Source organism: Anopheles nili, chromosome 2 (assembly GCF_943737925.1).
Source record: "Anopheles nili chromosome 2, idAnoNiliSN_F5_01, whole genome shotgun sequence".
Classification (NCBI taxonomy): Eukaryota; Metazoa; Arthropoda; class Insecta; order Diptera; family Culicidae; genus Anopheles; species Anopheles nili.
This window is the reverse complement of record NC_071291.1, coordinates 39,364,959-39,437,047: the sequence shown is the minus strand read 5'-3', so window position 1 is coordinate 39,437,047 and position 72,089 is coordinate 39,364,959. Positions and strand designations below refer to the sequence as shown.

The window sequence follows — 72,089 nt, the reverse complement described above, 5'->3', positions numbered from 1 at the left end:
TAAACGTACTTCCTGCTGCAAAGTGCTGAACAGTTTTGAAAACGACCTGCAGTCGATGTCATTTTAATATTACGTATCGAAACACGTACAACGGAGCATAAAAAAAAAGCTGCAATGAACGGGCCGTGATGCTCGTGCAATGCATAACACGATGGTATACTTTCGGAAGTATGCCGTATTTGTTTCCTGCGAGAAAACATCAATTTTCTTCCCAACCAACAAAACACCAAACAGCGTATTGTTCTCGAAACGAAAAGAGAATTCGTTTTGCGGGGTTACACTTTATTGAGCGCAAGTGAACGATGATTAATGCGTGTCGGATATTGCAAAAGGATGTTGGACGAAGGACATTAAACACTCCACTCGGATTAGCATTTGAATTGGTTAGGAAATTGCTACGGTCGGAACTACGATTCAAAATTATCGTCAACGGTTACTGGACAGAACAATGCAGCCCACGACCACGACAAGGTCGAAGAGCGGTATGATTTATCACCCATCAAGTGCAGCTTGCAACGAAAAGCAGGAACAAGCAACCTCCAACGCGGAGAACGAGTGCATAAAAATTGCAATCCAACATTCCCGAGCTACCGATTCAAACCAAATTACTAATGCATATACGTATTGTTGTCTTTCTCCCACTGTTTATCATCGAAGCGGTCATCAATGACGGCGGGAATCGTAAAAATTACAGCATAAAAAGAAGCCTGCCACGTGGATGGGTCGTCCCTGAATGGTGCTCCGAGCTCAGCTCATCCGGACAAATGGGACGTTTGTATAATCGTTGCAGCGCCTATCACTGTCTCGCTGGACGGGCGCAATGACGGAGTGTCGTAAGTTGCTGGATTGAAAAATGAGTGAATCTGCCAACCGTGGATGGAAGATGGAAAACTCATCCACCTCCCTCAGGGCTGTTCCTCAGGGCTCATATAGCCACCACACTCGCTGGGCGAAATTTTTTGTTGATGCTTTGCAGAACGGTGTAATTATGTGTGGTAAGCAACTGCTTTGCATTTCGTTACGACTGAACGCATCGCAATCGTCGGAAATGCTCGGTGGAAATCTATCCACCAAGTGCTCGAGCTGTGAGAAAACTTTCGGAAAAATACCGTAGATTACTTATATATGTTACTCTGAGAAGCTAATTTTGTTGTGCCTCGAATCACACAATACCCTTCAGAAGAAGATGTTTCACATTTTAGAGAAACCGTGCAAAGATTATCGTAAATTATCAACACCGTTTACACAACTCCTAACGTAACGGCCGGCCACCGGGAAATGCCACCATTGTGCATTCAACTGTTTACTGCATCAAATAAATATTTATGACAAGATTCGCCAGCCTTCTCGAAGTTGTAGGCGCCATCGCAATCGAATGGAAAACAATCCCTTTGCATCGGACTGCTGCCAACAGCACTTGAGCGTAGAGTTGTCATCGTGCCGTGTCATCTTTGGTGTACAGGATGTGTGAACAAAGCTTTCCCTAACTGAGCTTTTATTATATCGAAAGCTCGTTTTCAAAAGTAAACATGGTGGTACAGCGCTTCGACTTAAATTGCATCCTATGATATCGTATCATCGCTCCATCGGTGTGAAAACTCAACGCAAAAGATTAAATTTCCATCGAGAGAATATTTTCAACCGCCTCTGTAGCCAGCACGTGTCACGCCTGCGCAAAACCAACGCTGCAAACAGTTGCACCAAGCAACGCTAATGGCAGTAGCCACATACTGGTCATGTTTTAAATTAATTAAACGAACTAATCTCTTCAACCCCTCCCGATCGGCTGAACCGATTCCATTAACCCGCGACTGGCGAATGTGGAAATGTGCGATCGCTTTTTTTTTGCCCCTGTTGTTGTTGTACAATCTATCTGATTCGCAATCCGCCAGCATTTACACCTCCCGCAAGGCGCTCCATCCAGCAGAGGCGATAATTGTTTTCCGATGTTCGCAAAATTTGCGCCCTACTCCGGCACCAAGGCGAACCCGTTTGGTCCAGGGTTTACGCTTCAGCTGGTGGAGATTTGCAGCGGATAGCTCGCGGAACGAATGCCATATTTCATGTTTGCAATTTCCCGCAACACGTGTAGCAATTCGCTACCGAGACGCTAACGCAAGCCAGGTCGGGGTCAAAAGTTTTCTGCCGTTTGATGTTGATGCTGTTCGCCGGTGGAAGCCGGTAGCTGGCTAAAGGGTGGCACGCTACCCTGCTCAGGAGTGTACATGGACGCGAATGTGTGAATTTATTCGGTTTTCATTTAAATTGATACCGTACGCGTGATTACAATAAGATGCCAGACATATGATACTTCACCATTGCGATCCTCGCGAGCAATGCGAGCTGCTCACACGCGAGAGAAGAGAACAAAACATTTCAATTAACAAATGAAGGACACGCTCGAATCAAACCACACAAACCACGCTACACCTCAGATAGCATCTCACAACCAACGAAAAAGATGGTGAATCAAATCTGCGTTCCATTTCGCAGCGTTTCGCGGAAGCCCCAACCAAATTAGCCAGCGATATATGATCCCGGCTGCGTCATTAAACCACCGACTTCACGCGGCTCGAGCGGTTATTAAAATAAAATGGCAGAATCTCATTTCACCAAGCAGCGAAAAACCACAAATTGCTCATTACCGCCACGAGGAAACCCGAGGCCAAGTGAATCGTCAAAAACCACGCACGGCGCTCGGTAACAATGTCCACGGTTTTGTTTCCACCTCGATGCAGCAAACGGATGATGGATCGTTTATTTCCAAAAGCATTAAAAGAAACAAAACTCAGGCCCAGCTTCACACCTCACGCCGGTGGGATAATATTTCTTCCAGCACACTTTGACGTTCGAATTCGATCGCGGTTTACGGCGAAAACGCCAGGCGCACTCGACGTAATCGTTATGGCGCGCAAGGTAATAAAAAAGGGTGCACGTGAGCGGCTGGAAGTGAATGAGCCCGTTGAGCGGGCGCAAGATGAAGGTGTCAAAATGTGGTTTGCTCATTGGCACCGGCTCGGTTGGGGTTAATTATTCGGCGGGTGTCCTTCTCGCTGGTGGTAACAATAAAATGGACCAAGTCTTGCAGGAAAAGTGCTTTAAGCTACCATAAACTACCCACCAGCGAGCAGAAGCCGCTCGGCTATGAAGTGTTTATGCGATATGATGCTTTACGAGTTGCGGACGATGGCCGCAAGGTTTGGTCGAACGCTCGATCGTTCGATCGCCTCATCCTGCCGATCACTCGCACAAACCCGTCAACCCTTCTGTACGGTCGATCGCATCGAGCTGACGAGTGAAATGCGTTCGCTTCGTCAAAAGAAACTGGCGGACCGCGTTGCATGCACGCATTCGCTCTCGGGCGGGAAATCTGTCTTCGATCGATCGCGCACAGGAAGTCGTGATCGCGCATAAAGGAGTCGCGATCGCGCTGATGGCGTGAGAGGATAATGTTTCACTCAGAAGCGCACGGCCGTGCGTTAACGCACATGGAGATTCAATTAAGCGAGCGCGCTCGAAGGCAGCGTCAACGATGCTAATGGTTTAGGGGTGGAATATTACAACATACAGCGAGCTGCAGATATGCCTGCTGATGGAAAGGAAGCAATAAACGGTGACTAGGAACCGCCGAACGTCATAACTTTCACCGGAGTCTCATTAGTTAATAGAGCAGTCAATTTGTTGTATCGATTTGATGCAATTTGTGAGCGGCTCAAATCTTGATGCGAGTCTTGATGTTCTTCACGTTGTCTTGTAGAGGTATGAGATGGCTTTTAGTAGGGAATATGGTTGGAAAATCCTGCATGTGCATGAAGAGTGAACGCGTTCCTGTGTGCTTTAATTCAATTAATTTGTTTTGAGCTAATCTTATATGTTCTGTATTAGTTAATTTTGAAGGCGATTTAAAAATTGGAAATCATTAATTGTTCATTTTTTTGTAGAGATGCCTTTCCATCAACTGTCGTTTTCAATAAAAAAAATCTGCTACAACTGAGTTCGCACAGATATTCGTGCGTTGCATTCCCCTACGTATGATAAATTACATGCACTCTAAGGTTCACCAGACCATCCGACCCTCCGGTGGTACTAATTTACCGATCGATCGATATGTTAACTTTACGCTCCAGGTGTCGCCTGCTCATCGGTCGAATGCTTGCGCCTCATTAGTACGCGACTTTCTCCTTCTGCCGGCGGGCGCCCTTTAACCTTTTCCACCGAACCGATCGGAACTCATCCATCCTGGAAGCAGCGCAGCGCAAGAAAACCCGTAAAACCCTCCGCTTTACAGCGCCGGCGAGATTGCGAGCCTGGCACGCTGGATGATACCGTTCCGTGCGAAGTGACCTTACGCGATCGCCATTCGCCTGGGCGCCCGAAAGGAAATGGCTGCAATTTAAAATTAATACCTTCCATCACTCCTCGGCGCGGGTCGTTCGAAGCTCTGCGAGGGTGCGCGCGAAGGCAGCGATAAACCGGCGCACCATTGAGGAAGACACCGGGACACTGCCCGGGTTGTTCGTTCAAAAATCGTTCAAAATCGACCCCCAATCTGTTGCACATTTCGGCCCAACGGCGGTAGCCTGGCGTCTGTGGTGTGATCGTGCCCGTGGACGGCGAAGATAAACACTCGAGTGCCCGCCGAGACGGGGAGAGATAAAACAAAATTGTAATAATAAGAAGAAAATTGAATTATCATGTATTGATAATTGAAATTTATTGTTCCCGGGGCCGTTTAAAATGTTCCACTCGATTACGGCGAACGTCGCCGTCTCCGTCGCGAGCATCTGGTTTTGACATTTTGACTTTGGGCGCACCAGCGTCTGACCTCGAGGGTGCGGAACCCCGGTGGACCAGCCAGATGCCGCGTACGAATGGCAGAAAATGCAGTGGGGCAGAAAATTAAAGCCCAACCGGTAGCGTAAACAACTGCTCAAGTACTAGGTAATTTTGGACTATTTATTTAACGCACTCTCCCATGGGTGCGGATTTTGCGGTGGTCCCGTTTCGGGCAGAAGCTGCTCGAGAAGTGCACTTGACGTGGGCTTATTTAAAATCGATAATGATTCGTTTCTCGCAATTACGAGTGCGATTTTTTTTGGGCGGTCTTTTGCTTGCCATTAGCTAGGTATACAGGCGGAAGATCAGGGGACTTTCCTGTTGTTTCTAAACAATGTTGTGTTATTTACAAATTACCGTAATTAGTCACTCAGTAAGCAAACAATAACTTGACGAATATTTTACAGTTCGTCGTTTAAGGGGTTTATATTGAAAGGCAGTTTTTGTAAAACAAAAATATTGAAATACTAGCTAAGCATTTCATGAACACCATTATCTTAATATTTCTTTTATCCTTGATTATTCAACATAAATAATAAATTACGACAACGCCCTATGGGATGGTATTTAAACCATTTACACGATCCGTTTATATAATGCAACCGTAAAAAGTCATTGCATTATTCACCTCCTGCCGATACACTCGATGTAGATCAGTTCGCTGTACGCTACGCTTTGTTGCATTGTTTCAGCTTCTGGCCGCTTGTAGTCGAACCGGCTCCAACAAATAAGCCAACTCAATCCAAATCGAAACGAAGATATTACAATGCAAATAACACCACAATTATTTCGTGAAATACGAGAACACTTATGCCGCCGGCCCGCCCTGAAGGACCTCCAGCTTGGAACGCGAATCCCGCGAACGGGCGCCCAGTGGCACCCCAACGCATTCGACCCTTGTGGCGCCCTCTGGCCATATGTGGAGGAAAAATTCCAGCACCCAAAAATAAATTGCGGTGATTTACAAAAATAAACTCACTCACAGATATCGTCGAAAATATGGCTCCTGGCGGCAGGGAGGCTATCCGGTCGAGCCGGGCCGCATAACTCGAGCAGTGGAAGAAACCGGGCCGCTTTTTCGCAAATGAAGCGCCCTCCAATGGTGAAGTGTAATTCCTTTTAATCGCTTGTTGGATTAACGATTTTTAATGCGCTTCCACGTACCGAACCACCCAACGGTATCAGTCGGCCTTGTTTTCCGAATGTTCACAAATTTTGCGTTAAATTTCGTCACCGGCGGCCATTTTGGCTTCACCAAGCGCACATAACCATTCATTACCGGTTTTTTCCGATCGTACCGTGCGATGGGCCGTAGAATCGCTCCGCGTGTACACGTGACCGACGACCGGCGACGGATATTAAATTAGCCTTTAGTGCACGGTTTATGTCCTGCGGCAGCCCGTGAGATCGGACCGTGAAGCGCTTTTCCGCCGATCGAGCCGAAAACAAATGAAGCTCGAAACGCCTCAATGCAACGCGGATGAATTGCACGAAACACTCGCAACGCGACTGCCGGTGGCGGTCTAATAAATTTGTATTAAATGTGCAGCAAATAAAACACGCGCCCTGTTTCGGAACGCAAGGAGAAAATACCACTAGATCGCGTGCGTGACGATGGGAACCGGTGGATCAGAGGTGAGCATGAAGCTATGAGCTTTCGGTGGTCGTAAACAACGACTACGGTAATTAATTAATGTTGGCAACGCAATAAATTTAAAACAATCAGTCAATTAGTGTATCGTTCCTAATGAACGACTTTTATTCAGCCAATTGTTGGTATGTTTTTTTGAATTAATGCAAAACTTTCGATTTAATTTAGAATTTTATTGGTGTTGATAATATTAAGCTGCTTGTTGTATTTGATAGCTTATCCACAAACTAACCGAATAAAATTAATTAAAACCAGTTGCGTCACCCCCAAATGCGCGCTGCATGCTGTTGATTAACCTATTGACATTGCATTGTACGGGATTTTTGGCAAAGGCACGCCATTCAGCCGGTTCAGCGTTAATTTCGACACGATCACGAAACGATGGACGCACATATGCGCACCAGCGTTAAGCAACCAAAAAAAAAAGATCACCAGCAGCGCTAGCATAAATCGTTCGCAATCGACTAAAGCATCGATGCGGAAAAAAGAAGACGAGGATTATTCCTCCAAGTGCCCTTTCCAGCCACCTTCTTGTGGCCAAAACAATGCCGGATACCGGTCCGGAACGTAACCCTGGCGGTCTCATGAAAATGGGTATTATCTTAATTTCGTTTATTTGTTTACCGATACGTTACCGACTCGTCGATCGTTATCGATACCTTGCATACGGTCTCTAAAGGCATTGCGTTGGGTAAACCGTAGCATGGTTCTTCCGATTCGAATGAAAGAGCAAGACAAAAATCAGGCCCATATCAACTTGCACGATCTTTGGAAGTCGGTCCCGATAACATCCCAATCGAAACGCACAATTTTGCCCCAGTCCCGCATTCGTCCTTACAGTTTAATAAAGCTTGCGTTGCATATTTGACCTTGGGGCCAGCGTGGCTGCTGTTGCTATGCGAAATACAGTTCCAATATTCAAAGCATACTGTGATCAAAATATAGAGCAACATACGAAAGAGCATTCGTCTCTGCTAACAATAAGTTATGTATTCACTTTTCTTTTTGAATCTTTATTATCTCTTCTCTTCAACAAGACCAATCCTTAATAAACAATTAGCAAATTTTAAAATGTAAAAATAAAAGTAAAACAGCAAAATATTAAAGCCGTCAAGCAAATACCAGTTCGAATCGAAGTTACTTTCGACAATCACCTCGGTGGCACGAAAGCAAGATGCAATGCTAAGGAATGCCTCAATAAAAAAGATACCACATGGGCACTAATTTACAAGATTGATAAAATTTATAAGTTAATAAACAACGAAGCAAACGCATTCCGCGGTGATCTTCGCACTAAACATTCCAACCATCGTCCCTTGTCAGTCGCTTAATCATGTACACGAGGTAATAAGCTTACTTTAATTGCGTTCGGCAAAAGCCAAATTTGCGGCACGGGTTTCCCTCTCTACGGCTTTTTTCGGTTTGATAACAAAATTTAAGACATTTACGTTCCCCCATAAAACAGTAGGTGTTCGAAGATGAGATACGCTGGTACGACCGCGCACGGGCTCATTCCACACTCTCGAACGGGACGATGACGAAGCACACGCAGTTCGCCGTGCTGCATCATGAGCGGCATGATTAACGGCACCATCGATTTTAATCAATTTGAAATGCATTACCATAAACACATCCGTGGGACAGGCATTAAAAATCAATCGCCAAAACATTGTCGCCGTCTTGCCGTTGCGCTCGTGGAAAAGTAAATTCCCTGGGGGTAAAATTCAATGCTAAAACTGCCTTCGTCTTGGCTCGTGAAGAGTATCTGCTCATTTTTATCGAACCTTGCGCATATTATTTCACAAAGATGAAATTATTTGAGCATCATGGACCCAGTATTACATGCAATCTTTTCGACAACCACTTCACTGTTTTAAATATGTCATTTCAATAATCAAGCTTTTAATCTGGAAGCATGAAAATGAAATAATATGCAAATTAATTGAAACACACACAATAACAGTACATGTCCCTGACACATTCATATTATAGAACCAAAGGATTGCGTCTCATGTAGTAGTCATACGCAATATCATCTTCAAAAATGTAATAAGAAATACACAATGTTTTTCTTATTACACCTACTAGAAATCAAAAGTTTACCATAAGATTGAATTACACCAACGAACTTTTGATCAACTGCATTCCTCCAAACCCCCCCATCAAGCTCGATTACTGCTGGTAATTGAAATTTACGGCCCGACCAGACCCAAAATATTGTCCTCCATGTAACTCGGCTGACTAGTTGCATTACCTTCGCCGTCAGACGGACTACGTTTGGCATTTTGAAGTCGCCTTTTTTATATACATTGAATCATTGTTTCATGCATCCCGCAATGAAACGCCACTGCCTCCGAGTGAAGAAAAAGAACAGAGAAAGTGTGAGTGCAAGCGTAAGCGTATTATTTTTGAAGATCATTTGTCAGAATCGATCAGGACTCTCGTGTCCTCGTGCTACACCGCGACAGCAAACAGCTGTAATAACGGAGCATCACTGTGCGTCACCGATCGGTGCGGTGGTGATGAAGCAACATAACGAAGAAGGAAAAAAGCCGTCCCACAGAAAGTTATTTTGGATGCAGTGAAACGTCCCTCTGCGCAACTTGCGCACGTCCGCCGTAATGACAAAATTTCCGTAATTAAATTTAAGGAAATTGTGGGCCGGGTTGTGTGCCAATTTTTTGTTTCAGCACCACGACTCGATTGGTGAAGCACAGCAAAAAATTGCAATCTGCGTGCGTTTATCAATCAACAGCACGCACTCGGCTGACTTGTATGACGAGCACGGACCCCCCAAAAGTGGATGGTTAAACAATGAAACCATGAAGCGCCACGGCACAGGGCGCAGGGCAAATCACTTCTCGGCACGCCCTTTCGATGTCATCGTTCGGCTGGCAATTGCTCACTCAGGCGCGTCTAGGTTCAGCGTGTTGGTTTTAGAAATTTAAAGCTGATCGAGAGAAACAATTTTGTTGATTAAATTGAACAACAATCCAGAACAGCATACAAAGCAAGCGTGAAAAGCATTTTGAAAAGGTAAAAAACGAGTTGAATATGGATCCAAATCAATTACACGTCGCACGAATCATCAACTTATCGGGAAAGCCCACAGAAAACGTTCACTTTCACCTAGAGTACATAAATCGCGAACAATCAACTACCCAAGACGGCAGCATACGAATCGGTTGCATTGATAAGAACGCATTCGCTCCGTACACATTCACGTGCCAATCTGCGGTTCTGATCCCGCCCGGAGTCTGGCCCATTTTTCACCGGTGCCCCGAAATTAATCAGCGCATGTGATCTCAATAAAGATACCGCGAAGCCGAGTGGCATGGTTGAGCATTATCTTATCGCACCGGATCGCCGGACCCCGATCAAGGATCGGCGCCTTTGAATCGCTGCCGTTCGTTCACCGAAAAACCGAACGACCCCGACAAAAGCCACCGGACCAGGACGGTCCTTACCGCCCAAGATGGCGACCACGGCGAGAAGGTTTGAGCGCATAAGTTCAAAAGCTTCACCACCGCCGAGGCGCCAACAGCCGCACACTCGTGCCACGGTGCATTTGCAGTTGAAATTAATAAAAAAATTAACAACAAACAAACATTTTAACAAGTTCTTTTTTCATCCCGTTACCGTGTTTGTCGATCTGAGGGTTGTCGCTTTTTTGTCGGGAAAGGAATTTTCACGGATGGATTTGTTTTTTTTTTTTGTGCCTGAATTTGTGCGATCTCCGATTACGCGCAGGCTTTGCTGGCTTCAGAGTGTGTGTGTGAGAGAGAGAGAGAAGCGATGGAAATGATTGGCCGCGGTGGAAAGATCGACAGCTTGGCTCCCGCATCAACAACCGTACGCAAGCGGCGTCACGAATTTGTCCGTGACAAAACTGTGACTTGGTTTCTTTGGGCAGTTTGGTTTTTTTTTTTGCCAACCGAGTTCTTTGGCAGCTCCTTGGACCCATGGACACCCTGTTGATGGACAGGTCCTCAGTGCTCTTTCGCGTCGTTCGATCGGTTATCTACCGAGGGCACCGGAGCAGTTCGAGAGGATTTATCTCACCCTGCATCAACGATCGCGCCCGATCTGTTCCAGTTTTCTTACACAGGCATGTACTTCGCCGGTTTGCGTGTCCGATCGCGTCGTTGGCTGCTATTGTAAACATTGCCAACGGTTACGGCTACTTAACAAACAATTAAACTCCAAAAAAGCGCCCATTGCTGAATGGGAATCGAAGAGACCAAAAAAAAAAACCATCATCGAAAGCTACGAAAGGCGGCCAATAAATCGATCGGCCGGAATAGAGGCAACGCATGAAAATGGGAGAAGGATTTATGGGTGCTTTTATTTTCGGCCAATCGTCGCTGTTCGTTGATTGATTGATATCGGATCAGTGCGGGTTTGAACCACCGGAATGCTGCCACCGAAGGATAGCCATTTGCGGAAAAGTAATGGGTTTACTTTGTGGTGGTGTGATACGCGGGCTGATTAGGCATGACGAGAAAATTTTCCAGCAAATACAAACATTGATTTGAGTATGCCGCGTAATCGTCAACAAAACGCTATCCCAGCACAAATGTACAAAATTAATAATTGTAAAGTTTTAGACTTTTTTCTCCATTTAATACGCAAGTAATGAAACCTTGATCATACAAAAAAATCTGTTAATTAGGAAAAATGCTTACAAAATGACCTTCTAAATTAACGAAGGAAACATAGCTATGATGTCTCCAACATAAGCAGACCTTCTCAAACACCGGATTGATAAAAAAAAACCTTCAACTAGTCCGCACAACACTGCCACCCTGCGAAGCCAACAGCTGACATGCAAACGCGCTGGCCAGCCGAGTGTTTTTCCAGCAAACTTGCCACATTTTGCGCTACTCAATGGCGGCTCGAACGACGCCTGCAAATGCGAATGGCCGCTGCATTCCCCGCTGTCGATCCTGTCAGCGCGTACAAGGAAACCGCCGGGCATCGCAATAAATCCTTTGCGTTTCAACCGTTTCGGCCGCTCGCATGTTTCCCTCCAGGGTTCGCGAGTGTGTGCGGTTGAGTTTGATTTATTCCAAGCTTCCTAGCGCTGGCGGCACCTGAAGGGAAGCTAGAACACGAGGTGCTGGGCGGAAATTACAACGCCACGAGCAGGTTGCGGTCATTAATGTGTAACGCATTGCATTCCAGCGAGCCCATGCGGAACACGGCGACGTGTCACCGACAATGGTCCGCCGATAGCCAGGTGAACCTCACCGTGGCATATGCTAAACGAGTCCGTTAGCTGGAGCATAAGCATAAGCCTCGGGAGCTGTTCAAGCAGTAGCGTTTGAGAAGCCGCACGTCCGTTCCGATTACATGGTACTTACAGGAGATCATGAGCGCTATACCTTAAACATTGTGCTCTAGAATATATTACATTTTTAACCGATGAAGTTCATCAATGGAGTTCGATAAGTTAGAGAGCATAACGATCCTGCACGATTTGTTGTTGAAGTTTGAAGCCCGGCTTCATTACATCCCTGTTTAACTTCCACATTCCACAGAAGCAAGAATGCAGCTTCTCCATTCAGCAGCTTCTAGGGATCACCACCAAGCCATCGTCTGGAATCCAGAACAAGGGAGCCATCGCAGAAGCGCCAACATTCACCACAAACCTGTTGAATGCATCTCGACTCGCTCCAACCGATATCGACCCGATCTAGCAGGGCGCCTGGCGCGAGATTTCCACATCCACACCATCTTTCGCTGGCCATTGCAGGTGGCTTTAGGCTTCACTAGCTCTGCTCTATCACGTCCATGCAGTGGGCACTTACAACCGCGTCGACAAACTCCCCGAGCTTAGGCTATGTTGCGTGCGAACAAGCACTTCTGTTTCGATAGTGCAACAGGATGCAGCCCTTGCAGTTCGCAGGTCTACGTTAACAAGACCCCAGAACCCGTCGACGGGACGCCGGCGATCGGGAGCATGTTTTATTTTATGTTAATTCTGTTTGATAGTTCTTTGATTATTACGCTTTCGCGCGCGATCTGCACACGGGCGAGTGCAATATAGACGCGCTCGCAGACCACCGGTGTCAGGACCAGATTTCCCTTACGCGAGCTAACCCAACACGACGACAGGTTCGCGGTTGTTAATCCCTGCGGTATGAATCTTCATTTGTGGCTTTGTGGCTCGCGCGACACGGGACCGTTGTAATCAATATTTGGACAACTATTTCACCGTAAGTGAGGGCAATAAATTAGAGATGATTAAAATTGTCCGCCTATTCAGGTCCCTTCGGGGGATGGGCTTTCAATGGGCTTCTGATAAGAGGCTCCCCAACCGAGGTACCATGACCCCGTTGCTATGCCACGTGAAATGCGATACGTGCAGTCTCGCGTGAAGGTACTCACCCCCCGGGCAAGGGATGGCAATTTTTTGAAGTTCATTAAAAATAATTGAAATTCGAAAGATTAATCGATTTGATTGCACGCCCGGCACATTCCTCACGTCGGGGTAGGGTGTTTCACTCGATTGGAATGGCAGAGAGAGAGAGAGAGAGAACACATGAAGGATTTCTCCCTCACAACGGCCAGGTCGGTCCTTTCGGCGTTACGTCTCAATTTTCGTGTCGGCGTTCATTAGCGAAAGCCGGTCAGCCGCTTCACGGTGGATTATGGGCATTCGGTCGATTAATCTTAAGCCGACCCGGTCGCGACCCGTCCAATCCGTCCTTCCGGCAAGGCTCACGCGCGTGAACGGCGGTTCTGTGTAGGTGCCGCTCCGATGCACCTTGGACGTTGCACATGCAAGCCTACGCCAGCGCAAGGGACCTTTTTATGCAAATTGCGATCATGGATCTTGCATCGTCAGCATCGATGCTGTCGGCGGAATGTTGGTTCTCGGTTGGCGTGGGATGGTCTCCTATTTCCGATGGTAGGTATCGAAAGACGAGAATCCAACGGCAATGCGCGGATTAATTGAGCTGGAAGAGGTAATTGTCACTAAATGGCGGCGCCGGCCTTCGCAAAGCATTCACGACTCTATCGGTTTTTTTTTGTAATTAAATGCATCTGCCCAATGTGCGTTACGGTGCCATAATTATCGACCTCACTCGATTGGCTTTGTTCGTATCGCACCTTGCTGGGGGACTAACTCGGCCGTAAATGCGCACAGACTGGAGGAACTCAAGCAATTAGGCAACATTATGTCGCTACTCCTCAGCAGATGACTGCAATTAGCGAGCTGTTAGCGTATTTTAAAGGACAAATGGAACGGGTTTCATTTTAATCCGGTCCTGTCCTAGAGGTGGTTCTCGTTTTCGCCCCACTAACGAATCGATGAATATGATTGACACTAATAAAACGACGGCACGAATCAAACTGCTTGTACTACAAGACAAGCTGAACGGTTTCCACTAGCTCCACATTCCACCGGTGCCACGAGCCGTTTTTCCTTAAATTTATCGCTCCTAAATTGTCCCAGCAAACCCCGGCAGGCAATGTTTGCGTTATATTCAAAAAATCAACAATCGGATCTGCATCCCTCAACGCTTCCTAACGGTCACTGCCGCTAATGAATCCGGACACCTTAAATAAACGCCGAGATTACACGCTCCACGGCTCCGATAACAAATTGTTGCCTTTAATATATTTTTTTTTCTCACATTCACAACGATGAAGGCGAAACAGGGCTCGATCAACAAATGACCACCGTTCGATCGGTCGCCCCAAAACGCATAATTAATGATCCACCATCCCAGCCAGGGCAGGCCACGATAACCCTGCAATCAGGCGAACCGTTGGGCTCGAACCCAGGCTCGATATCCATATATCACCCGCCAATTTCGATGGCATTCTGGGGGCAAAACGCACAGCCGGAAGATGCGATAGCGATAAAAACTGTGCCAGCCAGTATTTGCATAACGTTACGCTGGCATCGACCTGGCGACGGCTGGTGACGTTTTGTGCCGATGGACGGATCGCTTCAGAAAATGGAAGCCAAAGAAAAGCGCCAAACGTTTCCACGCTGCCGTGGTTTGTGCGCGTGAGAAAGTTCAACCCGGTGACTGCTCTATTCAGGCGTGAGCCGTTTCGAAGGTCCCTCCGGTGACCTCGTAATGATCTGGGGCGCGAATGGCGCTTCTTCCGCGGGCGCTTTTCGTGTGAACCGTTCGCAACAAAACCCGATCCCGATGCGTGCCGGTCATCCTTTGGAGGGCGCTTTTTAGGGAGACATTTGTCATCGTTTTTTTCTCCCTTACACCTTGCGGGATGCTCTGGCAGGATGGTCTCGAAACCCCTGCCGGCTGAAGTGCGCAGACCCACCAGAGATGGGGTGGCAATAAATAGCGAAAGCGAAACCGCAAAACTGTAATTATCGGCACCGGGGCACCAACGAACCGGCCGGCGAAGGTCCAGCGTCTCGCGAGGCACATGAGAAAATATTCACCAAACCACGGGACGGGAGGTGATCCCTTTCGGCAACGATCGCGATCTACGAACCGCGAAGGTCTTCCTAGGCCAAACGCGCTTAGTCCTGTGCCGCAACGAGCCCACGACTTTCTTCACACGACTCCATGGACCATAGGCACACGCCATTATGATACCCGTCAGGGGGAGGAATTTCATCCCCACGCTGGATAGCATTGTACAAGGCAAACAATCGATCCCAAGCTATCTAGCGCGTCTGAAGGAAGATCACGGAAACGACCACTTGGCCAGTGCTGAAGACAAACCAACAAAGAAAGGTGTCCACAGCAACGACATAGTCCGTTTCGCCCCTAACGGAACTCCCGATTCCGCGGGCTCGATTCGGCAGCATTGCAGGATAATAAATATTAATAACCTCCACCCGCAGACCGTGTATGCAGATGTGATTGAGTGCACCGGCATGGTCACTGTGAAGGCTCACAGAAGGCTCCAGGATTACGCTGCGGATTTTTCTGGGCGGTCGCGTGCAGCTTGGTAGCTGGATTCCTTAGATGCGATCTGCTGGTCGATAGGTCCTGGGTTTCCACAAAGCGCCTACCAAACGACGGTCGCCGACTTGAAGGAGGCAAAAAAAAGCAGGCCAAATAGAAGCACCACTCGGGGGCAGTTGAGCGAAAGGTTCGTGGATCTGCGTAAGGTGCTACCAAGCGGGAGGTACTTTTACTGATCGATCAGTGCTGATTTGATTTCAATTGCTTCGAACGCGAATCGATGATTGGAGAATGGGGAAGCGCCGGTGTTCAAGGCTCCTGGAGGCCGGCTAACGTGTTCAGAAAGTGCTCAATCCGTATCTGATGCGATCGAGAGTGAGGCTGTACGTGGACGAGGGCTTCGTTACGCCACTGTTTCTTAACTTGCATTATGTGGTTGTATGTTTTTTGCAAGGCATTTAAGAGACTGGCTTAGCTATTTGTTTTCGTAATTTGTGTATATCATGATTAAATTGCAAATAAAAAATACGTTAATTTTTTTTTTAATTCAATATTTTTTGAGATTTTAACCAGCAAGTAATTTGATTTTGTGATGCAAAAAATATTATACTTAATAACAAATTTCAAAAAAAATTATAAACATGACATCTTACACATTAGCTGTATATTTAATCCTATATATGTCCCCTAAATACATAGGCAACTATAATTTCACTGCATGATGCAAATTAAGACCGATAAATGGCACTATACGAGCTCATTAAAACTCCCCAACAGTTTGCCATATACAAACGCACCCACAATGCGTATTCACCGATCAGTTAAGTGTGCCCTTAACGAACGAATTATAAGCAGCAACGACACTCGCGACCAAGCCGCGATCAAGCTCGTGAAAGATTGTTGCAACACGCCGCAAATCGCGCCCGGCAAGATCCTCCGTTACCATTTGTTACCACTCGTTTCGATGCGATTAATCACGCGTCTCATCGATCGGTGCAACGGTGCCGGGCCATTGCGAGACAACTAAATTCCATAATCGCATGTAGCGTTCAGGTCCATTTGCCTACAATTCGGGCGCGCGGGCGTACGAGGGTACAAAAATGGACCAGCTAAGCATAGCCTTGTACATATGTTTCGCACCATATTGCAGCGCAAACGGCTCGAAACGGCCCCCTGATTTATGGCACCCTCATGTGCGCCTCCACTTGGCGCAAAAAAAGCGCACCGTCGCCAGTTCACAACTCATACGGATCGAGCCGGAGCGAGAAGGAACCGGGATTGCGATCGCGAGCGAGAGCTGAAACGTTGGAATTCCAACGAAAATGGAACCCCAACGCCAAGGGGAGACTGCAATGAGGGCCGGCAATCGCATCCCATCGCGATTTTCAGCCCCACGATCGCAATCGCAGGCAAACATCGAAGCCTAAACCGCGATGCTGTATTTATGGCGACGCCTTCGTTGGTTTGAGCGGTTCCATAAGCCACGCTGGGCCACGGCTGGCAGCCAACCGACAAGCCATCGATCAATCGGGCTCAGGCAGCGCTCTTGTCTGGGGTTTGGGAGTGGGTCAGGGAACGGGAGCAAAGAACGGGGACCCTTTCGCCACCCGTAACTGTGTCCTCTGGGGGCTGCACGCGATAAAAAGCTTATTTATTTTCCAATAAGTACGATTTGGATTACATTTATTTTTAAATCATTATATCTCTCCTGTGCTTCGGCGCGTGCCGCTTTGCTCGCTGGTTAGGGTTTTTATTTGCAAATGCGATCAGTTAAAGGGCAGCACGTATGAAGCACGTTAAAACAGTATCGTATCGGAAACGATTTATACAATTATCGACCCTCCTGTTGAGGGGCATGTTGTTAGTAAAAGTTGTTGAGTTTATTCAAATATTTTTATTTAGCTACAATTTACTCTACCAAATATGTGCGAATAAAATTTAATTAAATAAAACAAAACTATAAAAATTCATCAACAAAAACTAAAGTTATGAATTTCAGTATTGTAAAACATTTATCGTATGATAAAAAATAAACACTTATATATTTTCTCTTATTATACACGAACGCACGGCTATAACCATATCGTCTATTATTTATTCAGAAAGTGTCCCCCATCACCACAATGTTTGATTTGCTAATAAAACCACGGTGCTATTCCAAATGCACGTAACTAGAAGACAAAATATATCCGGCCGACGAATAATATGCACATATTTAGGACTCTAATACCGGCCATATATTTTGATACGAATCTCCATCAATAAATAAGCAAACCTCCCACTTCCCGCCATCCCAATCCTTCCTACGGCCAATCACAGCACCATTCCACCGACGAATGGGTGCACTATGCATTCTCGCAGCCTCTAACGGGCACCGAGATGCGAGATCATTGTACCCAGATCCAGCTCCCGGAGGCGAACGATTGCCGCAATTGCACTCAAAACGCCCTCTCGCGTGAAACCCGCTGCGCTACGCACCAACTCTACGCCACCACCAACCGTTTGTCAGGGTCGCATTGTTACAAGAAAAGCCTCATGGTGCTGGCTTACCCGTCCAATTGACGCAAACACCTGCCGAGCTCGTCCAAGTCCTCGAATGCGCCACCAAACCGCATTGATCAAGTGTCAAAAGGGAAACAATCCGGCGTGCTTCTCCCGTGTGCTCTCCCGATGCCAGCAGTACGGCAAGACATCACCGTGGAATGCCTGGCCGGTCCAAATAGGTCCTGCCGAGGCGTGTAAAATGTGCCCGCACTGCCTTCACGGTCGGATGGCAGTGATATATGGAGGCGCATTACGCGACGCAGGTATGCGCAAATTGAAATTACCAATTAAGACAAGATATGCAACGGCACCATGGGTCCCCGGGCCGTGGTGAATGGTCGTGCGGATGCGGACAGACAACGGGCAGCAGCGAACTCGAAAGCCAAAGGATATTGCAACGGCGTATCATCACTCTTGCGTCGATCGCGTCCGTCCGCGTGGTCGACCGTTTTGGTCTCCGTGTGGATCGCGGCCCCTAAAATGGGGATCGAATTGTGGTTTTGGGGACTGCCGGGACCGGAATATGTCGACCGATTTATGCTCGCACCGGTGCAATGGCGGACGTGGTGTTGTGCAATTGCGATCGTGCCTTTTTGCGGCGAGAGATAGAGATCGATTGTCCGCGAGCCAATGCCGAGGACGCTCGTATTGGAGCTATTTTTTCCCGGTTTCCTGCCTTTTGCGAGTACAGTCGGGGGTTGTTCTCTGTTGGTGACTTTTCTTTGCACTTGCAATGGGATTGTATGCATGCATTGAGCAAGTGCAAGATATCCGGCGATGTGTATTTCGAATGTAGCCTAAGCGAACTTTTTGCGAATATCTTAATTAAACCGAAAGATCATTGATCGATGACCTCTTCGGATAGCATTAAATGATAGCACGTTTCGTTTGTCGTTTATTTAAAGCAGCAAAAAATGCTGATGAACACTCAAAAAGCCGATGAGTGAGCCGATTGAGGCCGCAAACTCACCCCACTGCACGATTGGCGCATAAATCAAGCGCCAATTCCACCGCAGCCAGATCGATATCGGTCCGAAAGCGCTCGATTAGAGACGGCTATAAGGCGCCTATTTGAAGCCTAGCAAAAGCGGGATAAAAAAAAACCCACCACTGCCGCCCACCGGTAATGGCCAATTTTTATCACCTTCAAACGGTAATTCTGGTATTTTGCTACCACGAGCCAGCTTCGGCCCAATATATTTTCCCGATCCCGGCACACAGCGTGAGACCTGCATCTCCAAATCACCTTTCGGTCGACTTCCCCGTGAGCCTATAAAAGCCTCATAAAACCGCGATTCCGTGCCGCGTCGAACCGCCTGAAACAAATCAAACCAATATTTCGATCGCGGAGCAAGGATTATGTTTCTGAGGCTCAGCTGGTGAACGAATCACCCCACGACCCACCGTAGCAATTCTCGGCACACGACCCCAACGACGACGACGACTCCCTATAGACTCCCGCGCGCTTTGATTTAGCTGTTTTACGAGCCAAATATTTTACGACAAATAGTTCGCTCGCTTCTCGCTCAACAGGTGGCTCGATCCTGCGCTGGCAAGCGTTTGCGGGTTCGGTCACGCTGTTAAATTAATTTATATGTTATGGAACAATATTCGCCCATCATTGTCTCGGTTGCGCCACGGAACTGGCGCGAGCCCCACGATTTAAGCCTGTCGATCGATGTACGAATGCGTGGAGCAAAATACGCCCGGTAGCCCCGCTGAGAGAGCGTCGGATTCGGTTTAAGACCCAGACCCGGTTGGAGGCGTCGAGGCGATGATGGGTTTCCCCAGGAGGACGCACTGAAATATTCCAAAACGGGTTCCCCAATTCGGTGGGTGCCGGGTGGGGGAACACCAACGGACGGGGTAGGTGTTGGTAGAATTATTAAATTTTGATTTGTCGATTCCGGATGGTCCGGACCGCTTTTTTTACGACCACGTGCCGGATTGTCGTAAATGTCCGCGGTTGGATGCCGCCAGTCCACCGATGGGGAGATGCTGGAGGGGAGTGTGAGCCCGAGAGAGAGAGGGAGAGAGAGAGAGAGAGAGAGAGAGAGAGAGAGGGCAAAGGGGGCGAAATTTACATTCCCGTTCGATTTTCTATTGAATTATTTTGACTGCCGCACAATGGGCGAAAGCAAACAGAAATTAAAAATTATTGGATTAACCAACGGCCCACGATCGCCTGGCGGGCGTATTGTTGTGGGTGCATTTAAAGCGCCACAGGATTGTTGATATCACTGGGGGTGGTTTTTTCGGTGGCGGTAGATTTTACCCTCCATAGGTTTAAAGAAAATGATACTAAATTGAGTCTTGAAAGCTCGACCATAATTATGTGATAAATGCCTGTTTCATATGCAAATGTCACACTTAATGATCAAGTGTCTTAGGATTCACTGATGTAAAAAAACAACCAAACTATCCTAGTTTAGCGTACGCTTTAGAGTGCTGGAACATAAATCAATGCTCACCTCCCAAGCTACCACTAATGCAACCACTCACCAGTACGCTCAAGATGATTGATTCCGAGGTGCCACAAAACGGCGTTTATGTAGTCAATGGTACTTAACGGACAATGAAATCAATTTGCAACATTAGCAACCAGACCCGGGAGGAAGCCATCCCTAACGCCACCCCCCACAGGGTCAGGAAAATAAAAATGGCACCCGGCTCTACGCTCCCATCAATTAACACCAAACGTTCACACCGTCTAGTGGTGCTATTTAATATCTCGCAATGCCGCACTTTCAGCACCACCCGGCAGCAATGATCGATTATCAATCGAACCCCCTGGTGCAATTGCAACGGCATCGGCTGCTAAAGTGCAACGTCTCTCACACCACCATCAGCACCAGCAAACGCGCGGGAACCATAAACTGCAGCAATAACTTAATAAAGCCATCAAATCGATTGCAATTATCGGCTGACAGTTTCTCATCAAACTTTTACGGCTCACCGTTACCCCTTGGCCTATGGCCGGGGGTTGCTGTGCCTGTTGTTGATGCTGCAGACGTTGGTGTGAATGTGTGCTTTTCAAAAAACGCCACAATTTCCCAACGGCAGCCCTGGTTAGTAGCGCGATCGGTGGAGGGAAAAAGTATACCCAAGAACGCACCGACGGGGAGTTTGGAAAATTAATAGCTCCATCATAAATAACTCAGTAGGCAGTCGGGCTATGCCCCGTGGTTGAGAGCTCCGAATGGGATGGCACGATGCAATGCTGCACTAAACCGCATCAGGGCGCGCGAAAGAATCCCATCGCCGATCACGCTCGCGTAGTGGCAGGAAAGTGCAATTAGTTTTATATTTGCTGCAGCTTTACACCGACCGCTAAGTGCAGCGCGATCGCGAACCATTGCGTATCGATCGTGGCCGGTGCGCCGTTGGTTCATTCATAAATAATTGAAAAGAAACGCTGACAGTTTGTTGCACTGAACACGGCTGCCGTCTCGTTGGGGCGCAGGGTTTAATTATTGCATCATCCATACCAGCCAGCGGTAGCGCATTTGTTCCGTGTGATGCGATCTCGAGCATAATTTTATTTCATTTCCCAAATAACACCCTGCACACAGTGCATTAAATTGGACCGCTATTAGAAGCTTTCTTGAGGTGTCTAACTCAAACATCGTTCGATTCGTTCAATCGCCGATTCGTAAATTTCTTAATCAACTATCGACACCGTTCGGGTGACTCAATATTTCCATCAACTTGTCATCGGTGCGTCCCACAAATGAAGCGTGCGTAATCGTGCAGCACCTTCAACACCCGGCACCCGAACATGGTCAGGTGTGTGAGATTGCACCCATCGTCAACCGTTACACGCGGACGCGCAACCGTGAGAAAGCATAAAATTGCGCCAAATAACTGGATCACCCGCTGCGTACACGCATGGGCCTGTTGTGAGTGAGAAGGAAACGGTACGATCCGGTGAGCACATTCCACGGTCTGGCTGGGCTAAACTAATGCCACCTGCACTATTCCGACCGCGTCACGGTGCTCGATTTGGTCGTCCTGCCAACCATCCGGGCCGGCTCATTTGACCAAATTTGGATCCGTTCGGTGTACGGACCACATAATCAAGCGTTTTGTGACGCGACGAAACATTGCCTCATTACGAGTTTGTGCTGTAAAACCTGCACGAGCTCTCGGTAGAGCTTGGATCGCGAAAATCCTCCATTATGTCGCCAGTTGGAGCATACTTTCGGCACCCCAGCCCTTCGTAAACGCACCCCAAAAGCATCCTCACAGCTTTCCCGGTTACTGTGAGTGGAACCAACCTACGAGCGAATGAAACGCAACTGCAACTAATTAAACACCACGCCGCGATCGGGCGATGAACTAATTATTTAGCGACTGGCCGAGGAATGCCCGGAACGACATAAATCCCTCCAACGTGGGTTGCCAAAGTGGCTGGGTGGGTGTAGAACAACCATTCCGACGGAAAGTTGCTCCAAAATTTGAGGCAAACGATCGATACCGATCGGTCCCCATCCAAAACCTGCACCAACCGTGGGGAAGTGTCTCGGGAAGGATTACCACACAACAAAAAACGCCAAAATTAAGAAATCGTTAATATATAAACTTTTAATTTCAACTCCCTCCCACCAACGCCTACACTCGCTGAGTGAAAGATGTGCTGTTTCACAATGGCAAAATGCACCAAAAACTGCATCCCGTGCTCTACCGAGCACGTTGGTGGACTTAATTGCGAGCGTAGGGCGTCGTCCCTCTGAGCAAATGCCCACACGCGCGGTTTAACGAAACGGCCAGCGGAGAAACACACAGAAAAAAAAAAACGCCACACGCCATCAAGAAACAATATTCATTTGGGGCAGTTTTTTTCTGTCTTCCGTAGAAACTCCAGCTCCAGGGTCACGGGCAGCGTCTGATCCGCGTGGTCAGGATTTTCGGAGTGTTAATTGCTAACGCCTGCCTGGGTTTGGTGCGATCGAACGTCAACGTGCCCGCGAGGCAGTAACGGAGCTGAAACCACCGGCTTTTGGGCAGGGACATAAATATTCCGAGCCGAAATTTCACGCTTGTCGATTCCTGGTGGGAGTGGAAAAATTAAAAAAAAAATGAATCTCGCGTGGATGCACATTTATACCGGAGAGGGAGCGAGTCGGGCGAAAGGTGTCTGGATGCAAACCGCCCAACCCGATCGTTAGGATCGTTTATTTCTTTCTTTTTTAACCAACCGTAAAACGCTGGGTTGGGAATGATCACGGAATCTTGCGGCAGCGCTATCGGATGAAACGGGAGAACCTTTGCGAATGAAGTAACGCAAAATTTTAGCACATTTTTATTCCGACCCATTTACATAAGTTTAACATTTACAACAGTGCGTATAACATTCACACCTTGTTTTTTTTTTTACGTTGAGCCAATACCCTCACAAGATCGGCTCTAAATCATCTTCCGTTTAAGAATGGGGGAAACTTTATCCACATTACTCACTAAATGCGAACTGCAGCGAACTCGTACGCCCGGTTTCGCGGCACTGAAATACACCCCTTCCGATCATCAATGTATCCCTGCGCGATCGGGAAGGATTTTGTGGCCCACAGGCGTCAGCAGCGAACGGGGCGTTTGGGGTAAAATTAAAATAAATTGTATCACATATGTAGATTAAAATCGTTTATTTATGTTCACCCTTCGCCACAACCGCAACCGCGGTCGAGCATCGAAGAAACGAGGTTGTCAGGCGAGCGAAAGATTGAACAAGAAAAAAAAAACGCACAAATGCATAGAACGGCATCGTCTTCCAAGAACGCGGTTTTGCAAACACTATTGACGTTTTCTGCATTGTGTGTCCCTTTTTTTTGTGCTTGTATTTCGTTGCTGCATTCTGCTAAATCCCCATCACAAATCCTTTGCTGGTGCTAGAAACGTTTCATGCGAAATGCGAAACGGTCAAGGCAAACACGCTGGCGGATTGATCGTACAACATGGACGTGGTCGAATTCAAACTGCACATGCATGTCGATCGGTTGGTGAAGATTTCGCACCCGCTGTGAACCGTCGACGAGATCACCTAACAGAAACCGAAATCTCGCAACGTGCGTAAATCAACGATCCTATCCCATCGCGATCGAGCCTTCGACACACACGCGAAATGGAACAAATCTCGCTACATGAATACGTGCCATGTTTCCATCACGCCGGGTACATGATTTATTTGGTTCCTATCAATCTTTCCGCACGGAAATTGGGGTCTCTCGTTGAAGTGCGTCGGCAATACCGGCTATCGAGCCATATACAGAAAGGCCTCTTTTTTTTTGCGATCATTTTACAGTTTTGTTTTACTTCTCACTCTTAGCTGTTACAACACGCCCCCCGATCCGATAGCGCATACACCGGCGCGTAGTTACGCGTTATTTATTTAATTTTACGAGCTCGTTAAGATTTCATTAGCACACCCGTAGGTACAGGGCACCCGGCATCTAATGCGACCTGACACTAATTTCGCTTATCGATATGCATCGATTAATTGCGGCTGGTTCCGACGCGTACTCCCTTCAGTTACGATAACGGACCGTAGCCTCACAAAACCGAACACGAGCGCTAAATGTATCGTGATAACCTCGAGCCATTATCATCCTACACCCAGGCAGACGTATCCTTGCAGGTGTTTTGCACTCGCGATCGATGATCGCGCACGAGACTTCTGGTGGGGTTTTCTGCCTATGCTCAGCCAGCGAGTTATCGCGCGATCTTACACCACACGGACGGACACGTTGTTTCAAACACATTGTACGTCAGCCACAGCATCCGGTGACGATTATTGCAACCGGACCAGCGACGTGGTGCTGCTCCTGTAGATGGTAGATGATAACATCCCGCCTGGGGACCTTAAGTGCCCGGGGGTGCGATGATCAATATTTATATGTTAATTAATGTTAGATAACTAACCGCTGGCGCTGGCACAACGGGAGTAGACAGGGTGTAGGACTTGCGTTTCAGGTGCAGGATGACACAAAACCCCAAGGGACAGGTTGGCAACCGGGTTGGTTCGAGCCGTAGCGACGTTTATCACCGCACCCGAGCCACGGGACAGCGATAATAATTTATTTTCAGTGAAAAAGTGCTCCCGATTCTGGTGGTGTCCTGCCGGCGTGCCAACGTTTGCTTCGAGTTGGTGCGTGAAACAAGTTCCACTTCCTTTCCCGCGGGGTCCGGTTAGGCCAGCGCTGCTCGGTCTGTATGTCGGTGCTCGAGCGAGTGCATTGACGCACATATAATCTGCTTATCGAGGTGCTTTAATCTGAGACAACCCGACACGCGAGGCACTGCGAGGAAGTCACCCTTCGAGCCGGGCGAGTGGAATGCAAATGCGAAAAAGGGAGCTTAAATTCGATCAATTCTTTTCCCGCGCTACCATCCGATCGGTGGAGGTTCAAGGAGTACAAGCTGCGTGAAGGACACGCAGGAGAACCCGAGGAATAAACAACCCCCGTGGCAGCTACCGGGATGCGCGAGCAGCTCAACCGAAGGGCACTAATAATAGGGCACTTACGGCACTAGCTGGCGTTGCGCCGAACGCGGCTAGAGCACGCAAGAGCCGGCTACTCTGAGCTGTCAGTTTTGGATGAAAAGTGTAGCAAATTTTTCACCTTAATCGACGCTGTAATTAAATCATGCACTGGTGCCATCTTCGATTCGACCGCCGCCACTGTGACGGAGGCAACTTGCGACCATGTTTCGATTTACGAGCACTTTTGCCCTTACAACTTGCCCTGTTTCTCTTGTCACCTTCCTGCGCTAGAGCCAACCCACCCGGTGTCCGTCGAAAGCGGGACAGAAAGCGTTCGCCAAGGGTGAGGTGATAAAATATGCACCATTTAGCACCGTGCGCCCGAAGCGGCCTCTGTGGTGGTTGGAAATGGGAGGAAAAACTCTCGCAGGGAGAAGCATTTAAATACAATTCTTGGGCACCGGACGATCGGTGGCACTGTCATTAAAATAAATCAGTCGCAGAAATGATCTTTTAGAGCCTGGCCATGGATCTGTAAATCATTGACGGAAGCGAGAAGCATCGTGGTGGAACTACGTGAGAGGCGTTTGGGTCCGCGTCTTGGGTTCATGTCGCTTCTAATGAAGTACGTAATGGTCGCAAAACAGGGAGCATTTAATTTATTGCTAGCTAAGTGCATCCCCGCGGTCCATTTAAATGGTTTGCAATCGAGGTAAGCTCATTTCCAGCGCGTGCTTGGTGTTGCTTTGGGCAAAAATCACATTATACTCGGCATTTACTGCAAAGATAAGTAGTACATACTTTATTTTTCTAGCGTTAAAAATTTCTTTACTCCCATAAAGTGCCACCCTGTGTGTAAGCCATGTTCCCAAACAATGTGTCGATTGCAATTTTCCGCAGGGTCATCAATTTATGCTAGCGTTTTAAATCACAACAAGCAAACCTTCGCACAACATAAAGCACAACCCGTGGAAAGGTTTTGCTCCACACAAACGATCAGTAGGCCAGCAAACACTTCACCGGAACAGTTGTGACCAAAAGAACACCATCAGAGCTACGCGTAAAGTTGTTGAGTATTTGGGCACCTTGTTCACTACCTCACTGAAAAAAAATACTCCTCCTAAGTTCGAGTGCTACAGTAAACGAAATCGCATGATTTAAACGAGAATGACCTCAATTACGGCGGTTGCAAAAGACGCGTCAATCACGCATGCGCACCAAGCGCGAGGTAATTCCGCGATGCCGACTTCACCCAACGCCTGCTTAACGAACGGTAGATGATGGAGTCTCAACGCCGCAGTTCAAAGTGCAAGTCAAATCAATGTCCCGAAGCCACCGGTAAGACACGTTTCGCGAGTGTGCGCACAAAAAGAAAATGCAAACAATGCAATTTCGGTGCACCCAGATGCACTGCCGGTCTGTTTGATCCGAAAAAAGTCGCACCATTGTCGCAAGGAGCTAAGGAAGAGTTTCCGTGGGCACAGAAATCAGCCTCATCACGTCCGGCGGCATTCAGGGTGATCGTATCACTCAGCTTTATGCCGGCATTTGCAACTGCTGCTTCTGCTGCTGCTGCTGCTGGAGGCATTCGAAGAGGTGTTAACTGTCCTGGTGCAACGTCATCGTCAACGCCGGCCTGCATAGGATGCGATCCTGTGCGATGACAACCGCATAATGTCCGCGGCTGGCTTCAATCAACGCCGATCCCAAACCCGGATGAGGTGTACCTCGAAATTCTGCCGGAGAAAGTGTCATGCGACACCGGGCGTTTGGTTGTGAAAGGATAAGTAATTAAGTGGGGAGTACCATTTGGGCGTCGTGCGTGCGTCTGGTGCGAAGAAAAGCCGTGATCATTGTAATAAATTGCGTTTATTTATATTCTTGCAGCCGTTTGAGGAGGGGAGGGGCCGGTTTGGAAAAGTGGCCTGCAGCAGCGAAGGGAGTTGGTCTCGAACAAACAACCAAACTACGCCCTCAAGCACATTCAACCCCACTAGTCTTCTGATTAACCGCGCTCGGATAAAATGTTGATGGATTTGTGTTGTAATTTTTTCACCATTTTTCGCTCCCCATCTCCACCCCAATCCATCTTCCAGCAAGGACAGTGCGCCTTCAACAAGGACTACGCGATCGCGAACATCAGCGAGTGGGCAATCATGCCGAAAAGCGAGGACGCCCTGGCGTACGCCCTGTGGAAAGTGGGCCCCATCCCGGTCAGCCTGAACGCGGCTCCAAAATCGTTCCAGCTGTACAGGTACTCGAGGCGTTTGTGGAGGTTACTTTTCTGAACAATGCTCATGCCCCAACCCTTGCTCATGTCCCATGCCCATGCTGCTCTATTCCGTTCCCAAACAGCAAGGGCATTTACGACGACGAAGCCGCCTGCGATAACTCGAAAGTCAACCACGCGATGCTCCTGCTCGGCTACACCAAGGACTACTGGATACTGAAGAACTGGTGGGGTGGCTGGGGAGAGGACGGGTACATGCGGCTGGCCCGCGGCAAAAACCTCTGTGGCATCAGCAACTACGCCGGTTATGTTACGGTTTGACTGGTTTCATCCGCGCGTAAAATAAGAACGAGTTGTGTCGCTTTTTAGCTTGCGTCGCTTTTTTTTTGTTTCACTGTTGTTTTGGTCAGCCCAACCCCTGGCGAAGATTGCGTGTGGGGAAAAGCTGCTGTTAACAGTGTTGATTACTAGGATATGTTTTGAAATAAGGCAACATATTTTGCATGCATAAATTGCGAAGCATTATCAGTTGGTTTGCTTTCATTATTACCACAAAATCCCGCCATGCAAAGTGTCTCTCGTTTATGAATACCGCATTTTGTAGCTGTTATTTTCCACGCACTCATATAACATCAGGCTGGCAGATTTCATTTGCAAACATGTAGAAACAAGCGATAACGTAATGTTGTATCAATATCGTGACAAAAAAATCCGATTTCACACCCGGCGGCGTTGGTTCCGGATTGAGCCCGTCATCTGAATTCTCACTTTGCGGACATCAGCCCAAAACTGCCCCAAACGCGAACAATCATGCATAAATTTCACTAATCTGATTTGGCATCGCGAACGGGCTCTCGAAACCGAGTTCGACAAAGCAAAGGAAAAGAAATCCTCACCATTCATTCTTCAGGAAGAACGCAGCGTCGGTATGGAATGGGTTTTGCAGGGGGCTTTCGGTGGAATGAAGTGTGAAAATGTCCGTTTTTCGGGAGGGCGAGTGCCGGGGCAAGTAATGATGACACCATACGAAAATGGCCTTCCTGCAACCCGTACGATCTGCAAGCGATCGAAGGCACATCAAGCAGAAAAAGGCAGAAAGAGAAAGAAAGGGAGCGTGCGATCGTTCGATGTCCACTTGTACCGATCTGGCGATCATTCGAACGATCGAAAAATCAGAAATGAAGCAAAAAAACACATGGCACCGTCCCGATACGGTCCGGCCAAAGCCGTGAATTATTGCAAATCAAAAAACATTTATTCGACGGTAAAATTGCTGTTACCAGCTACGCACGATTCCCCGGAACGGAAGCGCTCGGTAGGCGGATCCGGAAAACCCGACCAAAAAAGCTTCGACCACGGGTTTTGGGTGATTTTTTTTGTGGGGGGTAAAATATAGCCAACCACGAGGAAGCGGTAATTTTCTGTCGTTAAGCCATCCCCGGGCATGGTTTATGACACGCCCGCGGTTGTCCACAGCGTGGAATTATGGGACAATTCTTTTACGCGCTCAGTACGCGATAAAAATCTCGAATAAGGGATCATGCCACGGTATCATGTCCTTCAAACACATTAAGTATAGCGTCCACGGACGAGAGCACACAATGAATGTGTTTGTATTTATTTATTTTTCAAAATTCAAACCATTTGCGCTCCATTTCCCACTGTTCTCATGGCGAAACGGTCCTGGATGCCTGCGAATGGTTCGGGGGTGATTACACCGATCGATATTTACAGCTTAAAGTATTGCCGTAAATTGCACACCCCCGAAAAGTCATTCGCAAACCCGAAATTCGATTATATGTTTTATGTCTACTTTGCCAGCGAGCAACTCTCTCGCCGACGACGGAGCACAGCGAATCCGCTAACGCCTTTGAATTGCCTGCTAATTGACGATGAAATGCATCCGATAAGAAACACAAACCGACACCGAACCGCCGAGCGAAAAAGGACGCACTGACACCACAAAAGGCACGCAAGACTGACGAATGCCACCGCAACTGCACTGCGAGTCCTGCGTTACCGCTCATCATCGTGCCATGCACCACTGTTTTACGCCTGCTGCAGGTTGCAACGCCCAAGCAACAGGTTGCCGTGATGCAGCCCGGTGCATTGTGTGCCGTTGATTTGCACTCCAGGATCGGATCGGCTTCAAACGCGGCCCATTGTTCGACATTTCTCTATCTTGTCGAAATGCATCAAAAGGCAACGTAAATAAAATGGATGCTCGCTCTGTGCGAGGTGCGATGGGTTTCGCCGGTCAGTTTATATTTCGCGCATCGAAGCGCGGGAAGGTGGAACCACTGCCGCGGAAGAGGGAGAATTTGGTTTACAAATGACCAACACTTGTAAGCCGTCAGCAGCGCAATGAATCGAGGATCGTCGGAATGCATGAACGAGGAACCAGGGATGGGCAAACATTTTGGGTGTGAAATGTCACAGCGTTTTTTTTTCAGGATTTATGTGAATGCTCTTCGTAGAGTTTAATCCTTTGCAAAATAGAAATGATTATCTTATCACTGATATCATTTATAAATCTGTATTATTTTTAATTTTTCCTTTTTTTTCATTCGTATTTATGGTATGTTCTTACCTAAAACTTGCTCAAAAATACATATGCGGGTTCATTTAGTCTGAAGTTTACTTTAAATTAATTATTGCTACTATTACTATTCCTCCATGTAAAGGATTAAAATTGAATTTAAATAAATGAGTTTAACGCTTGATCTGTTGTTTTTTGAGTCCATAAATAAATCTCTTTAACAAGCTCAAATCATGCTGGGTGGACGGCATGCATGAATTAGGAACCCACTTTAGTCTTTCAACACTAGACTAGGTTTTATTCCGAAGAAAAGTATAACACTGATTAATCTTTCTTGAAAGGAGATAAATCATCTCATGCATAGTCGTAGGCATAAGTCAAATTTTGTTGGTTTATATTCATGCATGCTCACAGAAGCACACTGATAAGCCGTTGGAACGCTATTAGCAAATATCGAAGCAACGATAAGCGGATCTAGAGCCATTAGTCGGGCCAAAAATCACTTAGCATAAGTTAAATAATTCTTATTTACGGACAGCCGGACTGTTGTGAGCTGTATAAAATTTACGTTCCGCCAGTCAAGCGAGTTATCGCTTTGGGTTAGAGCAGAAATGATCAAAGGGATCTGTTTTCAGGTGGAATTTTAACATGTGACACGCAATAGGATTAGATTTATCTTAGTTCAGTGATGTTTACACTCTTCAGCGGGCGGTTAAATGTAAATATTGGCGAGCTATTTTCGTTTGTTTGTCACACAGAATTTCTGCACGCGCCAATTGAATTGGCCCAATCGTTGAAGCCGCCTTTGATGGCTGGCCACTAACAGCAAAAGGCCAAACATATATGAGCTCAGTATTTGCTCATCCAAACAGGCCAGTATGCTTGTCGGAGCCCCATCAAACGTGAGTTTGAGCATGGGGAAAGTACATCATTGGATAGATGCATGCAAGCTTTAACAGCCTGTTGGACTGGAATAGACAAATTTTAGCCGATCACTTCCAAATATCAAGCACGAAATGGGGGCGGATATTGATATTGTTGTCGAAAAAATGACGATAAACAACCCGAAAAAAAAATTCTACACTTTTGTTTTTGTAGTTTTGTCCATGACCTGCAGGATTTTATATTGATTAGAATGGATGTGTTTTCTGATCAACAATTGCATTCCAAGCAGCTTGAATCTGCAAACAAAATCAAACGATTTCAACGACCGGTAAGGAATGCTCACCGGCCTCGATAAAAATCTTTCTCTAATACTACCTTCCCTTGTTCCATAATCAACCAAAAGGCTTGATTTATGAAACATGATTCAACCACGCCAATTGTGACCGTGACACGTCCGTTGAGGCATTTCGCATCGTGCGTCTGCATTGACCGGTGTGGCGCGGCCACGAATTCGGCATTACAAAAAATTAGCCATGACACCCGATGCACGTCAAAATGACCTTAAGGCGGTCACGTGCTAGCACTCAATTGTTTCAGCCAGCATAAGAAAGCATGCTCACGAGTCAGTGCGAAAGTAGTCACCTTCGCCATTCCTCCGGCCGGTTTGCAGGGCCCCGAAATTGGAGCGTCGGTTTGACTAATCGTTTGGTTCATTAGGTCGGATTAGGTACGGGATTATCGGGACCGGAATGGAGGCTCTCTGTTTTCAGAACCAAAGAATAGGGACACGAACAACGACCTTCGAGGAGCGGATAAGATTAAAACATATTTCACGTATCATATTGACAGTCGAAAGTACGTTAATCTGGATTTTAACGCTCCTCCATCCCATTGCTCATCGTTCGAGCCAAACCGGAATAAACTCGCCCACTGGTAGTCCCACTTAATGGCAGAGTAACATTACATTCTACTTACATCTATACCGTCAAAACAGGATGTCGGTGCTGCCACTTTGGAGTGTGTTTAAAATTAATCTCTATACGAACAGGGTAGGTTCTTGATTAAAATCGTCCCCAAAATGCAGACGATTTTTTATACAATACTCTGAACGCTGGAGATCCAATTTACGTTAACCACGAAGGTGAGCATATAGATCTACAATGTTGGTGCAATACAGCATTTACCGTTGAACATGAGACCTATGTGGCAATGGAACGTGGTGATTAAAAAGTCAGCTGATGAAATAATTTAATCTCGATGATAGAGTTTTATATTTACCATAAAATCGTGTTACGATAATTAGTTAACAAAACTGTAATTTCATTAAAATCGTAGGTTTATACTTATTTTCTATACATCTTTGTATAAGAAAATTTAAAATAAACTTCGATAGAGCTTCCATATTGTTTATTACCAGTTTAACGACAAACTGCTTACAAAGCTTTGTTACAAACTGTAATAACGATTGTGTTCAGTTCATGTTTAAACGTGAGCCGTAAGCAATCGAATATAAACACAATTCAAAATGACAGTCGGAGATAGAAAACATAAATAAACACATGCTGTCATACGGAGAAGAAAAGAGCAGAAGGTAGTGTCAAAAATAGAAGAAAATTCTTATGCGCACTTCGCTCGTGTTTTTACGTACAGTTTACGATTTTCAGCGTGAAAATTTAGAAAAACCATCTTCATTCTATTGCGATGGGCGACGGAGACTGTGCAAGTGGCGGGCGACTTAACGGAAATGGTGATAGCGTTAAAACACCGTTTCTCATCGGTGTTGCTGGTGGTACGGCCAGCGGAAAGGTAAGTAGAAGCGTGCCACGGGATCGGTCAATTGATGCGCAGTCTGCGGTGAAAAGAAAAATATGTCCCGGCCTTGAAAATCGTTGCCAAAAATAGTCGTTTGTATTAGGCATACACAATCAATTTATGAAACATGCGCTCACAAGCGATGTACGTTCATCCATTCTCATCCCGCAGTCGACCGTATGCAAACGCATCATGGAGCAACTGGGTCAAGCTGATATGGACCATACGCAGCGGCAAGTGAGGAAAACAAACGTCCAAAAACTTTACGTAATCACTTGCTCACACTGCACAATGCATTTGTTTTCGTTTCCAATGGCGCATAGGTCGTCACAATCAGTCAAGATAGCTTCTACCGAGAACTGTCGGACGCGGAAAAGGCCCGTGCGGAACGAGGTCTATTCAACTTTGACCATCCGAGCGCTTTCAACGAAGATTTGATGCTAAAAACACTGCAGGATATATTGAATGGGAAAAAAGTTGAAATCAGCGAGTACGACTACCGAAGGAATGCCGTCTGCCCAGAGAAAAAAATCACCATCTACCCAGCAGACGTTGTGTTGTTTGAGGGAATATTGGTGTTTTACTTTCCCGCCATTCGGGATCTGTTTCACATGAAACTCTTTGTCGATACTGACTCGGACACAAGATTGGCCCGAAGAGGTAAAAATTCGTTTGATCTGCTCCAGCTAACGATACTATAATAATCCCATGTGATTTCTGATTCCTTCCCGCATTCCAGTTCCACGTGACATTAACGAACGTGGCCGAGACTTAGATCAGGTGCTAAATGCATACATGAACTTTGTAAAACCAGCGTTCGAAGAATTCTGCTCCCCGGTATAATGCCTTTGAACATTAATTATTGATACCATACTCACAAATCATTTGTTTCATTTTCAGACAAAAAAATTTGCCGATGTCGTTATACCCAGAGGAGCTGATAATACAGGTATATTGTGTATAAGAAGGGCGGGCTGTGAAAATTTTCTTTATATCATCCTTCTTTTGTTTGTCTACATTTTCTATCACTTTTCTATTTATTCTAATTCTTATCGTTGTACACATACTCGAAGCATTTTGTTTCCCTGTCTAGGTTAAGCTACTGCGATGCTTACAGTGCAATCGTGTCCAAGTTGATAAGTTGATAACTTTTAGCCAGTTTGTAAACGATTAATGCACAGATGCTTCCCTTATAAGATTGATTGATTCTTTTGTATAACTAAAGGTAATAACTACACAGTGTTACGTTAAATTTAGCTCTGTTATTTTGAAGTCATACAACGTATAAAACTATCACTTTCAAACTTAATCATAAACGAGTCTATCAATACTTTTTTTTGCTTTATAACAATAACATAATTTCTCCGAAAGTTGTTAACCAAATTTAGTACAAGCTCTCCAAAATTATGGTTATTCTTAATACCTGGTATAGTTGGGATAATTTTAACACGTTCAAATTATACTTTTTCACTTCATCTTTAACTCTTAAATTACTTCATCATTAACATTTGAATATTTACCTTTAAATTACGACGTTGTTTGTGGACGTGATCATCTTGTCGATCAGCGCGTGAAAACGTTGTTAACGCTACATCGAACGATGAAATTACGAATGGCTTGCCACGGATGCTTCTTTTATTTTTTATTGCTGATCTCTTTCTAACATTTTACAGTTGCGATCGATCTGATAGTACACCACATAAATGAGATCTTGCATCCAACTGGCGGATTCAACCAGAACGGGCATTAAATCCTGTGGAATCGTGTTGTAGCTCAATTTGGTCCTCCACAAATCTGCAGCTATCACCATACACCAGGGCCAGTGTAGTACTGGTCCCGCGTGTAACCGCTGCCCGAGGATCAAATCAATAGGCCATACCAAAGCACACCACAGTTGAATCAAACCAGTGCTCCTCATCTCACACACGATACGTTGTTTCATCCGGTTTAGCGACCGGCTGTACTAGTTTTTAAATGGAATATCAGCGTAACAACAGAAACCTCAGCATGCCAAATTCATGTTCCAAGCACTGCATGGCAGCTATTTTTATACAGCTTTTCAACGGGGATTAACAACTGAGCTAATCGTCCTTACAAAGCATTTATATTACTAATCAAGATAAAACCACTAACAAAACGGAAAATATGATGCCAATCGTTAGACTGATAAATACTAATTGACTTTCCTACGAGCGTTTACTAGTGCTTTTCACCAAATGGTCAAAATTTATTCCCGTAAAATGTATGTTTGAAATCATTTCTCCCGGAGATGCTTTGTGCAATAGTTGTTCATTCTGGCCTCAACTATCGATTGCGCTTCATTAAGTTGTCTACATATTGCCATGAATATTTTTTGTTGTTAGTTTGGTTAATACCAGTTACATCGATAAAGAAACCTTTTTCTAGCGCTTTATAAAAGAGTGCACTAGCTAATTCCTATTTCGACTATCATAACTACTTATCAACTTCCTTACACAACACATTTCAGCATGCCGCAATAGGTCTAATTTTGCATAGAGAGTTGTTTTATTTAATTTCCCTAAACCATTATTACTTTACTGCCGCTCGTACAGTACAGTTCGACTTTTACGTATTGCATAACATCTTCCATTTTTAACTTACTTTAAAACCTGTCCCGACATTCCTGATTCTGTTTGTTCATTTTTAACTGCTGTTAGTTTTGAAATTTGTTAAACATTCCCTCCTTTGTTTTTTTTTTGTTTGCGACATTGTCAATTTATCAAACCATAAAATCAAGATAGGAAAAAAAATATGAAATATTTTCAGTGAATAATTTTTTCAATTTAGATTTAAAATCAGCCAATTAAATTGCAGTTTCAAGTTTGCTAACTGTTCGTATACTGGATTGCCAGTTTTATAAATACCTTAGGATTCGTGCTCATCATTGATGAACTTGTTAGGCGCGTGTAAAAGTGTAGCATTTAAGGAAAACAAAACAGGAAAACGGAATTCATAACTAACCGATAATCGAATCTAATGGTGATCATACATCCAATATCCTTAAGACATGTTTCGTGTGTGGCACAATAAAGAGGACAATTTTCAAATACGTATACATCGGTACGTCTTATTTCATTTTGTTTTCGTATTCCTTTGGTTTAAATTCAAATGTTTTTCTTCGGTTCATCATGTTTTATTTAAATTGCAGCTGTTTATTTTAAATCTGTTGTTTCTATTTTATTAGTGATAATCTTAACACCTTTTTATTCAAACAAATGAAAGGTTTATTTCGTTATTCGTCTTGAAATACATTACACGGAATTTTTTCGACAGAAGCCAAAAATCACCAATTTAGAGAATTCAATTCAACTCAACTTCTGAATCTCTATTGAACTAAAACTCCTGCATAGTTTATATTACATTCATTTGTACATCATTCACATGCTTTTTCGGGGATTAATTATGCTTGTTATACACTTTGAAATGCATTAATAATATGAATGTTTTATTCTCTTACTTCTAGTGGCTATCGATCTGATTGTGCAGCACATTCGGGAATTTCTTAACAATCGCACCCGCAGTGACCACAGCCCTCATTTGGCCACATGCGGTACCAGTGCTCTGAATCTGGCTAATGGTAGAGGTAAGCCATCATTTAACGATACAGATCCGCACTATCGGCCTCACTGAGCACAGCGCAGGACAGCCGTTCATTGACCGTTCGGGGGTACACTCTACTTGTTTCCTTCCCCATGATACTAGAGAAATCAATTCTTGTAGACATCCCTGCCCGTGTCCTCTCACTGAAATGACATTTGTTCATCAAAGCCCTACACCAAAAGAACCGCGCAGAGATAAATATTTCTTTGCTCGCAAAACAAATAATTTATAAGTAATGTCACAGCCGATGGATTGACTACCATTAGTGATTAACGCTAGCTATGTTTTCGTCTGTTGAATTCCTCTAAACGTTAGTCGCAAGCAAGTTTAAAACGAGGGATTATAAGTAATACGAAAATAATTCAACTGAATAGCTAATTCACATAGTTGCTTGATATATGTAGCATTACATAACATTTATTTTGTTCGATGCATCACGTGAAACAATGTGCATAATACTTCGTTCCAGAATGTTTTAAGCTAACAAGCAACCGCAAATCATTCTGTTTCAAATCCATATTTCAAAAGCATTTCTTTGATGTTAAATATTTATTTCCGTGAAAAGCATTTCTGTTGCCTAAACTAGGAACCTAATTTACATAGATTAATGTTCCCATTCCGAATAAGCAACTTGAAAAGCTTCTTACAATTGAATGCTTAACCCAGTAGTTAATCAGTACGCGAATTTATCACATTGGTATTCTTTTTTCGACGCAAGTGACGGAAGTAATCTAATATTTCAGTGCACGCCATTTCCAGTTTGGGCGCTTAAATCAGCGGAAGACGCCAAATATTCAAAATATTATTGAATTGAAAACATGTATTGCCATAGTCATTAACATTTTCTTTATTTTCATGTTGCCTATATTCGTATATAGGAACTCAGAACTCCTATCATCTCTCTAAGAGACGCTTATTAAACAGCAACAGTAGAGTACTAATTCACATAACTCCAAATTGCATCACAATAGAAGTTGTTAGGCGTAAATTCAGTTTGTGGCCCGTAGAGTTGAACCTTTAAAAGTACGCTTGAAACTGTACAAGAAAACAACTAACAGACCAATGGATTTTAGTGTGATCGTCTATTAACATGTTGCTTAAGAGCTGTAGTAGAAATAATTTATCATATATTATGTTTAAACGGAAACTAGCCTTGTAGTTTTAATATTATGCTTTGTTATTTGTTTGTCTTAAATTTTTTTTTTTATTTTTTTTCTATGGTTCTTGTTTCATATCCTTACATAATGAATATTTTGTTTGCAGTCCCTGCATACTTTCTAACCTTGTGCGAAGTTTATATGATTAACTCTGTTTCGTTTCCTCTCTTTATATCGTATCTGATATTTCTAGTTCGTTACTTCGTGTTCCACTAGAACGCATATGTAAAACATTTATGAAAAGAGAAGCTTATACCAAAATTTGTAATGAAACCATTGCTACGGGTTATTGAACCAAACAAATAAATTACTAATAGAAGACAACAAAAGAAAAATTATAACTTTTAAATGGAACAAACTCAAACAGCAAGATGGAAATATACAGTTAGATTTATCGTAAAATTGATCCCAACGGAACACAGTACAACTGCATGGACACGAAGCAAACTGTTCCATAAATTGGCGCAAAGTAGACGATAATTTTCTTATGAATTCAAATTCAAAACCCCCTGCAACACCCATTCTCAATAGGGATCACGATGCGGAAGATTGAAATGTATTTTTTATTCCTTTGGGTAGTTAATGACAAATAAGGATATAAGGCTTCCATTGCATAGTAATCGAATGTGTGCTCACAAGCACAAATCGGGTCGATTTTAGTTTACGGGTGGTAATATTTCATTAATGTTAGCTTTACCACTATAAAAAGTTAATCAAGTGCCATTGCTAATTTTTGTTTTATTTTAGTTTTTGTTCCTTGATCTATATCCCTGTTATGTTCCCTTTTGTTATATACATTTTGACTCACGAAACGATCCCAATATTTATTTAAAAAAAAAGTTACTGACACGTTGCCTGGCTGTGCCTGTCTGTTAGACAAAAATCAGCATATGTCCATTGTCGAATGTTGGAGAGTATAATGTCAAATGTAGCTCTTATCAATATACTTTGAATTCAAAACAGTCCACTCTAATTCACCGCAACAGTCATGTTCAAATATTACTAAAAATCAAACGTAAGCTTACTTTCAATTAGATAGATCCGCGGGTGATTGTAATTACCATGAAATTTTTTTAAATATCTGTACCTGCTTTGTATTGTCCGCAGCTCAAGTTAATATGCAAATGATATCCCCTTCAATGATCAGTCGCCAGCTCTATTCGGTGATGTATGATTACAGTTGAACTGCAAGCTGGTAATAGTTGTATTTTGTAACACCGAGTTTGAAAAAGAGTGAAATGAGATAACATATAAAACAGAATTAAATTTTGAAGGAAAGCATATTCGAAGCATGTTTTAATTGGGAAATAACTTGTATAGAAAATTGACTACATATATCGGCAGTAAAAACAGAAGCCACTGGTGAATCGAAACTAAGGGTCATGTGGGATTCTTGCAGAGCGTACCCCACAAAGGTTCCCTCTTGGCCGTACAATAATCGTTGATGAGCAATATGTCTTTTACCATTAGGATAAATTATGTTGTATAGGATAGCTGACACAGTCAAGAAGACCGAATGGCTTCATGGTAGGCACTGTAGGCCGCATATAAGACACTTCTCAAGCTCAGAGGCTTCATAAGCTTTTGGTCAACGATGCGTGGTGATGCATTGGTGCAAAAGCAATACTGACAGGGACGTAATGTCCCAAATTATCAAATGGAAACATATTACTTGTGTAAAAAAATATATTTATTTTTTTTTATTTACACCGCACCTTGTGCGCTCGAAAACCAGAGATGATAAAAATCAGTTGAAATATTATTCAACATCAAACATTTTGCTGATAAGTTTACACTGATAATTTGAAATTTATGCGTAATGTACTGTTAGGCAAATTCAAAATTTTGGTTTTATTTTTATTATTGTTCAAGAATAAAGCACATTCGTCAAATTTAATTAGAATGTGTAATTTCTTTTTTATTTTAAAACAATACCACAAACATACAAAACATCTTTAATGAGTATTTTTGAATTTTTTGAAAATATAGTTTGTTTGACTGGGTATCGTACTTTTATCGAAATTAGATACACATCCGAAATATTCCTTCACTTTTAAAGTTATTTTTTCAAAGTTCGTTTAAAATTTAATTTATACCACGACCTCTACAAGCAGTGGTAACTCTGTACCGCACTGAGCTGAATTACTCAACTGATCTAGATAAAATAATATGCGCTGACAGTAGCACCCTTTAACGGATTTTAAAACAACTGATAAATAGTTAGGGATGTTCTTAATTATTAAGACAAATATTTGCTTTCGTTTATAGAGGCATTAATGTTCGTATTTTACTCTACATTTCCTGAACATCGTAATAAAATATCTCACTTAAATTCGAACAATTTGCCACGGTCTCCATTAGCAGCCCATACTGTAGGTTTTCACCTGTTCTCACGACTACACTCTCGAGTCGCCTTCGCATACCTGTAGTTTATAGCAACGGTGGCATCGGGTTGGGCTCATTTGTTTGGCTCGTGGTTGGTTTGTTGTGTTTTGCGTCGGTCGGAGGCTCCCTGCACGGTTCTTCATCATAAGCACGACGTGCAGTACCAGCTTCGCCGTCCACTAATCATCAACGGAGCCCTCGACACGTCACAGAGTGTGCAAATTCACCTGCATGCGGTTTCACGTAGCAGTGCGATTAGAATCCCAGCAACCGGGGTGAAGCCTTCGCCACCAACACACTCACCCACAGTCAGCATCATCTGCGCACGGCGAACAGCATTAGCCACCGTCACGCTGTCGTCGCCATTGTCTCACCCGGTTGTCATGGTGTTGGGACGCCCAATCGCGCCCGTCAGCGTCGTGTGGGCTTTCCGCAACCGCGGCGCGTTCGTGTGCGCCAGTTGAGTTCAAAGCTTGGTCGCGTACGGACGGTGTACCGGTGTCCGTCCCCAGCTGTTTCCACGCGGCCGGGCTTGACCGCTCGGTAAAAATAACCTCCCTCTCCGGGTCTTTGTATGTATTGTGTGTATGTGCGCGCTTGGAGTCTGCCTGTTTGTTTAGTTTAAAATCGCCGTGCTTTTGTGTGTACGCTGGATGTGTGAAGCCGTTGTACGTGTGCCACCGGTTGAGGAGTGTTTCTAGCCGTAGGGCAAGTGCACGACCCCATGTACGCCCCCTCTCTAATACGCGCGCATGTCATGAGCGTATTGCGATAAAATTTTGCGTGCGTACCACCTCGCCTACTGTGCCTGCTGGGGCGGCACGCATAGCATCATCGCGCGGGCGCGCGCGTGTGTGTATCACGTGTTTTAGGTGTGAAGTGTCCTGCTAAATTTGTGTCCACCCCGTGGGTGATGATCGTCGATCATTTTGCGTGTCTCAAACCGAGCCATTAACGTCAATCAGTTACCGCGATGGGCTGTCACGACCCACCAAAAAGTGTCCCCTAGTGCAGCCAAACGGGAGCCTGCTCGTAAAATAAAGCGCAAATAGTCACCATAACCGTGTGGTGCAAGATTGTGTGTGTGTTTTTTTTGTGCTACCTGTGTTTGGTTTGTTTGTTTCGGAAAGAAGATTTCGCAACTGGAGCGAAATTTTACTTTCCCCCCCTACCGGCAGTGAGCGGCATCCGAGCTAACCGATGAGAGTAGAAAGGAAATACACGCGATCGTGCGCCGTGAAGAAGAAAGCGACAAGTGTTTTGCAGCCGTAGCACCCAACCGCCTGGCCGAATGCAATAGCAAACGTCATCCCGTCGCCGTGGTGAGGTGGTTTTTCGTTCGTTTTCGTTGGGCGGCTCGAGTCGAGGAGAAAATCTAAATCCGCGTGCTGGAGAAAAGACAACCCAACCCGATCGATCGCGCGCGCGATTTGAGCCCCGAGAAAGTTCCCATCCCGCGGATCGCGGAGGTAGATCGTAAGGAGTGGATAGAAGAAGCAGAAGAAGAAAATAAAGAACGAAGATCACAGCGAAGATGAAGGTCCGAGGTTTGGTGCTTGCTCCAGCCACCACCCTGGGGGTGTTTATCGTAGGTAAGTGGCACGGTGTTCGCAAATCGGGTATGCTAATAATCGCCATTCCGGGAAACCATTAATCCTTCGCTCGCGCTGATGTGATCCAAGGTTTTGCTTCTGGTGTGGGGGATGTTCGACTTGAACGAGCTTTTACAGAAAGACTGCCTAGCGCAAAACCACCACCACATCGTGTAACACTCACGCAGTAAATCAACGGCTGTTTCTAACTGCCTGCGCCAGACACGGTCGGACAAATTGCAGCGACATCGTCGTCTAGCCGCAAAAAGCCGTTCCCTGAGGCTGAGTCATGCGTAGGAATTTTCAGCTCACTGCCAGCGCCGTTACAACCACCAACGCGGACGTAGTGGTTTGAATTTCACGTAACGAGCCACCGCGACGACGAAGACGAACACCGCCCGGGTGGCTATTCCTTCTCAAGGCGTCACGTTTCGTTGGGTTTTGAATTTTATCATTCAATTATCTACCGGCCCGCGCTAATGAACGTGGTTAATATTTCCACGCACAAACTCACTGCATCCCTCTCAGGGGTTACACGTCACACACGGATAGGGGGTTTGGGAAAGGAAACGAATCATTTATAAACTTGGCAAATGGCAAATGGACTTTGCTGCTCAACAAAACCGTGATCATGTTTGGATGTGATGTTCGTTTGAAGGGACAATAGCCAGGTGCCGCCCGGAGGGACGCCCTAGCATGCACGCACACAGCTCCATCTACCTGTGTCGCACTTGGGCAGCATAACATAAAAAAACAATGATCGTCTCGAGCCGTAGAAGATGCCAGCGATCGAGCTTAAATTCCCCAGCCCTTGTGCTGTGCGAAGGAACACACCGCAAGAACGGCGCAAAACGCAAGAAAGTTCCGCTCCTTGCCAAGCCAAGCCGGTGTATGTGTGGCAGCGTCTCTCGCGATCGTATCACTTCATTTTTATCTCTCTCACTCTCTCGCTCGTTCTCGATGCTACGGTTGTGCTGAAAGGCAACGTACGGTGGTTTCGTGCCGATGATAGTTAAAGACGCTGCGGGAATCAACAAACCAGAAATCATCATCAGCACACACCGTCATCATGGGGAAGAGAGATATCGCATCATCGGGCTGCCCATGTGGATGTGTGTGCAAGCAGGTGGGAAGAGTCGGCACAAAGCGAACGGTCAGCGTACAAGCCCAAAGCCAGCATGTGAAGGGCGAAGAAGAGCAAGAAGCAAAAGAACAACCGCCCCAAACGCGAACCGGGTTCGTCTTCTCCGTGCGGTTGAAGTCTATCGTTTTCGGTGTTACCTTTCACCGTGCCTGACCTCTGGAGAATGCTTGCGCTTGGAGCGTTCTTTTCTTTTTCTCTCCTCACGCTGCACGCGATCCTCACAAACCTCGCCCATTTGCCAGGGAAAACCATTGTCCTTCGCGTGCGGTGCAAATTTGGTTTGTTTATGGTTCGGGACCGTCTTTGCTGACGGGAAGATCGCCAAACGATCGTTCCTGGTCTTACCCGTAATAAAAGGCACCAACCAACGCCGGCACTGAATGGCCGAAATTTCCCGCAGTAGGAACGATCGGAACAATGGAGCTTAGTTGAAGCCATCAGGAACGGGATGAGACCGTAAAATTCTAATTTTAACAGCACAACCTCTCAATCTCTGTCTCCACCCATCTCTCGCTACAGGTAGCGAACAAATAAAGTGGGCAACTTGCTTTTCGAAGCGATCCGAGAACCTTTCACTTCGCGCCTGCGAGATGACAACCTTCTGAAGGGCTTCTCTCGGAGGCGTCAATTTGCCAACCGTTTGCCAACGATGGCCGCTTCTTTCGAGCAACCGTGTGCGTATTCCATTAGGCTAATGCATGGGAACGGTTTCGGTCTCATGAGAAGCGAGTTAGAAACATTGATTATGCTGGGCATTTTACAATTGAGCTGCTATCTACAAAACGGCATGAATAATACGCCCCTTATCCAACTAGAAGGCTAATCTTCGGTTGAAACTTGTGCTGCTTATTATTCTTAATACGGAAAGACGGGGGAGAAAACCCTTAAGCCAAAGCAACCAGTTATGTGACGCACGTTGGCAGCAGTACATTCTAAGGTCAGCAATAAGCGATGTATTGATTGCCGTCTATTTCTACGAGAAAAAAAGCTAACGATCGATACCTAGCTGGGCGACCGAGAAGTGATACAGGAAACCCGCGTTGTCATTTAGCGTAATGCAATTAGCACAATAAATAGGAATTTATGTTTTCCCCGATACCATACGTGAATAGAAGGGAACCCGATTTCTTGAATTTCCGCGATCGTACGATACAAAACAGGGTAATACATTTTACGCTGACCTTTGAAGGGGTGGATTTTTTTTTCAATCCGTCATTTTTCAACCGCGTGCCATTCTATCGCACTACTCGGAAAGCATCATCATGCCGCCGCCGGAGGGACACACTTTCGCATCGTGGTGTAATTTCGCGCCTGTATGCTTTCTTTCACACTTTTTCCCAACTTCACTTCGAACACATCCGTCTGAAAGGCTTTCCACACGCTCGTTCGTCATTGGATCACTTCTTTCTTCTCAAATGGTGGGGAGATTCTTTTCCAAAAACACAGAACACCCCACGTACGAGGATCGATGGTGTGAGGACGCAGACGAAGTTACACAAACCTTTCGACCATCGCCGACAAAATGAGGCCATAGCCAAATCGACGGAAGAGGGCCACCAGCGTGCCTCCGGGACTGTTGGAAGCGAGAAAAGAGAACCCTCGCTGGAACCGGATGAACGGTGGCTTGAAAGTACCGGCAGGCTGACCGCAATGTCGCTTGGACCAAGCATCTTGATCTGGGGCAAGTTTTCAGGCTTCACCGGCAACAATGCGAAGGGACGCAGCAAAGGAGGACAATCTGTAAGTGGACGCCCCAGAACGGGCCCGGCCATATGACGCGTCTCCGATAACTTGTTTCGTGGTTTGTTTGGAGGGCGTTGTTTGGTTTTTTTTGGGACTCAAGCCGGTAACCGGAAGAAGACAAGTTTTTTTTTCTGAAAGTGAAGTGGATTCGTTGCACATACGCACGCACGCGTTTATATATACTCTGTGGCAATATTATTTTTATGTTTTTCATATATTCATGAATTGATTTTGATTTGCTTTATAAGTTGAATAAATTTTACTTTTTAAAATTTGATAAAATAAAGTGCCATATTTTCCTATTTTCAACATCACGAAGCAATTTTGTGATTCATGTTTGTATCGCTTAGAGCCAGCATTTCGAATATATCTCCCACCATAAATGGCACGCGGTTTTTTTACGTTCCTGCACCCACGCAATGCGGTCACAAGAAGTCTCACGGTGGCGGAACAGTGAACTACCGAACGTTGAAGCACCCACTAATTAAACCATTTTGCTATATACGTTCTCATTTTTCGCACCTTCCCTCATACACCGCTCATTTGCATGTCGAACCGGGTTAATAGCCATACCGACCTCGAACACCTCCTCCACGTGCAGTTCCAGTTGTTTTGGCACTCTAAACCGAGAACCCATATCTCGTTTGAGCTTTGGCCAAGAGAATAGATCTTGAACAACGCGTGCTATGATTCACATTTAGTTGCCGTTTCCATGCACCGGCGTGGATTTCAATTATTTTCACCAATTATTTCCGTTGCCATGGTGAATACTAGCCAGAGTTGTGGAGTTGTTGTCAAACCGTATGTGTCTCTTTGTCGTACCGGGAACCTCGCTGCCTTTGGGTTGGGCAGTAGCAACCAACCAAATAAACAAGCTAATTGCATGTCGAACGAATGCACTGAGTTTCGTTCACTTTCGAGCAGCAATGGGTGGAATTTCAGTTACTGGTGGGTTTGGTTAGTCACAACTAACGGTGTGAAATTTACATTTTGGGTTCCAGGTTTCGCTACATTTATGTTTAGATATACCATTCTCATTTTCCCTTATTGTGGCTATGTATATCTAATCAAACGTCAGGTTGATTTAATGATCATTATTGCTCCCGGTATAGCGTTGTCAAAACAGTTCTAAAAGGGACGTTCATAATGGGAATATATTGTTGTTGAAATAACCGTATGACATTTTCTATCATGTACAGAAGCTAATAATTATGCTTTATCATCAGTGAAAAATGTACACAATTTGTGCATTCGTGGAAATATTACGAAAGCAAACAAATCCATTCCTTATGAAAAGCGTGTACCATCACCCTATTTTGGGTATCAACATACCTGTTTGTGATTTCATGCTCTTCTAGGTTACAGGCCTTCCCCGAAAGAGGACACACACCTGCTCTAACAAGCCTCCAACTGCACCCACCTATGCACAATTGCACCACACACGCGAGAACACTAGAATGTGCTACATTTCCCATCCGGCTTTCCAAGCCAAACCCACATTTTTAACGGTTGAAAAATTTCCTTCCGTATCGTATCATCAAGTGGTTCAGTTCGGTGTGGTCTTGTGTGACGAGCTTCAATGGAACTGCGATAGAAACAGGGCCATTTGAGGGGCGCATTGGTGCACAAATTGCTACGCACCACTGGTATTTGAACCTAACACCCGTCCACCCTTCGGTTGCATTTATCGTGCCAACGAACCTGCTGGGGGACACTGGTTCTTTAAACGCATAATAATGCAGTCAGTAGCTTCACTTACATTTTTTTTCACAATTTTTTCTACAAATCCCCCTCATTCTGCGGCAAGAATACGAATACTCACTCGCTTGGACACTTCAAGTACTTTCGCGGTATCGATTTTATCGCACGTCAACCCACCGTTGTGCCACCTGAGCCCTGAGGTCGGTTCGTTTTTCGCCGTGTTGTAAACGTGCCTAAAGTTCTCAGGTTCATTTGCAGCGGCACTGGTTGGGTGCGGGTGGGAGTGAAAAAAAATCCCACCAACGCTCAGCGATGGTGGTCACCTGCAGTGAATGTGGTCGAAACGAAGCACACATTTTCCTATCGACCGACCGGTTCGGTCACGTGACCATTGCGGCAGTAGCATTTTAGTCCACATGGTGTGCTTTTGTGGCAGAGGTGTTTAGCTACACCATCTAAACCATATTGGTGCTAATTACGCGACTCTCTGGTTAGATAGTACAGGTCCGATATCGTATAGCAGTGGGACCGGAGGTCAAGAAAAGCTTGTGACCGATGAAATATGTATGGCACACTGCAGAAGGTAGATCGAACATCGTCAACTGCCCAAATTACGGCTAATGCTTGGGTAAGAAGGGGCATGATCTGGAGACATGCTATAGCTAATGCTCCTATGCGGACGGATTTTTCCCTGCAAACGAATGACCAAATTACTGCCTCAAAGAACGAAACCCCACAAATAGCGTCAATCGTGTTTAATGATCATGCGGTAGTAAGTGAATTTTGATTGCACACCGTCAGCCGAAAGGGCAATAGGAGTTGATTTAATGTGTTCCTTGCCGTATTGATATTATTTTGCGGGAAAGCAACGCTTTTTGGACGGTGTGAGAAGATTAATTACTCCATGAGAGATTGGAAAATGTCATTGTTAATATTGTTTTCACCCTCAACACACACGGGAACTGCAATTATTTAATCACAGTACAGCAAACCAGCGCGCCATAATTACGCACAATCTAATCGATCGTTTTCCATCTTTTCAACCACCACCAGCGCCCAATCCGACAAGCCACCGTAACGGCTCAACTCTAGGAGTGGGGAATTTTCAGAAAATTCCACGGAAGCGTTCACAAAAAAAATGATCAACGTCAACCATGATTGTTCAATTTTCGCCCGTTCGTGTGGTGTGGGGTCTCTTGCATGTTTCGTACACTTTTTTTGTGCGGCATTTTCCAGTGCGTTACATAACCGTTACGAACTGCCGGTGGTCTGTGTGGTTTACGGTTTACATTGTACCCCGAACGTAGCGTACACGTTAAGTCCCACCGTGGCAATACACGTGATTGATCTGCTAGAGATCGTTACTGATTGGATCAGTTTCGGATCTATCTCTGGGAGCGTTGTTCCCTCTGGAAAGACTTTAACCCTAATTGAAAATACCCCTGTGAAGCATTTCATAAATTGCACCATTTCAAACTATCGACAACTTTTAACGCAATCCAGTGATAAATGGACATTAAACAATTTCATGGCACTAATGTGTCAAAATGCTGCTGCTTCGCTGAAAGACATTGTTTCTGCTTTATGTTTTGATATTTTGTTTAAAACCCCCCAAAATTGTCTTCGTTTATTTAACTGTCCAGGAAAGCATCACACTTCCTGCGATCCTTTTCGAAGAACTAAACTTATGCAACCCGCAACCAATAAGCGACTATTTAACACGAAACGGCACCGAAGCCGATCGCACGGGAAGGAGCAATTTGTTTACAAAAACCTCAACCACTTACTCGAGGATGCTTCTGGTTGTACGGTCAAGTCCATGTTTATGCTTACGCTTTCCCGCATCATTACTGGCAATGCCTGAACGCGATCATTAGCACGGCGAGGTGCAGCCGCTCCATTAGCGACTTTTAATGACTTCCTCGGCGCAGGAAGAGACGTGATCGATGCCGAGCGTAACATAACCTCTTCTCGGGACTGCTCAACATACTCGTGCACCCGTGCAACATTGTGGCGCAGTGCTTTCAACCGAAAGAATGTCTTTCACCGTATTCTAAGTGCCTCTCAAGTGTACCAAGTGGTAATTTATTCCGCCACCGTTTTGAGACAGCGAATCGACGAACAAAATCATGATGTGGTCGAACGATCGAGGAATTAGATTCGCTCATGAGCTCATTAGGGTGATGGGAATTGGTGAGAATTCACGATCAAATATCTCACGATCGACCACCGTGTTCGTCGGGACAGATTGATGCCCAGGACTTACAGAGAACCCGGAGCAGCTCGAACGTGATTTGGGCGGGGCGGTAAAATTAATCGTAATCATAATCACCATCATTAGGCTGCCTGGATTGGACGGAAAAAGGGGCAATGGCTTGATCGAGGAGAATACATTCTGATTCATCTTTGCCGCTTCGAAATGTAGAATCACAGCACAACATTGTACGCGCGAACACGCGAACATTGAACTCCAGAGTCTCCTGAGCCTCCAGAGGTGTCTTATGAGCTTCGTGCGGTCATTTGTAGACTCGTTTAAATCGTTGGGAACCACAAGGGTGATACAAAAGTTACGCATCGTGGGCTTTTCTTTCTTTTTTCACCACCCCAACTCACGAAAAAAAAAGGTTCTGCGTGACATTTGTTTTGGTTCGCCAGGCACGTAATTATGTTGCGCCAGCTTTTATGCGATCGTTCGCTCTCGCTGGCCGTGCCTCACCGTGTGTTTGGGGTTTTTACTCATCGAGTGTGCCTTTCGAACTGACGATTACTACGCAGCTATGGTTGTCTCGAGGGCGTTGAGATATTTTGGAGGCGCCATGCCGTTTCTCTGCTTGACATTCCCATCTCGTATCGGGGTACGCGATCGCGTTCCGTTTGGCTTGGGGCGGATATTAATTCGCTTTCCGGCCTGCCAGTTGGTGGCACTTATTCAATTTGAACCGGTGTATTGTGTGCGCTTGAGTGAGCTAGACGCGTTGCGTAAACATTTCTTTTAATGCTCTGCCGTGGTGGAGCAAAAATATGTATTTTTTGTAAGCGTAAACGTAAACTTAAAAATATCGTTGCATTCAATCGGAGAACGAAATCAAAGCATGTGGAGTGGTCTTTCGCAGCAATAGATTATCTTTTCGCGCCATTTTACTGCTGATAAGCGAATACAAGTAAATGAGAATGTTTACTAGTGCTTTGTTGTGTGTTGTTTTTTTTCTCTAATATTTCCGCCCACTACTGCGGCTTTGCTAATGTGGCAGCAGTTTATCAGCTCTTGGGCAATGAGCACGACCACTTAATGATTGTTATCAGAAGTGGGTATTGCTAAATGCAGAACTTCAAATCGATGCTATACTTGGAACCACCCACATGTATGCTTTATGATAACAAAACGAACCTCGGTTCGTCTGATTTATTTTGAGTATGCTATCGGTGAACGTATCTATTATGCTATTAAAATATATTCTTGTAGAAAAATATTGATTTTGTTAATATTCTTTAATTTCGACCCAAAAATGTAGTTTCCTACCAAATAACAAATCAGTAATGGCAGTTTATTATTAGCCAATTGCTACATGTATTAATAAGATTTAAATTGATCAATGAGATTCTTACTGCGGCGTCAGAAACTATGTTGAAACTTGACATTAAATCGTCAGTGAAGAAATATGAAAGTTTACTCGCAACCAACCATATTTCCCACCGCAAGGTCACCCCACTGAAATGCCTTAACCGAGCCGTTGGCATACCCGCAACATTTTCACTCGACTTTTCACTTTCGACGCGTAGCGAAAACCTTCACGTAACCCTCCTTCCTTCTAGTGGTGTTTTCAGTTTCGGTTTCTATTAGCATTTACCTCCATTTTGGCGCTTCATCGCGCGCGATTCAATGGCACCGGATTATTTCCATGTGCTTTTTTTTGGGCGAGCTTTTCTCCCAAGGGAAGCGATGAAGTTTTCCAACAATCTCCCCGGCTGAGAAATCGAGAGCGCACTCGGCGAGAATAACGGTCAATAACCCAACGGAAGCTGGGCTTCGGAAATTATCTTATTTTTTGCAAAACCATTTTCCGTTTTTCTTTCGCTGAGACCATTCACGCGAGGCAATAATTAGCCAGTGTATGGAAATAAAACTCAATCAGAATATAACGATTGGAGAGTTATTTTGGGCTCATTAATTTGATTTTTGTTTGCCCCATCCACTCAATTCTCGGAACCATTAGATTTACGAAGCAGCTCCATCAAAGCGAGGGAAATTTGCTTTTAATTCATTTACTCTTTGTAGCTGTTCAATGTGTCGCCTTTTTGTTAAAGTTCAAACCTTTTGTCGAGGTTTGTCACCACTACAGAGATCATATCTAACCCAAGATCGTCACAACAATCATGACCTTCATCGTATCGTTTTACTCTCCTGACCGTGGAAAATAATGATCGTTTGCTTTCTACGATCATTATATTTCACCGTTTAGCAGCGTCGATGGTAGTTTTCACGATTTCAGCTTGAATATTCCTAATGGGATTTTTTGCTTCTTCTGCAAGTTTCGCCCAGAACGTGATACTTTTAAGGAACTCTATCGCAATTGCTCGGACACGGTCAATGTCGTTCGATCGAACCAGATTAGCACAAGCTTAGCGAGTGTCGTAAAATGAAGGCATTCATTTTCATTCGATCGAGGGAAACCCATGTGCCCATTACAAGAGCGATGCTAGCTAATAAATCAACGTGGATTGCATCGTTCACTCGTTTCTCAAGTGCTTATGCGGGATTGAAATTAGAAAAAAACATACAACTAAGAATATATGTAGCACATGCCTTGACCTGCATACAAAACAACTCCCAGAGATGATCACCTAACGTTTACTTAATTAGTGCATCGAAGATAAATAGTGCCTAGCGGTTTCGTGCTATTCTAAAGCAAATGATCGATACTCTTCTCCGGTCCCTTCTTACCGAAAGCGCAATAAATAATCGTACTGCCGGACATGACTCACCGATGGCATGAACTGTAAAACAATAGCTTAAAGAAATTAATATTCATCACCGGAAGCACTCCGTTTGTTTGCTTCCAACAGGGAGTAGCTGTCGTCGATTGCCTTTGTTGTGTAGCACATCTCCGGGGCGAAAAGCTAATAGAAGCTAATAGAATGCATCTCTTGTTTTCGTTCGCGGTCTACTGGTAGCTCAACTAGCGGCCAAGAAGGATCGTTTACCTCACAAGTGCGCACGGTGCATTTTTTTCGTTGCAAACACTTGATGCACATCGCATCCGACGTGACAGGCTGGTAAAGGTATCTTCTTATCTCCACGCTACCCGCAACCAGCTCTAAGAGGGAAACTGCACTCGGGTGGTAAAACTATTAGTCACTCAAATATGCAAGAAGCGTATTTGAATGCACCAAACGCGTATTTCTTCAAGCGCTGAAAAGATCGTTTGTCGTCATCTCCTACGGTTCGTCGCTTCGGGAAAACAATTCATAGTGCAGGGCCTTAGATCAAGCCCTTCACGTACCGTGATCGGTGCGTATCGCCATCGAAACCAATGCAAAAGCCACAAACACCGTGTCCACGCCGGTAATGACCTCAAAAACCAGAGGCCTACATGAACACCGGAGCAACCGAAAGCACATGGAGCGTGAAGTGACCCGCAGGAGATGGCGATCGTTCCGGCGGCGTGATCGTCTGCATAGATCGAGCCAACATCTCGGCCACCCCACACGGTCTTGGCGATTCTTTGGACTTCCAGCAAGCCGCATTCAGCCATCGCTCGCATAATGAATCAGCATAGAAAATATGTTGATGAGGAATGTGTTGCTATTAACCGAGCGACCGGCGAACGAACGTCCATCACGTCGGGCACGTTTTTTTCTCCTGAACTCCTGCCTGACGGGTGAACCTGAATTCTAGAAGGCGATTCCGTCGTAAATCTTAACGTTGGATCGTAACAGGCCAGATTTTAAGTCACGATTGGTATTTCGGTAACTGGAACAACCGAAACGGGGCACGCTGCTGGGGAGACGAATTCAACGAGCTGCTTATTTGGCGCACAATTGAACGTGGCATAAAAGTTAGTCGTTTTCTTTATTGCTACATAAATTGTATCGTGATTAAACTGGTTATGGGCAACGATCTTCGTAATGCAAAGAATGGCGTGTATTAGCTGGCCCCAATCAGCCAACCTGTTATAATTTAAACTTGCATTTTAAAATTAAACAACTACAAAAAAAAACGGGAATAGGCAGTAGTCTATTAACCACTTTATTTTTCTAACCATTTATCGCCAGATCCTAGCTGAACACGCACTAACAGTTTTCCCACGATCACTAACTGGAGTCATTTGTGGGGCTTTTTTTTTCTTCTCCTGCGCCAAGTGTTGGACAATTTCCGCCGGCATATCAACGTTTTCACAGATATGACGGCTGTTTTCACTTTCTCGCGCTCGTCACCTGCTTTCATCGAACGCCTTTACGATCGCCAGCCAGTGAGTTTGTCCGTGATCCATGGAATGGAAGAAAAAAAAACCCTTACACTAAAATCCCACAAGCACAGAGTGGTCCAATCAACTCGCGGTACAGCTGCCAACGCTTTCCGTGCAGCGTCACACCGAACTATTAACATTCATGGGCAGCATGTTAATGAAATTATCCCCGCATCACCTGCCCCGTTCGGTGGCTTTTTTTCTGCCCCCCCCCCCAAGCAGGTGGGAAACAGTCCATCAGCAGAAAACTACTGTTCCACGGGAGAAGGTAATGAAGGCATCCGTGTTGGGGGGCTGTATGTGAGGCGCCCGACCCCCATTGGTTATTACTGAGAAAGCACGAAACAATGCGTTTGCATAAGACGAGGTGACGATTGTTGTGACGGTAGAAAGCACCGCCATGTAGCCGGGGGAAAAATAATGCTAGTACAGCAAAAAACTATCCCAGAAGTCGTCACAAAGTCGTGCTGAGCTGGCAAGAGCAAGGTTGAAAAATGATGCGAGATACCTACGGGGCATGATGGGCTTCTGGCTAGATTTATCTATCGTCGCTGATTGTGTTGCGCATTATGAGGAATTACGGTGGAAGATGAGAATACGAAGCCAGAGCTTGTCTCGCTTGTTATGTGTTTGGTGTTCACAACATCTTACGCTGCTCTGACCTCTTTGCATATTGGTCTCTGTTTTTTTTTTCTCCGCACAACCAACGAGACATGCCGTTGCGAGATGTACTTTGAACTAATAACCAAAACAAATGGTGGAGTGGGCCTCGCTTGGGATAGGAATTTCTTTTTTAACCTATCGCGCTGTGGCAAAGTCCACAATCGATGGTGAAATCTGCGATGTCATGGTTTCAATTTATGTAACGGTAGTTAGCTTTTTACTCTTCACACCAAATTAATCTGAAGGTGATCTTGATGCGAAGGGATTTTTGTGCAGACAATTTTTTGCCATGCTTTTTGTCCAGCTGCATGTACGTTTGAGGTTTACATGTTCATTTGTTCGAAGACGCAATATTACGAATGAATTCAGTCATGATCAAACTTCTGAACGACAATTGTGGAATGATTGTGGATAACTATTTATCACAGAGTATGTAGCCGCTGCAAAAATATCTGAGGGCTTGAAATTTAAACATTTGATTTGATCATTGACATTCAACTAAAAATATATGAATAGCCCACGAAACTGTTATCGAGTTGAGTTCTTTCATTTATCATTGGATTAGGCTAGCTCATTTCAAAAGCTATTGCTAAACTATAAAAAATGTAAATTATTCAATTAAATCAGCAGTCCGTTAAAAGTTGCCGCCAATTATGTATGCATTTCAGAGGCCAAAAACCATTAAATCAATTTCTCGCGGATGAAAACCAAATCGCAAATAGAATGAAATTGATCCCCCAGCAATGGCGTGCCTCTAAACAAGGGTCTCCTCCGGGTCTTCGACGTACCCATTTGCTCCGAACTAAGAGCCGGAGCTTTTGCGCAAAAGCTGAAACTGAAAAATGAAAAACGGGAATGGGAAAAATTCCCGCTCGTTAGCTCATCGCTACCGAATCCATAAAACATTGCATGCCAAATAGATTGCTTTAATTTAACGTTCCTTTTTCCCCCTCGCGGCTTTGTTTGATAACGATTCGTTTTTCATTTTTCCACAGTGATCCTTCAATGCTCGGCACCGACCGTGACGGCGATACAGACGGAAAAGGAAGCCTACTTCAATGGATCTGCCTACCTGAGGTTAAAAACGCCAATGACCCTTTGGAGCTATTCGGCGATCAGCTTCAAATCGTGCCGAGGTAAGTTCGTCAATTCAGTTGTAGAGGTGAACGAAGGGGGCAGGAGTTGGTTGAAGGTTTTTCCTTCCCATCCGCATATCACGACCGTGCAGAATGAACGCGGAGAACAAAACCAACCACACACAAAGACAATCGGTTTCAAGACGCGTGCGTTTGTTTGTGTAACGGAAGAGAGCTAGCTTTAGAGTGGCACCGGAAAGATCATGGGAAAGAGTGGGTTTACCACCCACGCGAAGGGCACTGGGAGGCATGAGAGACCATTTTTCAAAAGGCCTCCATAGCTAGCCCACCGAGTGTGTTGTTAGTAGCTAGAAAATGGTGGTCTGTTCCTACTAGAACACCCAGAGCAAGCTGATCGCTTTCATCATTTTTGCTCCATCCACGGTCAGTTGATGGCAGCGTTCGTTACGCTTCAGGTAACGTAGGAAAACGAACCGTAACACCATCAAAACCCCACAGCTGACCGCAAATCGAATGGCGAACCTACAACCCACCCACCAGAGTGGGTGGAGCGAGGTAATGAAAAACTATAATAAAATTGAACCGAAAGGATGGCCACGGTTTGGTGTGGTGCTGTGTGCGCTCGTTCATGTCGCTGAACGGACAATCGCACCGCTTTGATGCGCACCCCGCGATCAGTGAGGGTGAGTCGAGGATCTACCCTCTATTTTTTGCCCCGTTTTTTTTTGCCAATGAGCGCCACATCGGCTGGGAAGTGATGCAATGCCGGGGTGGTTAGTAACGGTAGCCGTAATCGAGGCACACTCGTAAGCTGCCATCATAAATAAAGCGCTTCAACCACGAAGCGGTTTAATTTCGCGATAGAGAACGCAATGAAACTCCTTGCGAGACGAAAATACCCCCGCCTGGATTGGAACGCTAGAATGGAGTATATTAATGCTGAAAAAAAAGCTCCTAACTCATGCCCGAGAATGGCAGAATGGCTATTAATGATAATTTGATGCGAATGGTGAGGATAACTTAACAGGAACGACGGGATTTAGTGGGGTTATTCCCCGAAAGCAGCGCCAAAGTGTGCGATATGTCCGCGATTTACGGCCCGCTTTCCCACAGAACGGTTTCGGAGACATTTTAATGTATCCATTCATTGGTACGAAACAATTGAAATACCATCGTCGGCGTCGGTATGTTGCAGAAGGTATTAGATTCCTTCAAATGGGCACTATTTTTCGCACGATTTTCATGCCCACGAGCGCCCGCCCTATCGGAACGTCTTTGTTGTTGAGGAATTGCCTGCCGGTATCGTGCGATATTTGAATACCGTCACTAAATGCAACCCATGAAGGGGTGAAAAAATGCCCCCAATGGCGTATGGGAAATGGAATTTCAGTAGATCGTCGTTCCCACCGGCAAAATAGTCACACATTTCACTTTTTCAGTTTTCAGCTAAACCCTAAAAATAAACGCATTCCGGCGTTTTGTTGGTTTCCCGCTAACAATGAAATGGTTCGGTGTTAGAAACGTGTTGTGATACTTAATAGACCGGAAAAGCTGGGTCTTTCTTAGTGCGTTGGAAACACCCCCTTTTACTTCTCGGGCAGCTCACAAACACCTTCGTTTCACTATGAACGCATGAAGCAAACGGACAAAAAGCGATCGTTTGTTTCTGTTGTTTTTTTTTGTTCGTTATCAATTTCACGTCAGTTTCCTCCAACGCCCAAGAGCCGAGCCCTATGATGAATAAAAAGGGAGCCCGAATTTCTCTTACACCAGCAGCCGCACCCCACGCCACTAATCATCATGCCGCGCGCGAGGTACATGGCGTCATGCATAATGATGAAAGCTGCATCTCGAGCAGCTTTCTGGACAACGTGCTTATTAGGAAATTAAAGGCCGCCTGATATTCTCCCAGGCGCGAAGAGAGCCGCATTGTGCGTCCAACAACAAAAAAACATGCAGGGGTGCAATTTTTGACGGCGATTGATATGAATTTTCACACTTAAGAAGCTGTTGTTTGAGTTTGGAAGGCAGTCGTGTTCCGTTTGATGGCTCGCGTGTTAGGACGCAGCTGCAGCTGATTCTTATCGTGATCTTTTTTCACTCGCGGTATCTAGCTACACAGCTATAGCTGGTTCAAAAGGTGCAATATATCTGGCCGTCTTCACCAAATACTTATGTTGATGCGAACGTACGAGTTTCCCAAGCATGCGAGTGAACTTTCGTCCAATGTAATCCAACGGCGGGTGACATAAGCAAACCGTAATTTCGTACACTCGGCAAATGTGTACTTCAAGCGCACACGCAAATGTTGAGACACCTCCGAAGAATATAGTTAATCTTACACCCCTACGCAGACCGCTGGAACGTGAACCATCGACGGGTTGAGTCATAGACCAGGCAGGCGGCCGTCTTCCACCCCTAACGGAATTGCAACAAAAGCTGCAAAAGCTGCACCGAAGGGTGGTGCTCGGCGTTGCGCCATACGCGCGATTGTGCACGAAATTAGTACACCAATCAGGCTGCGCATGTACATACCACAGAGCAGCCACAAACGCCACACAAACTCGGCTTGGCTCTTGGTCGTTCCCTTCCATGTGCCAAATTAACCCCAACTGCGATGCTTAAAGCCAAGCCAAGCCACGTGAACCAGCGCGATCGTGTGTCGAAGCATTCCCGGTAGTTGCGTGTTGGACTCGCGTTGACTCATGCGACCTCTACGAGCAGGCGTTTCCTTCGGCCCATTCTCGTACCATCTCACGGTGGCCAGCTGGGAAACCGGATTTTCGGTCGGAACCGGGCATAGTCAGCGCATTAACTTTGTGCCCAACCAGCAGCAGTACGTACGTTTAAGAAGGCGTACAAAATAGGCCACACCGGGGAGCTGGAATTGTGCCGAAGGAAGTGGGCCCTCCGAAACCGGCAGCAAGCATGGTGTTTGTCACGCTCTCCGCCACCTAAAAGTGCGTGTGATCGCGCGAATTCAGCCCCTTTAAGGTTCTGCAAGAGGCACAACATAACATGCTGAAAGAGCCGCTCGTGTTCCGGTTCCCGGTGCATCGGGCCACTTCATAATCCAGATTTCCCGTGTCGTCATAATCGACACCTCCTTTACGGCGTCAACCCGTTAGCTCGCTCGCAGAAGGTCAAACGCAAACGAGGGCACAAACTTAGTTTCTTTTATGTTTTTTGGACGATGTGACAGTTTGTGGAGGACGCGACACGCGCCTGACAGCGGTGTTTTTGAGGTTATGAACAACCGCCATGCTGTTTCCGGTGTGCAACCATCCGGCAGTGTTGCGGACGGGTGCTTAACGGTTCATTAAAACCCCCCCCTCCATGACAAATAATTCCAGTGACATCGCCGAGTCGGTCTGACAAATGCTGACCACTCGGGCTCGCACTCGCTGTCGTTGAAAATGGACTTTTTAGGTTTATTTTGTGGTTGGGTTGTTGTGAGCGATGCAGACTACGTGCGAACTCCGTGGTGTAGCGTAGTTCCTCTTCCGGAGGGCTAGCAGATGGGGGTGTGTGGGTGACAAATTAGGTTTCCGCTTGAAACTGTGTCAGTTGGTGATGGGGACGGGTTAATAACTTCCTGTCAAATGTCGGGCAAATGTCAGCCTCCAAACAGACGGTGAAGCGTACTTCCTTAATCGTGCTGGTCAATGGGCAATTAAATGGCCACCAAACCAGTTGTAAGCTACCTTTAGATCATGACTTGCTCATCTTCTTACAATACCGTTCGATCAAACGTACAGACTGTAAGTGATTGCATCTTTAATTATGCGAACGAGACACGGAGGCTTTTAAGTTGAGGGCGTTTTTCGTTCGCTTTCACAAGCAAGCATGCCCGTTTGGCATTATGTACATTTTCGTACGGATCATAAATTCATAAACATTGCCGCTGGCATCGCATCGCAATGGCATCAAAATCTTTCACTGTCTCTCGCTCTCCTCGAACAACGCCATCGGGGGGAGTGTTTATCGCGTGCCATAAACTTCTTCCATCGCCAAGCGGAGGTGAGCCACATTCACGATCAACCTCCATCCCGATCCGATCTTCCAGGTTGCACCGTTTGCGTTACTTTCTGCTTTTCTAGTCGCCTTGAGAGCTACCTCCCGTAAAGGGAGGGTGGATTGGCCTTACACCGGGGTCGTAAAGTATCCTACTTTACCTTCACCGCTCCGCGTTCGCGGGTGCATTGGGGACACGCTCGCTTCTCCTCGAAATGTGGTCCAATTTTCAGAAAACAACTCGCCACTCGGTTCCATTCAAACCTTCGCATCACGCCGCGGAAATGGTATCTAAGCCAAATGGTAATGTTCCGTGACGATCGAGGTTTTGGGATTGTTTCGGATCTAACGAGTAGTCCTCCTTAGCCCATTAGTAGGTCAGTTGCAGTGCGCCATTTCGCATTTCCATACAATACCTCCTACAGGTCTGCTGCGAGAACTGACGAATCCTGTAAAGCCCCATTTAGGTCGCAAGATCACTCGCCATCACTAACCAACGCGTCTCCTTCTTTTCTCCTTCACAGGCGGAGAGATCCTCTCCCAGCGTTACTCAGGTCACGCCCTGCTGGTGTCCGTCCTACCGGACTGGGTATCGATCGTCCTATCAACACCGGCTCAACCTCAAATCGAAGCACGCGTCGCTGGCCGACTACTGGACAACAAATGGCACACGCTCGAGTTCGTCTACCAGGCCGGTACGCTTTACTGCGTGATCGACAAGCAATCGACCCCCATCGCAAACCAAAGCCACAACGCGCAGCTGATCCTTGACGCGGAGATCAAGAACGAAGCGGCCGTGCTGATCCTTGGCAAGCAGTACGCAGGATGTCTGCTACACGGACCCGGTTTGGTGTTCAACGCAAGCGCAATGAACGCGGAAGCCGTCGTATTTGGACCCTGTCCACTAGCAGCAGGACCTTGCACGGACCACGACATCCTTGAGGGTGGTGTCCCTGTTGATTACTGTTCGCACGATCCTTGCATGCAGCATGGGACGTGCATTTCACGATCCGATTCCTACGAATGTCACTGTACGGCTCGGTTTAAGGGCAAAAATTGTGAGATCGACATGGGTCCACCGTGTCAGTCGTACCCGTGCCAACACGGTGGTTCTTGTTCCGAGGACAGCAAGGGTGACTACCGGTGTACGTGTGCCCCCGGATACACCGGAACCGTGTGCGAAACCGAGCTAAGCGTACATCCCCTGTGTGAGAAGAATCCGTGCGTGAACAATGGCACATGCCGGGTTGCGATTGTCACCAACACCGTCGAGTGTGACTGCCTGAAGGGATTCATCGGAGCACGGTGCGAGATCAACTGGGACGATTGTAAATCGAACGTGTGCCTTAACGGAGGCCGCTGCATCGACGGTGTGGATGCGTTCACATGTGACTGCAAGGGCACCGGATACGGTGGCACACTCTGCCAGAACAACATCGACGAGTGTTTGAATGTTCCATGTCAAAATGGAGGCACCTGCTTCGATACGTACGGTTCGTTTCTGTGCGATTGTCCGACCGGGTTTACCGGACCCACCTGCCAGCTGGGTGTGAACGAATGTAAATCACAACCGTGTCAAAATGGTGGCACGTGCATTGACACCCGAGAGGGCTTTAAGTGCCGTTGCATCCCCGGGTATGGTGGATCGTTGTGTGAACTGGAACCGGGCTGTGGTCAGTGTCCCTCCGATTCCGAGTGTATCGCGGGACGCTGCGTTTGTAAACCAGGCACCACAGGTAGGTTTGACGGGGGCTGGGTGTAGTGGCCCGAAGTGCCTAACGCCAGGATCATCCACCGCGTCGTCCTGACGTGGCAAATCCTTCAGCACGTTGCACATGAGGGCAATCGCATCGCTAGTAAACGCAGCTGCACGTTAAACGTTCAAAATTCATCTACAAACACCCTCTTCTCTCCCTCTCTCACACACACACACCCACACACACACACACGCCACCCTTCTGTTCCTCCCCCCACCATCCCCCACTTTCGGCTCGTTGTAGGCTTGGTAGGACTTTGCGTAGAGCAAATGACGGCCGCCACGATCGCGACCATCATCGCCACCGCTAATGCCGCCGGCACAAGTGCACAGAAATCCCAGGCTCTCTCAAATGCATGCGCAAGCCAATGCCTCAATGGCGCCAGCTGCGTCCCGGCCGGGGGCGCCGGTTTCGGTCAAAATTTAACCTGTCTTTGTGCTAGCGGATTCACAGGTTGGCTTACGATTAAGATTTCACGTAGTTGTGTAGCTCACCGTTCCGTAGGTGCTATAGCTGTCAGCCCTCCAATTCTACTGCTGTGGGTTCGCTTCCGGTCGCAGGATCTTCCTGTGCGGTTCCACACCTCAGCAGTAGTTGGGTGGTTGGCAGGTTGCCGATTCCTTGCATGATAACACCACTCACTAACACGTGATTCTTTCCGCCCTACGACAGGAACTCGTTGCGAATCCCCAATCGCACTGCCGTACTCCGACTCGGAGTGTAACTGCCTCAATGGGGGAAGTTGTGCCCCGAACGGATCGACCTGTCTCTGTCCACCCGGGTTTGAAGGATCACGATGTGAGCAAGTCTCAACCGGCGGTGGAGTATGCAATCCTGCGAGCTGCGCTGAACCATTCCGGTGCATCGGTGGCAAGTGCCAGTGCCCGGACAACATGAACTGTGACAATCCGTGTGCGTCGTCACCGTGTCTGCATAATGGTTCGTGTTATCTGCAGGGCCAAGGATACGGTTGCCAGTGTACGTCCGGGTTCGAGGGCAAACGGTGCGAAAACGACATCGACGAGTGCAAGAAGGACGGTATCTGTGGAAATGGAATCTGCCAGAACACGCCCGGATCGTTCCGGTGCTTTTGTACGCCCGGTTACACCGGGTTGAACTGCGATCTTGATGTGGACGAGTGTCTAAGCCATCCGTGCAAGCATAACGCCGAGTGTCAGAACAAGCAGAACGATTACGAGTGCATCTGCCCGGCCGGATTCACCGGGAAGGACTGTAGCATCGATATTAACGAGTGCGAGAACAACCCCTGCTCGAAGGGTTCGAGTTGTATCGATCTGGTGGCTAATTTCACGTGCATGTGCGTCCCCGGCATGACGGGACGTTTGTGCGAGATCGACATTGACGATTGTGAGGTAAGGATAACGCGTACGGAAGCGGATGCATCATGCAATGACGACTAATCTCTCGGTTCCCCACAGAGTCAACCATGCCAGAATGGAGGCCGGTGTATCGATCAGCTGGGCGGGTTCCAGTGTGACTGCAACGCCACCGGATACTCAGGCATCTACTGTCAGACGAACATCAACGAGTGCGAATCAAACCCGTGCACAAATGGGGCGGAATGTGTGGACAAGATCAACGATTACCAGTGCAACTGCTTCCCGGGTTACACGGGCAAGAACTGCGAGGAGGACATCGACGAGTGTGAAACCATCCCGTGTCTGTACGGTGGCACTTGTCTACAGCGCTCGAACTACAGCCTCTACCAACCGCTGGTTGCGGCCGGATCTAAGGGTTTGCTGCCGGTCCATTTCGCACAACCGTTTTCGTACGCGATCGCGGCCGGATATGAGTGCATCTGTGTCCCCGGCACGATGGGTACGAACTGCGAGACGAACGTGAACGAGTGCGAGAGCAATCCGTGCCGGAATGGTGCGTGCGTGGATGGCGTTGGGAACTACACGTGCGAGTGTGATCCGGGCTTCGAGGGGTCACACTGTGAGACGGACATCGACGAATGTCTTAAATATCGGCCGTGCGTTCACGGCACGTGCATGGATGGGCGAAACAACTACGTGTGCGATTGTGACGGGTTGTGGGGTGGCAAGAACTGCTCCGTCCAGCTGACGGGATGCGTCAAGGAACCGTGTCTGAACGGGGGTACTTGTGTGCCGTCCCTGGAGAATGAAACGCAGCATAAGTTCAACTGCTCCTGTCACCAGGGCTTTCAGGGGAAAACGTGTGATACCGTCACGACGATGTCACTCGTGGCCAGCAGCTTGCTCGTGGTGAATACGACACGTGACGAGGGATATGACATCTATCTGAGCTTTAAGACGACGCTTCCGAACGGGATCCTTGCGTTCGGAAATGGGGCGACCTCGTACATCCTGGTGCTGAACAATGGTCGGCTGAATCTGCACTCCGCACTGCTCAACCGTTGGGACGGCGTGTTCATCGGATCCGAGCTTAACAACAGCAAATGGCAGAAGGTGTTTGTGGCGATCAACTCCTCACATCTCGTGTTGTCGGCAAACGATGAGCAGACGATCTATCCGATCAACTCGTACGAGGGCACGAACGGTAGCAACACGTCCTTCCCGATAACGTACCTTGGCGGAACGATCCCGTCACTGGCACAACCCTACCTAAAGCACATCGCACGGGCATCGAGTTTCGTCGGGTGCATGGAGGATGTCGTCATCAACGGGCAGTGGGTGTTACCGGGTCAGGAGCAGGAATTCACCACGCTGCACAACATCGACACTGGGTGTCCGCGAACGCCCCAGTGTGACCCAAATCCGTGCCACTCGAATGGCCACTGTACCGATCTGTGGCATACGTTCGCGTGCAGTTGCCAGCGACCGCATCTGGGTCACACCTGCAAGTACAACATCACGGCGGCCACGTTCGGACACGAGAACACCACCAATTCCGCGGTCAAAGTGACGGTTAGTGATGTGGCCCGGCGTGCGATCCGCTCCGTGCTGGACATTTCCATGTTCATCCGCACGCGCAAAGCTTCCGGGCAGGTGTTCTACCTCGGTTCGGATCCGGACAACCAGAACACCAACGCCAACCAATCGCCGGGAGATGATTCGTACGTGGCCGCGTTCCTGTCTAAGGGCGAGCTGTTGGTGCGCATGATCTTTAACGACACACCCGAGGGTTATACGGTCGGTGGGAACAAGCTCGACAACGGCTATCTGCATCTGATCGAGGTGATCCGCAACTCGACGCTGATTCAGGTGAAGCTGAACGGGACGGAGTACTTCCGTAAGACGCTCTCGACCTCGGGGCAGCTGAATGCGCAAGTTCTGTACCTCGGCGGTCCGCCACCAAACGCCGATTGGATCAACAGCCTGTACAAGGACGACTCGGAGAAGCAGTACTTCAAGGGCATCATACAAGATGTGCAGGTGTCGAATGGATCACATGCCATGATCGTCGAGCTGTACCCGCTCGGGGACGGCACCGAGGGCCTTGAGCTGCCAGCTCCGTTCGGTGAGGTCAGCATCGACCGGAACTCGGTGCTGGAAGGCGTCGTAACGGACGATCTGTGTCGGAGTGAACCTTGCTACCACGACGCGTACTGCGAGAACACTTGGAATGATTTCATGTAAGCAGATTTTACTTGCTAGAACGAACCTTTTAGACTCACGGTTACAAGGCTTTTCTATCCGATCACGCCCTAGAGGAGGTTTATTCATGTCACTCGCCCCAACCCCTGCAGTGTGATTTTGTTAGCATCATTCGGTTTGAACACTGCTGCAGAAGAAAAAATAATTTTATTATAAGAGACCACCCATTGCTTGCGTTCGGAATGCGCAACTCATGTTACTTTCTCTTTGTCACACTTACACGCTTCCAATTGTATGCACCATTCGATCCGCGGTCAGGGCAGCCAGTGCAAATGGCTTAGCTTTGTGGAATCGCTAGCGGAAGTAAGAAAGCTCTGGGACACGTTATCCGCGGCTAGGTAACTCGAATTCCCTCCCCCCAAGAAGTCGCCTCGATTAGCTTGTTCGCTTGTTGGTCTCATTGCACACCGAAAACGTCCCGATCATCCTTCCTTCGTCCGTTAGTCGATCGTTTCTAATGCATGTTTCACCCATTACAGATGCACCTGCCCACGCGGATACAAGGGCAAGTACTGTCAGGACATTCAGTTCTGCGAGCTGCAAAAGTGCCCTATGAATGCTACCTGCCAAAACCTGGACGCTGGCTACGAGTGCATCTCTAACATGACGTTCCACGACGATAAGGAACCGCTTGTGTTTTCGTTCAACGAACCAAACCAAAAGGACGTCAGTATGGACACGATCGAGATCTCGTACCGGACGAAATTCGGCGGCACGTTGCTGTACGTGAACGATGGCGATATGTACTTTGAGATATCGACCATCCGCCAGCTGGTCACGATCTCGTGGCTGCTGTCGGGTGACCTGCCGGAAACGCACCGATTCGAGCGGGAAATGACGGGTGAGGACGACAGCTACGATTGGCACACGCTGCTCGTGAAGGTGAGCCAAGGCGGCAAGCTGGAAGCTGGTTGGAAGGGCTGGGAAACGGCCATCGATCCGCAACCGAGCCTAACGGCCGACATCGATTACTTCGCGTTCCGGCATCTGTTCTCTGGACGGCAGCAGATTTACCTCGGTGGCATGCCTGAAATGGCACACATCGAGAACAACTCCGTCGTGAGCGGTGGCATCGATAAGGGTTCCTCGTTCAAGGGCTGTCTTGGGGAGACGCGTGTCGGTGGGTACCTGCTGCAGTACTTCCCGCATGAGCTCATCTACCCGGACACGTTCAACCTGACCGAACCGCATTTCACGCTCAACTCGAGCCAGCCCGAACAGGGATGTATCCTGTGTTTCCAGCAGTCGTGTAAAAACGGTGGCGTTTGCAGTAACCCCTCGGAACAGTACGCCTGCGAGTGTCCGGCCGGGTACGAGAGCGACGATTGCTCGCAGAACATCGACGAGTGTCTGTCGGCAAACTGCATGAATGGGGCGACTTGCCTCGACGGTGTCGCCAACTTCACCTGCCAGTGTGTGGAAGGTTTCGAGGGCCAGCTGTGCGAGATCGAGATCAACGAATGCGATTCAAACCCGTGCCACAACGGTGGTGTGTGTCAGGATCTACTCGCAGGGTTCTCCTGCATCTGCACTGAGGAATACGCCGGACCGCAGTGTGACGTCTTTCGGTTGGTGACGTGCGAAAACCTGCCCTGTCGCAACGGATCCCGATGTGTCGATGGATACAGTAAGTAATGCGAGTTATCCGACAGAGGACATTTCATCTCACTTTTTTGCTTTTCGCTTCCGCAGACATGACGACGGGGAACAACTTCACGTGCTCCTGCAGTGCAGGCTTTGCAGGGCCGCTTTGCGATATGCCGTTCTGTCGGTTGGAACCGTGCCAAAACGGTGGTCTTTGTGACACGGAAGCCATGGTACGTTCATACTGCATCGATTTTCCCGATTTTATTGTTAACATGTCACTCTCTCCAGATTCCGGTATGTAACTGCCTGCCGGGATACGTCGGCATGTACTGCGAGACGGAGGTGAACGAATGTGAATCAGTACCGTGCCTAAACGGTGGCCAGTGCATCGATTTCATCAATGAGTACCGGTGTAACTGCACCGGCACGGGTTTCGATGGCAAGAATTGCGAGCACGACATCAACGAATGCCTGCAGGACAGGATTAGCTGCGGTGGCCGTGGTCACTGTGTTAACACGGAAGGTTCCTTTAGGTAGGATAGGATTAAACTCTCAAGCACCACTAGAGCTCGTCTAATTGGTTTGGATGTTCTTTTTAGATGTCGCTGTGAAGAAGGCATGTGCGGGAAGGATTGCGCCCAGTCCGATCCTTGCCAGCTGAATCCCAACGTGTGCCTCAACGGAGGCACCTGTGTGGAAGATTGCGATCACGATCGGAGGTACTACTGCAACTGCACCGGTGGCTACACAGGTGTCAACTGCTCGGAACAGGTACGTTTGCGGACGAGCAGTGTGGTGTGTTTCAGCACTGCAGCTTCTTCTGTGGCAATGGAGCGTCCTACGGTGGCACATATTCACACCTCGGAAAGATGGCATTCTCACGAAAAACCCTCATCAAGAAACGAATGCACGGCGGCTTCATCCCATCGCTTCACAGCTTTCATTCATTCATTTTTCTCTTCTCTTTTCGTCTCTTTTCCCTCGGCGGATCATAACAGACCGATAACAGCCTCAATGAGATCAGCTATCTGGATTCGGTTTACTACTATGTTCATAACTTTGTGGGGAGTGTCCTATTCTTTCTCTAATCCGTACACCGAACCGTTATGCACCATGGGCGAGGGCTGAGCTATTCGTTGTCCTTTGCTAAAAACAAACCGCCGGTGGTACACCGCGACCGGACAAACGAATACCGCCACTATTTCTCTGTACATGGTTTTTGTCACGGTGTCTTTTTGTTTTTCTGCACTCGCATTTTTACGTTTCCAACTCACTACATTCTAACCATTTTGTGTGTGCAATTTGGCTGGCTAACACAACTAACCTTCGAGTGTGAGATAATGATTGATTTCCTTTTCTTTATATTATCGAATGAGCTTCGGATGTAGACAGTAGCTTTCTAACAATCATGTGAAAACACAAGTCGACAGGTTTCTGTAATATTCAATCCACACTCCATTATTGGCAACTAACATTTACTAATAAAGAAGTAATGTAAATCGAATGTTCCTTAGAGAGGACATTTTATGCTTTTGCTGTTGGTTTAAATGTCCTTAAATTGGGTGATATTAACACATTAAACTATTTCGTAACAAACGTAACCGCTGGTCCAACCAGGTACATTATTGTGAAAATGAAAATCCAAATAGTCTTGCATGATTCAGCTTATCATACCATTTAATAACTAATGATCTAATGTCGATTGCATGTCGTTAGCAGCAACCCTGCAAGCCGCCTTTCTGCCTTTGCAATAACAAAAGTCCTTTTTTCTTCCAACCTTCTACCTACAGGCGACACTGGAAGCTGAAGAAACATCCGGTGCGGACATCGCCCTCATCGTTGTGCCGGTCGTGATCGGCATCCTGACGATCGCCGGTGCCCTGATCGGTACGTTCCTAGTGATGGCGCGCAACAAACGAGCGACTCGTGGCACCTACAGCCCAAGTGCGCAAGAGTACTGCAACCCAAGACTGGAAATGGACAACGTGCTCAAACCGCCACCGGAGGAGCGACTGATATAGAGAGCCTCATATAGGTTTCCCTTCCAATTCTCTGTTACTATAGTGTCCTGTTTTGTGTAGACCCTCTGTTTTTCGTTGTGTATCCCTGTTGTGCTCCCTACTCACCACCGTGAATGTTTCCGTCCACAACGTTAGTTTCCTTGTGCTAGGCTGTTAGCACACTCTCGCTTAGACGGAGGTGTGCTGTGTTGTTCTCCATGTCTCGCCAGGATCAAACCAGTTCCAAACGGACCGGGTCCTTGCGTTCAGGTGCGATGGTACACCGATAAAGACCCACGGCTAGGGGTTCTGATTGTAAAAAGTTAGCTTAAGTTTCGATCCCCGATCAGGGCAACGTTCCATTCCAGAGCAAGCGAACATCCCTTCCGGGGCGGGTTCGTTTGCGATCCGCCACAAGCGCAGGGTGCTTTCTTATTGCTTTTTTTTAAATTAATAATGCATGTTTATGTTTTAAATAAAACTTCTGCCGAAAATTACTGATAACATTGTGATATCCATCCAAGATCGGCGCGACCACTGTTCCGCGCGGCTTTTTCCACTTATCACACGGGCCCCGGTTGCGATAGGTAATGGTAACGGATAATAGAATAAATCGAGCGAAGCACCGTCCGAATTGAATTGGAGGGATTTTGACTGAGAACCGATAATTACGAGCGAAAAAAGAATAACACAATCAAATAAATTTTGTAACCGCTTTGTATGAAGAGAGGTTGGATTGCTAAGAGAGATAGAGAAAAGATAAACCATTGAAATGTGCCTTCAAAATTTATGTCGAGACGAGGTACGGTCAACCTAAATTAAATTATACCCACTCTTCGCTGGTGGCTGATGCAACCCAATATCCTCACACAATGCTCAGGATGCGGTAATTCATGTAGGTTCGAATAAAGTAGATATTTTAACGCATATAGTGTACATTGTCTCTATTCCTGTGAGTGACAGGAAACTCAAAATTAACGCTAGGCGAAAATAAGGCCACGAGGCAATCAAAAAGAATCTGTAAAATTACACCCAAATAAGTCTGTTTCTTAGCAAAAGAATGATTAACATCCGCCGGTAAAAATCCTGAACACTGCTCGTTATAGTGAGCTCTTACTAACCGGCATCCTTACTTTGGTGTAATCAGCTTACCACGTTTTTAGATTGTAAAGAACATAAAACGGCAGCCGGTGGATTATGAATTTGTAAAGTGGCTAGTCCTCTTAACAATGGCTTAATTTTATTCGAGACGGCAGTGTTCAGCAAACCACAAACATTTAAGAGCTTAATTGACGAAGCGGATACCTACCTAGTAAGTAAGAGACGAGCGATGGCGAAACATTGTAGCATGAGATATCGAAGAGTAATAAAACATTCATCGATTGAATTATCGATTACCGAATACTGTACCGTTTTGTGGATTGTTTCATTGGTTTTCACTGGGGGTGGGTTTTATTTTTAATCATTGCAGTTTTCCACGGGCCGCAAAATTCAGTACTATCATCTATTCAGTATTCAGTAATCTGCTAAATAAAAATAATTGCATACTTAGCGTATGAGTTTGTCACGATCCTGGATTATGGAAATGCATTTCCGAAAGATTTTATCACCCCCTCGAAAGGGTGGCTCCCATACAACCACCCTCGAGAGAAAAAGTCACATAAAACCGCTCTTTGCGATCCTCGAAAAAGCAGAGAAAAACAATCATCCTCCATAGCCTCAGAAAGTAACAAAACTCAAAAAGTACCCAGTACAAAAATGAAAGAACCACCTTGTGTCGCCGCTAAATGAGAAGATTTTCGACGCCTGGTTTTGCTAACGAAAACCTAGTTTTTGTAACAGGAGAACATGCCTCAAAGAGGCTGCTTGCAGCTGGTACCCGCTTTGCAGCTACGACACAGCTAGTGATCTCGCTTTCGCGCATCTGCCGAAAATGATCTCCAGCTTCCCTTGTCTCGCTCGGGTTATTAATCCATATAGCCGCTCTTTTTGGCGCGTGATTGTTTGCACCCTTTCTCTTTTGCACTCGATCGCTTGTTGTGCTAACCGCACTATGAAATTTTGCTGGCTAAAAATTATGAGATCGGAAATCGAGATCGAATTAGTAAGTTGCATATAAACGCTTGATTTTGAGGACAATACCAAACCTAGCAGTGTGCAATAAATTTCTGGGATATAAATCCACGTTATCTGTAGCGTTTCTTTCAAGTAATCAGATGAAATTAGAACAACGAATAAAACCGGTGTCCTTCTACCACGCATTGGTCCATAGTGCAGCGATGATCGATTAGTCCAATCACGACGCCGCTGTCCAGAACGAAAGAACGCATCTTTATGTGTTGTTTTGTAAACAAACTTCTTGTTCCATTCTCATCCACGTGCACCAATCGCCACGTGGTGTAGGTACACAATTTCGGATGTTTTGTTTTCAGCAAACTCAAACAGAGAAACACCAATTGCAATTTAATGGAAATTTAACAACCTCATTCGTCATAGCAGAATTGGCATTCGCAACCGTCGTTTTCCACTTTGGTACGTTTGAAGAGATTGTTGTTGTTTTTTATATTTTTCGTTTTGTTAAAAAAGGCATAACTTGTGAATCCGTTCCAGACCACCAAGAGCGAGTTTGATTAAACGATAACAGAAGAAGTACTAACGACACACCCGCAAGATTCAGGCTCCGCGCGTTTGCTACACCTTTGTCCACTCCTCCATCACCACTCGGTCTTGCTCGTTCCGTTATTCTGTCTCCAGCATATTCGCTTCGATAGAACATGATGTAATATGGGAGTTTTTAGTGTCTTTTCGAATTAGATACTTTGTCCTGCTTTTGCTTCCCTCCTTACTTTTTTTCCCTCTCCCTGACGCATCTTTAATTCAACCGATATATACATATATATAAAAGCGAGATAGTATGGAACAAATCAACATGTTCTAGCAGTTAGTAAAACAGTATTATATCTTCTCTCCGTTAGCATCCTTTTGCATTATCCCGTTGCGGTGGCGCCCGACTCAGCAGCTCATCTCGCCATCTAATAACAATCGAATACACAATCTCGTTTCTCGCTAGTTTCTCCGTATTGTTAATGATCAATGTAAAGTAACTAACTAACTAGAGCTAACTACTCTAAAAATAATCTTCTTTTTTTTCAATTCTCAAACGAACGTGGATATCGTAACGCAACGCGTGCTATGCATTCCTGGTTTCCGCGGTGAACGAACGCGGTCCGCAAAAAAGTATACCGACTTTACCATAACCCAGAGCCGACTGCTCCTCCCAAGGGGACGTGTTACATTGTTCCCCCCCTAAAGTGTGTGCCCTTTTTTACACCTACCCCAAGCATCCAAACATTCTAAGCTGAATAGTGTTTGCTGTCGTTCGATTGGCGTATTCGTGTTCTATATAATAATTTAACGAGTTTCTTAACGAGCAACGTTTCGATAGCATTGTATGTTAGTTCTATATGTCTGTCTTTCATTCAAACAAACACCACAGTTATCTTTCTCCCCATTGTCCTAGCTATTGTTTGTATGCCGTTTTTTTTTACCACCACTCCCAAAGCGTAACTGAAACATGTTGTTCTTGTTTTATCTATGCTACACCATATGTATGTTTCTTTTTACTTAAACGTTAATTATCACATTTCATCGCGTTGCGTTACTGCTGGTCACGTCATCAAACGATAGTCATTCCATATCGGAGTCTTTCCAATTACGTTCGCACATCCTTGGCGGCTTGGGTTCCCACTACACTAATCGATACAACCATATTCCTCCATTCCTTTCCAATTCGGCATTTTACCGACGAGCAGTAAAACGTCGATCTCAGAGGGATTTTTCCGCTCGGTCTTAGTTGCATGCCTGACCTGATCAGTACGCTCTGATTTCGATTCTGCGGTAACGTTCATGGCTTCCATAAGCTGCTAAAATTGTTAAAAATTCATGCGTCCAACGGGGTTCATTTTATTTCCGATGTTCAAAGTAACATGCTAAAATATTAAAAAGAAAAACATCAAAATATTAATTCGCACAGTGGAATACATAACATGATACGTCGTTACGTAGCTAGCAACGTCCTACATTAACCGGCAACAGAACAGAGAGACGACAAACTCTATTCGAAAATATTGCTGTACGTTTCACTGAAGAGTTTTTGCGAAAACGGAACAGATTATATATGGAAGAATTTCATCGATAGTGGCTTTTAAAAATATATAAAAACTACATGCTTCATATCTTTGGAGAATAAACAAAGTAAATAAAAAAAGGTTGCATAATGTTCTAGCTGCAGGAGAGCTATACTACCAGATGGCTCAAGTAATACAACACTATATGGGCTCTCTCGATATCGGTTTAACGTATCTTACGCTTCGCGTTAGGAAACTTCGCTCCTAATTACACGACATGACACATAATCGTATCTCATTTTTCTCTCTCTCTTTCTTTATCTTTAACCAGTGCAGTAAACCGGATGCTACCAGTTTCTTGAGATTTTTCGTTTGCAGGGAGCCAAAATTAAAAGGCCACCCAGTCAAACTTATGGTGAGCCCAACCGGTAGTCCATAGAATACAGCTTATAGCTTTGCGAGTGCAAAAGGTTCTTCAGAGAAAACCTGCAGTTAGTAAGCACTGCCCCGCCCCGTATGTGTGCTACATCTTTAACATGAATAAGGCGATGATGAAAATAG

General features: G+C 46.2%; 3 protein-coding genes across 3 annotated transcripts; all 3 read left to right on the top strand.

The window, feature by feature from the left end:
* The first annotated feature begins 26,615 nt into the window (after positions 1–26,615).
* LOC128722807 (cathepsin L-like) lies at positions 26,616–27,956 on the top strand. The gene is made up of 3 exons (XM_053816491.1): positions 26,616–26,633; positions 27,502–27,659; positions 27,761–27,956. The coding sequence occupies exons 1-3, from the start codon at positions 26,616–26,618 to the stop codon at positions 27,954–27,956; spliced, it is 372 nt and encodes a 123-aa protein (XP_053672466.1).
* Positions 27,957–32,760: 4,804 nt separating this feature from the next.
* LOC128722114 (uridine-cytidine kinase) lies at positions 32,761–39,540 on the top strand. The gene is made up of 7 exons (XM_053815947.1): positions 32,761–32,865; positions 33,043–33,108; positions 33,195–33,531; positions 33,611–33,708; positions 33,772–33,820; positions 36,356–36,475; positions 38,757–39,540. Exons 1-7 carry the CDS (start codon positions 32,761–32,763, stop codon positions 38,831–38,833), a joined length of 852 nt encoding a protein of 283 aa, XP_053671922.1. The 3' UTR covers positions 38,834–39,540.
* A 1,983-nt stretch (positions 39,541–41,523) lies between these two features.
* LOC128722097 (protein crumbs) lies at positions 41,524–67,495 on the top strand. Its single transcript, XM_053815927.1, has 12 exons — positions 41,524–41,626; positions 54,340–54,480; positions 58,980–60,191; positions 60,456–60,665; positions 60,885–61,585; positions 61,652–63,792; positions 64,294–65,441; positions 65,507–65,631; positions 65,690–65,934; positions 66,001–66,172; positions 66,400–66,471; positions 67,192–67,495. The coding sequence occupies exons 1-12, from the start codon at positions 41,569–41,571 to the stop codon at positions 67,420–67,422; spliced, it is 6,456 nt and encodes a 2,151-aa protein (XP_053671902.1). The 5' UTR covers positions 41,524–41,568; the 3' UTR covers positions 67,423–67,495.
* Positions 67,496–72,089: the final 4,594 nt, after the last annotated feature.

What these genes read in the sequence shown, in the direction of transcription:
- LOC128722807 (XM_053816491.1), top strand. An exon ending in AAATCGTTCCAGCTGTACAG is followed by an intron (nt 27,660 to 27,760) that starts GTACTCGAGGCG and finishes GTTCCCAAACAG; the next exon opens with CAAGGGCATTTACGACGACG.
- LOC128722114 (XM_053815947.1), top strand. Translation starts at nt 32,761, where the DNA reads ATGGGCGACGGAGACTGTGCAAGTGGCGGGCGACTTAACGGAAATGGT. An exon ending in GTGGTACGGCCAGCGGAAAG is followed by an intron (nt 32,866 to 33,042) that starts GTAAGTAGAAGC and finishes CTCATCCCGCAG; the next exon opens with TCGACCGTATGCAAACGCAT. An exon ending in CACAAGATTGGCCCGAAGAG is followed by an intron (nt 33,532 to 33,610) that starts GTAAAAATTCGT and finishes CCCGCATTCCAG; the next exon opens with TTCCACGTGACATTAACGAA.
- LOC128722097 (XM_053815927.1), top strand. Translation starts at nt 41,569, where the DNA reads ATGAAGGTCCGAGGTTTGGTGCTTGCTCCAGCCACCACCCTGGGGGTG. An exon ending in CCTGGGGGTGTTTATCGTAG is followed by an intron (nt 41,627 to 54,339) that starts GTAAGTGGCACG and finishes ATTTTTCCACAG; the next exon opens with TGATCCTTCAATGCTCGGCA. An exon ending in TCGACATTGACGATTGTGAG is followed by an intron (nt 61,586 to 61,651) that starts GTAAGGATAACG and finishes GGTTCCCCACAG; the next exon opens with AGTCAACCATGCCAGAATGG.